The 72,089-nt window shown below is 39.0% G+C and overlaps 4 protein-coding genes, 1 long non-coding RNA gene and 1 pseudogene across 5 annotated transcripts in view; all 6 read left to right on the top strand.

Annotated features, from left to right (window-relative positions):
- Positions 1–1,467: 1,467 nt before the first annotated feature.
- Positions 1,468–5,629, top strand: LOC139396199 (zinc finger protein 135-like). Its single transcript, XM_071143329.1, has 3 exons — positions 1,468–1,612; positions 4,640–5,332; positions 5,414–5,629. Exons 1-3 carry the CDS (start codon positions 1,468–1,470, stop codon positions 5,620–5,622), a joined length of 1,047 nt encoding a protein of 348 aa, XP_070999430.1. The 3' UTR covers positions 5,623–5,629.
- A 10,046-nt stretch (positions 5,630–15,675) lies between these two features.
- LOC139396197 (uncharacterized) lies at positions 15,676–21,145 on the top strand. Its single transcript, XR_011630744.1, has 3 exons — positions 15,676–15,796; positions 19,839–19,912; positions 21,070–21,145. It is a non-coding gene; the product is annotated as an uncharacterized lncRNA (long non-coding RNA).
- A 3,812-nt stretch (positions 21,146–24,957) lies between these two features.
- LOC139396195 (zinc finger protein 260-like) lies at positions 24,958–36,359 on the top strand (annotated as a pseudogene).
- An 8,397-nt stretch (positions 36,360–44,756) lies between these two features.
- LOC139396194 (zinc finger protein 436-like) lies at positions 44,757–51,627 on the top strand. Its single transcript, XM_071143327.1, has 4 exons — positions 44,757–45,296; positions 45,713–45,819; positions 45,955–46,132; positions 50,008–51,627. The coding sequence occupies exons 1-4, from the start codon at positions 45,011–45,013 to the stop codon at positions 50,991–50,993; spliced, it is 1,557 nt and encodes a 518-aa protein (XP_070999428.1). The 5' UTR covers positions 44,757–45,010; the 3' UTR covers positions 50,994–51,627.
- An 11,754-nt stretch (positions 51,628–63,381) lies between these two features.
- LOC139396193 (zinc finger protein 135-like) overlaps positions 63,382–72,089 on the top strand; it is a 10,630-nt gene continuing 1,922 nt past the window's right edge. The window contains exon 1 of the mRNA XM_071143326.1: positions 63,382–63,656. Within this exon, the coding sequence (XP_070999427.1) occupies positions 63,382–63,656 (275 nt within the window). The remainder of the gene's footprint in view (positions 63,657–72,089) is intronic.
- LOC139396196 (cilia- and flagella-associated protein 251-like) lies at positions 68,084–69,216 on the top strand (the record flags this gene model as incomplete). The annotated part of the gene is made up of 2 exons (XM_071143328.1): positions 68,084–68,814; positions 69,140–69,216. Coding segments are annotated over exons 1-2 (576 nt in total), but the record flags the coding sequence as incomplete, so codon positions are not given.

Below are 72,089 nucleotides of genomic sequence, written 5' to 3' on the forward strand. Positions count from 1 at the left end.
AGCAGTTCTATCTGACATCATAATACACCCTTCTGATAATCAAGTGATATTTGGAATGTCTGAGTAGTTCTATCTGACATCATAATACACCCTTCTGATAATCAAGTGATATTTGGAATGTCTGGGTAGTTCTATATGACCCCTCTGATAATCAAGGGCTATTTGCATGTGATGCATTTGCTCTGTTTACAGGTTTATTCATATTTTATAGAGCGTGGCTTTAAGGAAATAGTACCGTCACATCTAGATTAAAACTAATGTGAAAAATGAGCAGAGAAAATGTGTATTAACACGCTACTTATCCATCTAAGTTATTCTGCCCTTGAAGTGCGTTCCCATGCAAAACTAGACAGATAGATAGCTAACAACTAAGTCTTCAATAAAACTTCCAAGGCGTCACTTTTCTTGAATGAATATTTTGAAAAGTTTTAGGTTGTGAAACTGAAAAATACAGAAAAGAATATACTTTAGTATTCAATTCACATCGACATACTGTAGCTGTACATTATACATTTCAAGTTGAAGTTGCATAAATACAAAGCACGTGCCAATGTACCATGTATCTGGCATGATGCCAAACCATATAGCTAATTGTTACTCATATGGTAATTGGCTAACTCCTTTAATTACTCTAATAATGTGCAACCACCTCTGTACAATAGCATAATGAATTCTCTACTTACTGTTTCCGTACAGTCTTTCTAAGTACCAGAAAGCTCCACTAGGGGCGATAAACACCATGGAACACAATGAAAATCCATCGTTACCACGGTAATAAAACAGTCTGTTACCTTCTGACAGGATGGCGGCACAGAAGCATTTATTCATTGTCTACATATTCATATTACGCTTCTACGTCTGTGAACAGGAACGTATTATTTGTAAGACGTAAGAGAAAATATATCAGCTTATTGTTAAATTATTATGACGTTCTTTCCAACACAAAACGTGTAGTGACTATTGTTTCCAAACTGCGTTACCCACTCCAGCCAGCAAATGGCGATGAGCGTCTTTCAGGTGCTGCTTCTTGCGTGACGTATAATGGACTGGACGGGACGCTTCTTCAGGAACAACAACACGGCTACTCTTTCAACCACCTCGGTAGCTTGCTAGCCAACATAAAACTGGAAGATTGTCGCTTTAGACCATGTTAATGTACATTATGTAATCTCAGTGTTGTAAACGCAGTTCAGTTGACGTATTAACTGGTTAACTTTAACCTAATTTGCATGTTCAATTTGCAAACTTGTTAAAGATTGATACTGAGCCTAGCACTAGGCTAGTCGCTAATGCTAGCTAGCTAGCTAGCTAACATCCCTGACCATGAGCTCACTAAACTACTACTCCCCTGTTAAAGAAGAGGAGGTCTGCTCTATGGAGAAAGAAGCTCTGGCGCTGAACATTGTCGTGAAAGAAGAAGAAGAAGAGGAGGATATTACTGTGAAAGGAGAGGAAGAACCTTTCAGAATGAAAAAGGAGGAAGAGGAGGCTGTTACAGTGAAAGAAGATAAAGAACCTTTTATAGAGGAAGAGGATGCTGTCTCAATAAAGGTGAAGGAGGAAGAAGTTTTGGGAGTGAAAGAGGAGGAGACAGAAGATCAGATTAACACCAGTGAGTACTGTCTTCAACAGGGACACAAATTATGCAGATATTGAACTAATGTGGGGTTTTAAGGGGCATTCTACTGAAGTTCTACACTTGAATATGTTGTTCAGTACTGTATAAATTGTTAAAGGTTCGATCTGCCATTGCTACATATATTTCGGGGTCTTTTAAATTAGATTTATTTAATGTGGTCTATATTAAAGTGCACCTCATCTAATATAACAGACTTTTAAAATTCAATATTGGTGCATGATGTCTACTTAAATATCAAAGGGATGCAACAGGCACCCATTTCGTGGAACAACCCTTTAACATTTGCATTTTAGGCCCTGTTTAGAGATATCAATGCCTCTTGTAAGACCCTTTGTGATTGCAATAGTAGATCATACGTTTACCACCTGTTTGATGTCCTCATTCACACAGGAGAGAGACATGACTATGGTGGATCCTCTGGGGAGCCTCAACATCCTGATGCTGACGAGGCAGAGAAGAGCCTCTCCAGATCAGAACACCTGATGGTACAGCTTGGTCTGGTCTAGCATACAGCTTGGTCTGGTCTAGCATACAGCTTGGTCTGGTCTAGCATACAGCTTGGTCTGGTCTAGCATACAGCTTGGTCTGGTCTAGCATACAGCTTGCTCTATTGGGGTCTGGGCTGGGTTTCTGTAAAGCACTTCATGACAACAGTGACATCAGCATCCATAATGATATGTGTCTGTGTCCCCTCTTTACGGTTACTAGGACAACGCTAGCCCTTCCTCCCTTCCGGAGTCCCCGTGTCGTGCCTCTCCCGGTAGCACCTTACTGCTGGGAATGAAGAGGTTGTCTGTGCTGCTGGTGGACTGCAGGAAAACAACAGGGCTGAGTGGAACTGTGAGAGGAGGAGCAGAGAAGAAAGGATCAGATTTGACACATCAAAGTAAGTGCTGTAGTTTAGTTTGAACAAATTAAATAGATCTGCCCACTGGTATCTCTTACCAGGACAACCAGTAGAGTTCTCTCTCCACAGAGAGCCGGAAGTGCTATCGGTTGGCGCAGAAGTTTGACAGTGTGTGCAACTCTGCAGAACTCTTGTTCATTTGCAGCTTAGTTGTGAAGTGTTTAAAACTTCTTAAGACTAGCGGAACCCCTCGACAACATCCGCTGAAATGGCAGAGTGCGAAATGAAAAAATATTTTTGGGAAATATTTTACTTTCATACATTCACAAGTGCAATACACCAAATTAAAGCTTAACCTCTTGTTAAGCTAGCCATTGTGTCCAATTTCAAAAATGCTATACAGAGAAAGCTCACCATACGATGAAGTTAGGTCAGCACCTAGTCACAAAAAAACATAGGGCCATTTTCCAGTCAAAGAGAGGAGTCACAAAAAGCAGAAATAGAGATAAAATTAATAATTAACCTTTGATGATCTTCATCAGATGTCACTCATAGGACTTCATGTTACACAATACATGTATGTTTTGTTCGATAAAGTTCATATTTATATCCAAATATCTCAGTTTACATTGGAGAGTTATGTTCAGTAATGTTGTGCCTCAAAAACATCCAGCGGAATTTGCAGTCACATTAATTTACAGAAATACTCATCAGAAACTTTGATAAAAGATACAAGTGTTATGCATAGAATTAAAGATATACTTCTCCTTAATGCAAGCACTGTGTCAGATTTCAAAAAAGCTTTACGGAAAAAGCACACCATGCAATAATCTGAGGACAGCGCGAAGCCACAAAAACAAGCCATACAGATACCCGCCATGTTGTGGAGTCAGAAATAGCGTTATAAATATTAACTTACCTTTGATGATCTTCATCAGAATGCACTCCCAGGAATCCCAGTTCCACAATAAATGTTTGTTTTGTTCGATAAAGTTAATCTTTATGTCCAAATACCTCCTTTTTGTTAACGGTTTTAGTTCACCAATCGAAATTCACAAGGCGCAGGCAAGTCCAGACGAAAGTCCAGACGAAAAGTCAAAGAAGTTCTATTACAGTTCGTAGAAACATGTCAAACTATGTATAGAATCAATCTTTAGGATGTTTTTATCATAAATCTTCAATAATGTTTCAACCGGACAATTCCTTTGTCTTTAGATACGGTGCCTACATTATTACATACACTATATACGGTGCCTACATTATTACATACACTATATACGGTGCCTACATTATTATATACATGGTGCCTACATTATTATATACATGGTGCCTACATTATTACATACACTATATACGGTGCCTACATTATTATATACATGGTGCCTACATTATTATATACATGGTGCCTACATTATTACATACACTATATACGGTAACTACATTATTACATACAATATATACGGTGCCTACATTATTATATACATGGTGCCTACATTATTACATACACTATATACGGTGCCTACATTATTATATACATGGTGCCTACATTATTATATACATGGTGCCTACATTATTACATACACTATATACGGTGCCTACATTATTACATACAATATATACGGTGCCTACATTATTATATACATGGTGCCTACATTATTACATACACTATATACGGTGCCTTCGGAAAGTATACAGAACCCTTGACTTTTTCCGTGTTTTTTTACATTACAGTCTGAATGTAATATTGAGGGGGCACCTGTGTAAGGATCATGCTGTTTATTTAGCTTCTTGATATGCCACAACTGTCAAGGGAGATGTTACTAATGTGCTTTGTGTCTGTCTCCAAGTTTTGGACTTCCACACTTCTTTAGTTATTTAATGTTTAAAGAAGTGTTTAGGTCACATTCTGTATCATACACCTATGAAGGTTATATATTTACAACCACCTGCATGATAGGAACAACATCTGTGTCGTCTGTGTCTTGGGTGTCATAGAACTGTCTAGTTGTTTGTATTCTGACTTGTAAAACAGAAATAAAGATAAGTAATGTAAACATATCAGTAATTACCAGGAATTAAACCTCATAGCAAGCACTTTTATCATGGGGAGATTTCATTCTGTTCTCTCTTTAAATAAACACTGTCTTTGGCAGGAGGAAAACCAAACTTGGAGGAACCAGAGACGTCCAAACCAGCAAGACGACACCTCTGCTCCCAGATTGGAAAGAGTTTTACCAAGTTAGGAAGCCTGAAAAGACATGAAAGGGGACACACAGAACCGAAGCCACAAAATTGCACCCAGTGTGGAAGGAGTTTTAGCCACTTAGGAAATCTGAAAGCTCATGAGCGAACACACACACGGGAGAGGCCTTTCCATTGCTCCCAGTGTGGAAAGAATTTTAAGCGGTTAGACACTCTCAAAACCCATGAGCAAATACACACAGGGGAGAAGCCATACCATTGTACCCAGTGTGGAAATAGTTTTAGCCAGTCAGGAAGCCTGAAAGTTCATGAGCGAATACATACAGGGGAGAAGTCATACCTTTGCGCCCAGTGTGGAAAGAGTTTCAGCCAGTCAGGAAGCCTGAAGGAACACATGAGACTGCACACAAGGGAGAAGCTTTACTACTGCTCACATTGTGGGAAGAGTTTTAACCATTTAGTTAGCATGAAAAGACATGAGAGGATACACACAGGAGCGAAGCCACACCCGTGCTCCCAGTGTGGAAAGAGTTTTAAGCGGTTAGACACCCTCAAAGCTCATGAGCGAATACACACAGGGGAGACACCATACCATTGCGCCCAGTGTGGAAATAGTTTTAGCCAGTCAGGAAGCCTGAAAATTCATGAGAGAATACACACAGGGGAGAAGCCATGTTGTGGCCAGTGTGGAAAGAGTTTTAGCCTTTTAGAAAGCCTGAGAGTACATGAGCGAATACACACAGGGGAGAAGCCTTACCACTGCTCCCAGTGTTCAAAGTGTTTTACCCATTTAGGAAGCCTGAAGGAACACAGGAGACTGCACACAGGGGAGAAGCCTTACAAATGTTCAGACTGTGGGAAGACATATTACTCATCACAGACACTTAAAAGTCATGTGAGAATCCACACAGGAGAGAATACTTACTTATCCTAGTGTGTGAACTCATTTTTCACATCACATTGTCCATTGTCTTATATTGTTGTCTGAGAATGTGTTTACCTGTCTTTACCATATGAAATTAAATGGTACAGGGTATACTCAAACATATATTTGTTTGTTTTTATTAGAAAACATGAATTGAATATGGAGTGTGTCAGTTTGAATACAGAGTAGATCAGATTCCATGTGTTTAAATGGTCCTTTTTTAAACTCTTTGTGTGTTTATCTGGGTGTGTCATTCCTCCAGCACTACAGCTAATCAAGTGATATTTGGATGTGATGCATTTGTTCCATTGTTGACATTTGCATTGTTGGTCCACTGATGATTTAATGAAATGAAAATATTCAGACTAATAGAAAATGTTAATTGTATGTGTGTCCACATAACTGATTATGTGACTACCTTGTGAAACTGTCCTATTATAATCTCCTGTTCTTGGGAGGATCATTCTGTGTTGCAAACCAGCTGCACCTGCATCCTTGTATGAATAAAGTCCCTCCCAGGAACAGGAAACTATAAAGATATGTGCTCATCACCCAATGCTTCAGGAATTCAGACTGTCTACACTGCGCTGTGTAACTCTGTTATTCTCTCTGAGCTCAGAAATAAAGAGACTTGGTTTGACTTGGACTCCACCCAACTTGCAACCTAAATCCAATGACAGTTGACATGTTGTGTTGATTTCATGTTGAATTCACTTTAGTTGATGACTCTTAAAATAAATGTAAATAGAAACTAGATGTTGAACTGACCTCTGAAATAACACATATGGAATCATGTAGTAACCAAAAAAGTTTCAATCAAAATATTTTAGATTCTTCAAAGTAGCCACCCTTTGCACTGATGACAGCTTTGCACACTCATGGCATTCTCTCAACCAGCTTCATGAGGTTGTCACCTGGAATGCATTTCAATTAACAGATGTGCCTTCTTAAAGTTAATTTCTGGAATTTCTTTCCTACTTAATGCGTTTGAGACAATCAGCTGTGTTGTGACAAGGTGGGGGGGGGGATATACAGAAGATAGCCCTATTGGGTAAAAGACCAAGTCCATATTATGGCAAGAACAGCTTATATAAGTAAAGAGTAACAATTGTCCATCGTTACTTTAAGACACGAAGGTCAGTCAATCCGGAAAATTTCCGGAATTTTGAAAGTTTCTTCAAGTGCAGTCGAAAAACCATCGAGCGCTATGATGAAACTGGCTCTCATGAGGACCTCCACAGGAAAGGAAGACCCAGAGTTACCTCTGCTGCAGAGGATAAGTTCATTAGAGTTAATTAGAGTTAACTGCCCAAATAAATGCTTCACAGAGTTCAAGTAACAGACACATCTCAAGATCATCTGTTCAGAGACTGCGTTTATCAGTCCTTCATGGTTGAATTGCTGCAAAGAAACCACTACTAAAGGACATCAATAAGAAGAAGAGACTTGCTTGGGCCAAGAAACACGAACAATGGACATTAGACCAGTGGAAATCTTTCCTTTGGTCTGATGAATCCAATTTTGCGATTTTTGGTTCCAAACGCTGTCTTTGTGAGTAGGTGAACGGATGACCTTTGCATGTCTAATTCCCACCGTGAAGCATGGAGGAGGAGGTGCGATGGTATGCGGGTGCTTTGCTGGTGACGTTGTCAGTGATTTATTTAGAATTCAAGGCACACTTAACCAGGTTGACAACCATAGCATTCTGCAGCGATACTCTATCCCATCTGGTTTGCGCTTAGTGGGACCATCATTTGTTTCATTTGTTTTTCCACAGGACAATGAGCCAAAACACAGAGTGAAGGGAAAGCAACCAATAAGTGTTCAGCATATGTTGGAACTTCTTCAAGACTGTTGAAAAAAGCATTTCAGTTGAAGCTAGTTCACAGAATGCCAAGAGTGTGCAAAGCTGTCAAGGCAAATGGTGGCTACTTTGAAGAATCTCAAATATAAAAGATATATATACTGAACTGAAATATAAAGATATACTGAACAGAAATATCAATGCAGCCTTCTGAGTGGCGCAGCGTCTAAGGCACTGCATTGTGCTCGCTGCATTAACACAGATTCTGGTTTGATACCCAGCTCTGTCGCAGCCGGCCACAACCGGGAGAGCCAATTGGCCCAGCGTCGTCCGGGTTGGGGGGGGAGGGTTTGGCCGGTCAGGATGTCCTCTAGCAACTCCTGTGGCGGGCCGGGCGCATGCGTGAGAATTGTGTCAAGAAGTATTGCGGTTGTGTTTCGGGGGACGCATAAGCTACAGCTAGCTAGCACTGCAGTGCATAACATGTGGTGAGTAGTTGGCTCAAAGAGAGAGAAATACAATAGTTGAACAGTTTTGAACAAATTAGGAGAAGGGAGAGAGAGAGAGAGGACGCATGGCTGTTGACGTTCGCCTCTCCCGAGTCCGTCGGGAGTTGCAGCAGTGAGATGAGATAAGACTAACTTCCAATTGACAAAAAATTGGGGAGAAAAAGGGGGTGAAAAATATAAATATAATAATAATCATTTAAAAAATGTCTGCCCCAAATATTTCGCTTTTTTTTTATTTTACCCAAAATATCATGACATTAGTGATTGGCCAAAATGTAAAAAATGTGAACATCTAAGTCAACATTGTGTCGAACCCTTGAGACAACGGGGAGATGTTACTAATGAGCTTTGTGTCTGTCTCCAAGTTTTGGACTTCCACACAGAATTACTTCTTTACTTATTTAATGTTTAAGGAAGTGTGTAGGTCACATTCTGTATCATACAGCTATGAAAGTTATATATTTACAACCACCTGCTGATTGGAATCCAGTGACGTCTGTGTCTTGTCATAGAACTGTCTAGTGTTTAGTGTTCTGACTCGTAAAACAGGATGAATAATTAATGTTCAATATTTAGTCTTCCTCATTCACCCTCTGAATGGAACACACACACAATCCATGTCTTAATTGTATCAAAGTTTTAAGATCCTTATTTAACCTGTTTCCCCCCACCTTCATCTACACGGATTGAAGTGGATTTAACTAGTGACATCAGTAAGGGATCATAGCTTTAGCCTGGATTCACCTGGTCTTTCTAAGTCATGGAAGGAGCAGCTGTTCTTAATGTTTTGTCTACCCAGTGTAAAGCACTACAGATAATCAAGTGCTATTTGCATGTGATGCATTTGTTCTGTTGTTTACAGGATGATTTGTATCTTATAGAGCGTGGCTTTAAGGGAAGAGTATGGTCACATCTAGACAAAAACAAATGTGAAAAATGAACAGAGAAAATGTGTATTAACACGCTACCTATTCATAGAAGTATTTATTCATCATCTACATATTTATATTCAAATCAAATCAAATCAAATGTTATTTGTCACATACACATGGTTAGCAGATGTTAATGCGAGTGTAGCGAAATGCTTGTGCTTCTAGTTCCGACAATGCAGTAATAACCAACAAGTAATCTAACTAACAATTCCAAAACTACTGTCTTGTACACAGTGTAAGGGGATAAAGAATATGTACACAAAGATATATGAATGAGTGATGGTACAGAGGCAAGATACAGTAGATGGTATCGAGTACAGTATATACATATGAGATGAGTATGTAAACAAAGTGGCATAGTTAGTGGCTAGTGATACATGTATTACATAGAGATGCAGTAGATTATATAGAGTACAGTATATACGTATACATATGAGATTAATAATGTAGGGTATGTAAACATTATATTAGGTAGCATTGTTTAAAGTGGCTAGTGATATATTTTACATCAATTCCCATTATTAAAGTGGCTGGAGTTGAGTCAGTGTGTTGGCAGCAGCCACTCAATGTTAGTGGTGGCTGTTTAACAGTCTGATGGCCTTGAGATAGAAGCTGTTTTTCAGTCTCTCGGTCCCAGCTTTGATGCACCTGTACTGACCTCGCCTTCTGGATGATAGCGGGGTGAACAGGCAGTGGCTCGGGTGTTTGTTGTCCTTGATGATCTTTATGGCCTTCCTGTAACATCGGGTGGTGTAGGTGTCCTGGAGGGCAGGTGTTAAGCTTCTACGTCTGTGTACCTGAAAGTAGTAGTTGTAAGACGTCATAGAAAATATATCAGCTTATTGTTAAATAATTATGACGTTCTTTCCAATACAAAAAGTGTAGTAACTATTGTTTCCAAACTAAGTTACTCACTCGTCAGCAGATGGCGATGAGCGTCTTTCAGTTGACTCTTCTTTCGTGACGTGTAATAGACTGGACGGGACGCTTCTTCAGGAACAACAAGGCGCCAACTCTTTCAACCACCTCGATAGCTTGCTAGCCAACATAAAACTGAAGGATTGACGCTTTAGACCATGTTAATGTACATTAGCTAATCTCAGTGTTGTAAACGCAGTTACGTTGACGTATCAACTGGTTAACTTGAACCTAATTTGCATGTTCAATTTGCAAACGTGTTAAAGATTGATACTGAGCCTAGCACTAGGCTAGTCGCTAATGCTAACTAGCTAGCTAACATCCCTGACCATGAGCTCACTAAACTACTCCTCCCTTGCTAAAGAAGATGAGGTCTGCTGTTTGGAGAAAGAAGCTCTTGCGCTGAACATGGAAGAAGAAGAGGAGGATACAGTGAAAGGAGAGAAAGAACCTTTTAGAGAGGAAGAGGATGCTGTCTCAATAAAGGTGAAGGAGGAAGACATTTTGGGAGTGAAAGAGGAGGAGACAGAAGAAGCTTTCAGGATGATAAAGGAGGAAGAGGATGATATTACAGTGAAAGAGGAAGATGGGAAAGAGGTTGTCAGCGTGGAAGAGGAGGTAGAATCTTTCAGAATCAAAGAGGAGGAAGATGCCATAACATTGAAAGAAGAGAATGTAGTGAAAGAAGAGGAAGAACCTTTTGGAGTAAAAGAGGAAGAGGGAGCTATCTCAAAAAAAGAGGAGGAGGAAGATGTTTTAGGAGTGAAAAAGGAGGAGGAGTCAGAATATCCGATTACCATCAGTGAGTACTGTCTTAAAAACAGGGGCACAGACGATGCTGTTGTTGAACTAATGTGTGGTTTTAAAGGGGCATTCTACTGATGTTCTACACTTGAATATGTTGTTCAGTACTGTAGGAATTGTTAAAGGGTCAATCTGCCATTGGTTCATATATTTCGGGGTCTTTTCAATTAGATTTATTGAATTCTCCAAAAGCACCCATTTTGTCGAACAAATGCTTTTACATTTGCATTTTAGGCCCCGTTTAGAGATATTCATGCATCTGGTAAGACTCTGTGATTGTAATAGTAGATCATAAGTTTACCACCTGTTTGATGTTCTCGTTCACACAGGAGAGAGACATGACTATTGTGGATCCTCTGGGGAGCCTCAACAACATCCTGATGCTGACGGGGCAGAGAAGAGTCTCTCCAGATCAGAACACCAGATGGTACAGCTTGGTCTGGTCTAGCATACAGCTTGCTCTATCGGGGTCTGGGCTGGGTTTCTGTAAAGCACTTTATGACAACAGTGATATCAGCATCCATAATGATATGTGTCTTTGTCCCCTCTTTATGGTTACCAGGACAACGCTAGCCCTTCCTCCCTCCCTGAGTCCCTGTATTGTGCCTCTCCCGGTAGCTCCTTACTGCTGGGTAGGAAGAGGTTGTCTGTGCTGCTGGTGGACTGCAGGAAAACAACGGGGCTGAGTGGAACTGTGAGAGGAGGAGCAGAGAAGAACAGATTAGATTTCACACATCAAAGTAAGTGCTGTAGTTCAGTTTGAACAAATACAATAGATCTGCCCACTGGTATCTGTTACCAGGACAACCAGCAGAGTTCTCTCTCCACAAAGAGCCGGAAGTGCTATCGGTTGGCGCAGAAGTTTGACAGTGTGTGCAACTCTGCAGAACTCTTGTTCGTTTTCAGCGTGCTTAGTTGTGAAGTGTTTAAAACTTCTTAAGACTAGCGGAACCCCTCGACAACATCCGCTGAAATGGCAGAGTGCGAAATGAAAAAATATTTTGGGGAAATATTTTACTTTCATACATTCACAAGTGCAATACACCAAATTAAAGCTTAACCTCTTGTTAATCTAGCCATCGTGTCCAATTTCAAAAATGCTATACAGCGAAAGCTCACCATACGATTATGTTAGGTCAGCACCTAGTCACAAAAAACATATAAACATTTTCCAGTCAAAGAGAGGAGTCACAAAAGGCAGAATTAGAGAGAATATTAATCCCCAACCTTTGATGATCTTCATCAGATGGCACTCATAGGACTTCATGTTACATGTATTGTGTATGTTTTGTTCGATAAAGTTCATATTTATATCCAAATATCTCAGTTTACATTGGAGAGTTATGGTTAGTAATGTTATGCCTCGAAAACATCTGGCGAATTTGCAGAGAGCCAAATCAATTTACAGAAATACTCATCATAAAATTTGATAAAATATATAAGTGTTATGCATAGAATTAAATATATACTTCTCCTTAATGCAAGCACTGTGTCAGATTTCAAAAAAGCTTTACGGAAAAAGCACACCACACTATATACGGTGCCTATATTATTATATACGCTATATACGGTGCCTATATTATTATATACGCTATATACGGTGCCTACATTATTATATACACTATATACCTTGCCTACATTATAATATACACTATATACAGTGCCTAAATTATTATATACACTATATACGGTGCCTACATTATTATATACACTATATACTGTGCCTACATTATTATATACACTATATACTGTGCCTATATTATTATATACACTATATACCGTGCCTACATTATTATATACACTATATATGGTGCCTACATTATTAAATGCACTATATACGGTGCCTTCATTATTATATACACGGTGCCTACATTATTATATACACTATATACTGTGCCTACATTATTATATACACTATATATGGTGCCTAAATTATTATATACACTATATACTGTGCCTACATTATTATATACACTATATACGGTGCCTACATTATTATATACACTATATACGGTGCCTACATTATTATATACACTATATACGGTGCCTAAATTATTATATACACTATATACTGTACCTACATTATTATATACACTATATACGGTGCCTATATTATTATATACACTATATACGGTGCCTACATTATTATATACACTATATACTGTACCTACATTATTATATACACTATATACGGTGCCTATATTATTATATACACTATATACGGTGCCTACATTATTATATACACTATATACGGTGCCTAAATTATTATATACACTATATACTGTACCTACATTATTATATAAACTATATACGGTGCCTATATTATTATATACACTATATACGGTGCCTACATTATTATATACACTATATACGGTGCCTACATTATTATATACACTATATACGGTGCCTACATTATTATATACACTATATACGGTGCCTACATTATTATATACACTATATACGGTAACTTCATTATTATATACACTATATACGGTGCCTACATTTAATTCTCCATGTGGTCTATATTAAAGTGCACCTCATCTAATATAACAGGCTTTTAAAATTCAATATTGGTGCATCATTTCTACTTAAAATAACAAAGGGACGCAACAGGCACCCATTTCATGGAACAACCCTTTAACATTTGCATTTTAGGCCCTGTTTAGAGATATTAATGCCTCTGGTAAGACTCTATGTTATTGTAATAGTAGATCATAAGTTTACCATCTGTTTGATGTCCTCATTCACACAGGAGAGAGACATGACTATTGTGGATCCTCTGGGGAGCCTGAACAACATCCTGATGCTGACGAGGCAGAGAAGAGTCTCTCCAGATCAGAACACCAGATGGTACAGCTTGGTCTGGTCTAGAACACAGCTTGCTCTCTCTGGGTCTGGGCTGGGTTTCTGTAAAGCACTTTGTCAACAGTGACATCAGCATCCATAATGGTATGTGTTTGTGTCCCCTCTTTATGGTTACCAGGACAACGCTAGCCCTTCCTCCCTCCCTGAGTTCCTGTATTGTGCCTCTCCCGGTAGCTCCTTACTGCTGGGTATGAAGAGGTTGTCTGGGCTGCTGGTGGACTGCAGGAAAACAACAGGGCTGAGTGGAACTGTGAGAGGAGGAGCAGAGAAGAACGGATTAGATTTCACACATCAAAGTAAGTGCTGTAGTTTAGTTTGAACAAATACAATAGATCTGCCCACTGGTATCTGTTACCAGGACAACCAGCAGAGTTCTCTCTCCACAAAGAGCCGGAAGTGCTATCGGTTGGCGCAGAAGTTTGACAGTGTGTGCAACTCTGCAGAACTCTTGTTCATTTTCAGCGTGCTTAGTTGTGAAGTGTTTAAAACGTCTTAAGACTAGCGGAACCCCTCGACAACATCCGCTGAAATGGCAGAGTGCGAAATGAAAAAATATTTTGGGGAAATATTTTAATTTCATACGAGTGCAATACACCAAATTAAAGCTTAACCTCTTGTTAATCTAGCCATCGTGTCCAATTTCAAAAATGCTATACAGCGAAAGCTCACCATACGATTATGTTAGGTCAGCACCTAGTCACAAAAAACATACAGACATTTTCCAGTCAAAGAGAGGAGTCACAAAAGGCAGAATTAGAGATAATATTAATCCCCAACCTTTGATGATCTTCATCAGATGGCACTCATAGGACTTCATGTTACACAATACATGTATGTTTTGTTGGATAAAGTTCATATTAGTATCCAAATATCTCAGTTTACATTGGAGCGTTTGTTCAGTAATGTTGTGCCTCGAAAACATCTGGCGAATTTGCAGAGATCCAAATCAATTTACAGAAATACTCATCATAAAATTTTATAAAAGATATAAGTGTTATGCATAGAATTAAATATATACTTCTCCTTAATGCAAGCACTGTGTCAGATTTCAAAAAAGCTTTACGGAAAAAGCACACCACACTATATACGGTGCCTATATTATTATATACGCTATATACGGTGCCTATATTATTATATACGCTATATACAATGCCTATATTATTATATACACTATATACGCTGCCTACATTACTAAATACACTATATACGGTGCCTACATTATTATATACACTATATACCTTGCCTACATTATAATATACACTATATACAGTGCCTAAATTATTATATACACTATATACGGTGCCTACATTATTATATACACTATATACTGTGCCTACATTATTATATACACTATATACTGTGCCTATATTATTATATACACTATATACTGTGCCTACATTATTATATACACTATATATGGTGCCTACATTATTAAATGCACTATATACGGTGCCTTCATTATTATATACACGGTGCTTACATTATTATATACACTATATACTGTGCCTACATTATTATATACACTATATACGGTGCCTACATTATTATATACACTATATACTGTACCTACATTATTATATACACTATATACGGTGCCTATATTATTATATACACTATATACCGTGCCTACATTATTATATACACTATATACGGTGCCTACATTATTATATACACTATATTCGGTACCTACATATAATTCTCCATGTGGTCTATATTAAAGTGCACCTCATCTAATATAACATACTTTTAAAATTCAATATTGGTGCATAATTTCTACTTAAATATCAAAGGGATGCAACAGGCACCCATTTCGTGGAACAACCCTTTAACATTTGCATTTTAGGCCCTGTTTAGAGATATCAAATCCTCTTGTAAGACCCTTTGTGATTGTAATAGTAGATCATAAGTTTACCACCTGTTTAATGTTCTAGTTCACACAGGAGAGAGACATGACTATGGTGGATCCTCTGCGGAGCCTCAACAACATCCTGATGCTGACGAGGCAGAGAAGAGTCTCTCCAGATCAGAACACCAGATGGTACAGCTTGGTCTGGTCTAGCATACAGCTTGCTCTCTCTGGGTCTGGGCTGGGTTTCTGTAAAGCACTTTATGTCAACAGTGACATCAGCATCCATAATGGTATGTGTTTGTGTCCCCTCTTTATGGTTACCAGGACAACGCTAGCCCTTCCTCCCTCCCTGAGTCCCTGTATTGTGCCTATCCCGGTAGCTCCTTACTGCTGGGTATGAAGAGGTTGTCTGGGCTGCTGGTGGACTGCAGGAAAACAACAGGGCTGAGTGGAACTGTGAGAGGAGGAGCAGAGAAGAACGGATTAGATTTCACACATCAAAGTAAGTGCTGTAGTTTAGTTTGAACAAATACAATAGATCTGCCCACTGGTATCTGTTACCAGGACAACCAGCAGAGTTCTCTCTCCACAGAGAGCCGGAAGTGCTATCGGTTGGTGCAGAAGTTTGACAGTGTGTGCAACTCTGCAGAACTCTTGTTCGTTTTCAGCGTGCTTAGTTGTGAAGTGTTTAAAACTTCTTAAGACTAGCGGAACCCCTCGACAACATCCGCTGAAATGGCAGAGAGCGAAATGGAAAAATATTTTTGGGAAATATTTAACTTTCATACATTCACGCGTGCAATACACCAAATTAAAGCTTAACCTCTTGTTAATCTAGCCATCGTGTCCAATTTCAAAAAAGCTATACAGCAAAAGCTCACCATACGATTATGTTAGGTCAGCACCTAGTCACAAAAAAACATAGGGCCATTTTCCAGTCAAAGAGAGGAGTCACAAAAGGCAGAAATAGAGATAAAATTAATCACTAACCTTGGATGATCTTCATCAGATGTCACTCATAGGACTTCATGTTACACAATACATGTATGTTTTGTTCGATAAAGTTCATATTTATATCCAAATATCTCAGTTTACATTGAAGAGTTATGTTCAGTAATGTTGTGCCTCGAAAACATCCAGCGAAATTTGCAGAGTCACATTAATTTACAGAAATACTCATCAGAAACTTTGATAAAAGATACAAGTGTTATGCATAGAATTAAAGATATACTTCTCCTTAATGCAAGCACTGGGTCAGATTTTAAAAAAGCTTTACGGAAAAGCACACCATGCAATAATCTGAGGACAGCGCGAAGCCACAAAAACAAGCCATACAGATACCCGCCATGTTGTGCAGTCAGAAATAGCGTTATAAATATTAACTTACCTTTGATGATCTTCATCAGAATGCACTCCCAGGAATCCCAGTTCCACAATAAATGTTTGTTTTGTTCGATAAAGTTAATCTTTATGTCCAAATACCTCCTTTTTGTTAACGGTTTTAGTTCACCTATCGAAATTCACAAGGCGCGGGCACTAAGTCCAGATGAAAAGTCAAAGAAGTTCTATTACAGTTCGTAGAAACATGTCAAACGATGTATATAATCAATCTTTAGGATGTTTTTATCATAAATCTTCAATAATGTTTCAACCGGACAATTCCTTTGTCTTTAGAAATGAAAAGGAATGCAGCTCGCTCACGGCCACGCGCGTGTGACTTAGCTCAAGGCATTCTACCAGACCCCTTAGTCAGACAGCTCTTATTCGCTCTCCCTTCATAGTAGAATCCTTTAAAGACTGTTGACAGCTAGTGGAAGCCTTGGGAAGTGCAATATGACCCAATTTACACTTTATATTCGAAAGGCAATGACTTGAAAAACTACAAACCTCAGATTTCCCACTTTCCCCCTCTCTCTCCCTGTAGTGCTGTACTGAAACAGCTGCTCTCCCTCTCTCTCCCTGTAGTGCTGTACTGAAACAGCTGCTCTCCCTCTCTCTCCCTGTAGTGCTGTACTGAAACAGCTGCTCTCCCTCTCTCTCCATGTAGTGCTGTACTGAAACAGCTGCTCTCCCTCTCTCTCCCTGTAGTGTTGTACTGAAACAGCTGCTCTCCCTCTCTCTCCATGTAGTGTTGTACTGAAACAGCTGCTCTCCCTCTCTCTCCCTGTAGTGCTGTACTGAAACAGCTGCTCTCCCTCTCTCTCCCTGTAGTGTTGTACTGAAACAGCTGCTCTCCCTCTCTCTCCCTGTAGTGCTGTACTGAAACAGCTGCTCTCCCCCTCTCTCTCTCCATGTAGTGTTGTACTGAAACAGCTGCTCTCCCTCTCTCTCCATGTAGTGTTGTACTGAAACAGCTGCTCTCCCTCTCTCTCCATGTAGTGTTGTACTGAAACAGCTGCTCCCCCTCTCTCTCTCCCTGTAGTGTTGTACTGAAACAGCTGCTCTCCCTCTCTCTCCATGTAGTGTTGTACTGAAACAGCTGCTCTCCCTCTCACTCCATGTAGTGTTGTAGTGAAACAGCTGCTCCCCCTCTCTCTCTCCCTGTAGTGCTGTACTGAAACAGCTGCTCTCCCTCTCTCTCCCTGTAGTGTTGTACTGAAACAGCTGCTCCCCCTCTCTCTCTCCCTGTAGTGCTGTAGTGAAACAGCTGCTCTCCCTCTCTCTCCATGTAGTGTTGTACTGAAACAGCTGCTCTCCCTCTCTCTCCATGTAGTGTTGTACTGAAACAGCTGCTCTCCCTCTCTCTCCATGTAGTGTTGTACTGAAACAGCTGATCTCCCTCTCTCTCCATGTAGTGTTGTACTGAAACAGCTGCTCTCCCTCTCTCTCCATGTAGTGTTGTACTGAAACAGCTGCTCTCCCTCTCTCTCCCTGTAGTGCTGTACTGAAACAGCTGCTCTCCCTCTCTCTCCCTGTAGTGCTGTACTGAAACAGCTGCTCCCCCTCTCTCCCTGTATTGCTGTACTGAAACAGCTGCTCTCCCTCTCTCTCCCTGTAGTGCTGTACTGAAACAGCTGCTCTCCCTCTCTCTCCCTGTAATGCTGTACTGAAACAGCTGCTCTCCCCCTCTCTCTCCCTGTAGTGCTGTACTGAAACAGCTGCTCTCCCTCTCTCTCCCTGTAGTGCTGTACTGAAACAGCTGCTCTCCCTCTCTCTCCCTGTAGTGCTGTACTGAAACAGCTGCTCTCCCCCTCTCTCTCCCTGTAGTGCTGTACTGAAACAGCTGCTCTCTCCCTCTCTCTCCCTGTAGTGCTGTACTGAAACAGCTGCTCTCCCTCTCTCTCCCTGTAGTGCTGTACTGAAACAGCTGCTCTCCCACTCTCTCCCGGTAGTGCTGTACTGAAACAGCTGCTCTCCCTCTCTCTCCCTGTAGTGCTGTACTGAAACAGCTGCTCTCCCTCTCTCTCCCTGTAGGGCTGTACTGAAACAGCTGCAAAACGTGACTCGTGACGTTGCTGGATGCAGGCCTCGCACTGCTGCTTTGCCAGTTAATTTGTTATTTGTGGGGCGGTAGGGTAGCCTAGTGGTTCGAGCGTTGGACTAGTAACCGGAAGGTTGCAAGTTCAAATCCCCGACAAATCTGTCATTCCTCCCCTGAACAGGTAGTTAACCAACTGTTCCTAGGACGTCATTGAAAATTTGAATTTGTTCTTAACTGGCTTGCCTAGTTAAATAAAGATAAAATAAAAAAATACATGTCATAATGAAGTCATGACACGTGAATGAACAAGCCATACTTCATAACATGGCTTTATACATTATTATATACACTATATACATTATTATATACACTATATACATTATTATATTCACTATATACATCATTAAATGCACTATATACGGTACCTACATTATTATATACACTATATACGGTGCCTACATTATTATATACACTATATACGGTGCCTACATTATTATATACAATATATACAGTACCTACCTTCTTATATACACTATATACATTATTATATTCACTATATACATTATTAAATACACTATATACGGTACCTACATTATTATATACACTATATACGGTGCCTACATTATTATATACACTATATACGGTGCCTACATTATTATATACAATATATACGGTGCCTTCATTATTATATACACGGTGCCTACATTATTATATACACTATAGACCGTGCCTATATTATTATATACACAATATACCGTGCCTACATTATTATATACACTATATACGGTGCCTATATTATTATATACACTATAGACCGTGCCTATATTATTATATACACTATATACCGTGCCTAAATTATTACATACACTATATACGGTGCCTTCGGAAAGTATTCAGAACCCTTGACTTTTTCCGTGTTTTTTTACATTACAGTCTGAATCTAATATTGATTTTTATTTTATTCCTCATTAATCTACACACAATACCCAAAAACAGGATTCTAGACATTTTTGGAAATATGTTAAAAACAGAAATACCTTATTACAGTATTAGTATTCAGACGCTTTGCTATGAAACTCAAAACCGAGCTGTTCATCATGTTTCCATTGATTATCCTGTGTAGCGACGCTCCCCATCCAACCTGACAGGGCCTGAGGGGATCTGCAGAGAAGAATGGGAGAAACTCCGCAAATGCAGGTGTGTTCATCATACCCAAGAAGAATCTAGGCTGTAATCGCTAGTTTTTCCCCACAAAGTGGCTTTATTGCAGAGAGAAATACTCCTCAGTTTCATCATCTGTCCTGGTGGCTGGTCTCAGACGATGGTCCTGGGTTGGTGTTGTTAAACGTGGTCTGCGGTTGTGAGGCCAGTTGGATGTACTGCCAAATTCTCTAAAATGACTTTAGAGGTGGCTTCTAGTAGAGAAATGAACATTCAATTATCTGATAACTCCTCCAGTGGATATTCCTGCAGTCAGCATGCCAATTGCACGCTCCCTTGAGACATCTGTGGCATTGTGTTGTGTGATAAAACTGCACATTTTAGAGTGGCATTTTATTGTCCCCAGAACAAGGTGCACCTGTGTAATGATCATGCTGTTTAATCAGCTTCTTGATATGCCACAACTGTCAAGTGGATGGATTGTCTTGGCAAAGGAGAAATGTTCACTAACAGGGATGTAGACAAATTTGTGCACAGAATTTGAGAGAAATTAGCTGTTGTGTGTATGGAAGAATTCTGTTATTTCAGGTCATGAAACATGGGACCAACACTTTACATGTTGCGTTTATATTTTTTAGGAACATCTATCCAAAATATGTGACACAATTGTTTTATTTTACACAAAATATCATGACATGATTAGTCAAAATGTAAAAAATGTGTGTCCTAAATAATAAAAAGCCATTGTTTTCGAACCCTTTCAACAACAGGGAGATGTTACTAATGAGCTTTGTGTCTGTCTCCAAGTTTTGGACTTCCACACAGAATGACTTCTTTAGTTATTTTATGTTTAAGGAAGTGTGTAGGTCACATTCTGTATCGTACAGCTATGAAAGTTATATCTTTAGAACCACCTGCTGATAGGAATCCAGCGACGTCTGTGTCTTCAGTGTCCTAGAACTGTCTAGTTTTTTGTTTTCTGACTTGTAAAACAGAAATAATAATAAGTTATGTAAACATATCAGTAGTTACCAGGAAGCTCTACAACATCATTTGTTTTAAATTATGAAATGTTTGGAAACTGGCCTCGGGTTATTGAGGGATCTGATATAGATTTAACCTCATAATAAGGCAGTTTTATCGTGTGGAGATTTCATTCACGTCTCTCTTTAAATAAACACTGTCTTTGGCAGGAGGAAAACCAAACTTGGAGGAACCAGAGACGTCCAAAACAGCAAGACGACACCTCTGCTCCCAGATTGGAAAGAGTTTTACCAAGTTAGGAAGCCTGAAAAGACATGAGAGGGGACACACAGAACCGAAGCCACAAAATTGCGCCCAGTGTGGAAAGAGTTTTAGCCACTTAGGAAATCTGAAAGCTCATGAGCGAACACACACACGGGAGAGGCCTTTCTATTGCTCCCAGTGTGGAAAGAATTTTAAGCGGTTAGACACTCTCAAAACCCATGAGCAAATACACACAGGGGAGAAGCCATACCATTGTGCCCAGTGTGGAAATAGTTTTAGCCAGTCAGGAAGCCTGAAAGTTCATGAGCGAATACATACAGGTGAGAAGTCATACCTTTGCGCCCAGTGTGGGCATCACATCACATTGTCCGTTGTCTTATATTGTTGACTGAGAATGTGTTTACTTGTTTATACCATGTGAAATTAAATGGTACAAAGTCTACTACATGTTGTGTTGATTTCATGTTGAATTCACTTTAGTTGACGACTCAAAAGAAATGTAAATAGAAACTAGATGTTGAACTGACGCCTGTTCCCAGTGGGCTGGTTTGAATAAACGGCAGGTGTTGGATCAATATCCACCTTCGTTGGTTACGGGATCGTCAGCCATCTCCTTCAGCGCCATTCTTCACTTTAATAGATCATATCATAAAAGTCTGATAAAACGTAACAAATATGTCATAGAGAATTCATATTTACTTTATAATATGGCTACATATTATTATATATATGTACTGAACAAAAATATAAACGCAACATGCAACAATTTCAACGATTCACAGTACATATATGGAAATCAGTCAATGTCAAATGTATTAGGCCCTGATCTATGGACTTCACATGACTGGGCACGGTGCAGCCATGGGTGGGCCTAGGAGGGCACATGTGGTGAGTAGTTGACTAAAAGAGAGAAAAATACAATAGTTGAACAGTTTTGAACAAATTAGGAGAAGGGAGAGAGAGAGATGACGCATGGCTTTTGACGTTCGCCTCTCCCGAGTCCGTACGGGAGTTGCAGCAGTGAGATGAGATAAGACTAACTTCCAATTGACAAAAAATTGGGGAGAAAAAGGGGGTGAAAAATATAAATATAATAATTTAAAAAATGTCTGCCCCAAATATTTCGCTTTTTTTTAAATTTTACCCAAAATATCATGACATTAGTGATTGGCCAAAATGTAAAAAATGTGAACATCTAAGTCAACATTGTGTCGAACCCTTGAGACAACGGGGAGATGTTACTGATGTGCTTTGTATCTGCGACGTAAAAACTAGTTTTGGACTTCCACACAGAATTACTTCTTTAGTTATTTTATGTTTAAGGAAGTGTGTAGGTCACATTCTGTATCATACAGCGATGAAGGTTATATATTTACAACCACCTGCTGATAGGAATCCAGCGACTGTCTAGTTTTTTGTTTTCTGACTTGTAAAACTGAATGAATAATTCATGTTAACATATCACCAGGAAGCTCTACAACATTTGTTTTAAAATCACACCAAGATTGTTTTAAATGATGAAATGTTTGAAAATTGACCTCAGGTTATTGAGGGATCTGATTTGGATTAATTTGCTACAGATTTTGATGTGAATATTCTCAAATCTGCATAAAACAATATATGCCTTTTCCCACCAGAAATGTTTCTATCAAACAAACTTATTGCGATAAAAGGCTTTGCATGATTACGTAGTGCATTCCCATGTACCGAATGAAAAATACAAGTTAAATGGGTTTCCATCTCATTTTCACACATGACTGCAAAACCCTTTGGATAAAAGTGTCTGCTAAATGACAGATATATCCACTGATTCTACCAAACATTTGGAACAACTTCCTAATATGGAGTTGGACACTCCCCTTTTCCCCCCAGAACAGCCTCAATTAGTCAGGGCATGGTCTCTGCAAGGTGTCGACAAGCGTTCCACAGGAATGCTGGCCCATGTTGACTCCAGTGCTTCCCACAATTGTGTCAAATTGGCTGAATGTCCTTTGGGTGCAGTGGAGGCTCCTCAGAGGAGGAAGGGGAGAACCATCGTCCTCAGTTATTTTCAGAAAAATAAAAATGGTAAAACATTTAAAACATTTAATCCTTTTTAGATAAAACTATACTAAATATAATCACATCACCAAATAATTGATTAAAACATAGTATTTTGCATCCTCCTCTAGGTACATTGACTTAAATACAAAACCTAGGAGGCTCATGGTTCTCAAGCCCTTCCATAGACTTACACAGTAATTATGACAACTTCTGGAGGACGTCCTCCAACCTATCAGAGCTCTTGCAGCATGAACTGACATGTTGTCCACCCAATGAAAGGATCAGAGAATGAATCTAGTATGAGCTACAGCTAGGTAGCACTGCAGTGCATAAAATGTGGTGAGTAGTTGACTCAAAGAGAGAAAAAGACAATAGTTTAACAGTTTTGAACAAATTAGGAGAAGCAAGAGAGTTTTGGTCATTTATTTTCCACTTTCAGTTTCACTTACTTAGCTAGCAAGTTTAGCGTACTCAAACAGAGCGATGCTATGCTAAAAGAATCATCCTCCCTCATCTTAAACCACATTGACCTCTACTGTTTTGGTGGTGGACCAGTCTTGGTACACATGGGAAACTGTAGCGTTGCAGTTCTTGATGCAAACCGGTGCACCTGGCACCTAATACCATACCCCGTTCAAAGACACTTCAATATTTTGTCTTCCCAATTCACCCTCTGAATGGCACACACACACAATCTATGCCTCAATTGTCTCAAGGCTTAAAATTCCTTATTTAACCTGCCCCCTTCATCTACACTGATTGAAGTGGATTTAACTAGTGACATCAGTAAGGGATCATACCTTTAGCCTGGATTCACCTGGTCAGTCTAAGTCATGGAAGGAGCAGGTGTTCTTAATGTTTTGTAGACTCAGTGTATAGCACTACAGTTAATCAAGTGCTATTTGCATGTGATGCATTTGCCATATTGTGTCCAGCAAGGCAAGTAGTTCTGACGTCATAATACACCCTTCTGATAATCAAGTGATATTTGGAATGTCTGAGTAGTTCTATATTGTTACTCATATGGTAATTGGCTAATTCCTTTAATTACTCTAATAATGTACAACCACCTCTGTAAAATAACAAAGCATATTACACTAGAAACAGTAACAAAACTTCAGTATTGTATGTTTTACAATTCGTTTACATGAGCAAAGGAATACAGCTGACGGCATACATGATTGGCAAGGTAATTTGTGTGACTAAATACAACCAACTAACATTGATAAGTAAGCAATTCTATCAATAACAAGATTATCATCACTAGCAACATGCTTGAATCGAACTTACAAACAAATATTTTCCGAGGATGAAGCGTGACAAGAAATAACTGCACTGAAAGACTGAACCGTAGCGCTGCTTCTATGCGCGCAGAACGAATTCTCTACTTACTGTTTCCGTACAGTCTTTCTAAGTACCAGGAACCTCCACTAGGGGGCGATAAACACCATGGAACACAATGAAAATCCATCGGTACCACTGTAATAAAACAGTCTGTTACCTTCTGACAGGATGGCGGCACATAAGTATTTATTCATTATCTACATATTCATATTAAGCTTCTACGTCTGTAAACAGGAACTTATTATTTGTAAGACGTAAGAGAAGATATATCAGCTTATTGTTAAATTATGACGTTCTTTCCAACACAAAAAGTGTCGTAACTATTGTTTCTAAACTGCGTTACTCACTCCAGTCAGCAGATGGCGATGGGCGTCTTTCGGGTGATGATTCTTGCGTGACGTATAATGGACTGGCCGGACGCTTCTTCAGGAACAACAAGGCGCCAACTCTTTCAACCACCTCGGTAGCTTAGTAGCCAACCTAAAACTGGAAGATTGACGCTTTAGACCATGTTAATGTACATTATGTAATCTCAGTGTTGTAAATGCAGTTCAGTTGACGTATTAACTGGTTAACTTGAACCTAATTTGCATGTTCAATTTGCAAACTTGTTAAAGATTGTTGCTGAGCCTAGCACTAGGCTAGTCGCTAATGCTAGCAGGCTAACATCACTGACCACGAGTTCACTAAACTACTCCCCTGCTAAAGAAGAAGAGGTCTGCTGTACGGAGAAAGAATCTCTGGCGATGAACATTGTCGTGAAAGAAGAAGAAGAAGAGGAGGATATGACTGTGAAAGGAGAGGAAGAACCTTCCAGAATGAAAAAGGAGGAAGAGGAGGCTGTTATAGTGAAAGAAGAGAAAGAACCTTTTAGAGAGGAAGAGGATGCTGTCTCAATAAAGTTGAAGGAGGAAGACATTTTGGGAGTGAAAGAGGAGGAGACAGAAGATCAGATTAACACCAGTGAGTACTGTCTTTAACAGGGACACAAACTATGCCGTTGTTGAACTAATGTGTGGTTTTTAAGGGGCATTCTACTGAAGTTATACACTTGAATATGTTGTTCAGTACTGTAGGAATTGTTAAAGGGTCAATCTGCCATTGGTTCATATATTTTAGGGACTTTTCAATTAGATGTATTGAATTCTCCATGTGGTCTGTATTAAAGTTCCCCTCATCTAATATAACAGGTTTTTAAAATTCTATATTGGTGCATATTTTCTACTTAAAATAACAAAGGGATGCAAAAGCCACCCATTTTGTGGAACGACCCCTTTTACATTTGCATCACAAACAATATTTTAGGAAATCATGATGAAAGTGGCCATTTTAGACATATGCATGCCTCTTGTAAGACTCTATGATTGCAATAGATGATCATAAGTTTACCATCCACTATCGTGGATCCTCTGGGGAGCCTCTATTATTATTATTATATACACTATATACGGTGCCTACATTATTATATACACTATATACGGTGCCTACATTATTATATACACTATACGGTGCCTACATTATTATATACACTATATACGGTGCCTACATTATTATATACACTATACGGTGCCTACATTATTATATACACTATATACGGTGCCTACATTATTATATACACTATATACGGTGCCTACATATAATTCTCCATGTGGTCTATATTAAAGTTCCCCTCATCTAATATAACAGGCTTTTAAAATTCAATATTGGTGCATAATTTCTACTTAAATATCAAAGGGATGCAACAGGCCATTTAGTGGAACAACCCTTTAACATTTGCATTTTAGGCCCTGTTTAGAGATATCAATGCCTCGTCTAAGACCCTTTGTGATTGTAATAGTAGATCATAAGTTTACCACCTGTTTGATGTTCTAGTTCACACAGGAGAGAGACATGACTATTGTGGATCCTCTGGGGAGCCTGAACAATATCCTGATGCTGACGAGACAGAGAAGAGTCTCTCCAGATCAGAACACCAGATGGTACAGCTTGGTCTGGTCTAGCATACAGCTTGCTCTCTCTGGGTCTGGGCTGGGTTTCTGTAAAGCACTTTATGACAACAGTGATATCAGCATCCATAATGATATGTGTCTTTGTCCCCTCTTTATGGTTACCAGGACAACGCTAGCCCTTCCTCCCTCCCTGAGTCCCTGTATTGTGCCTCTCCCGGTAGCTCCTTACTGCTGGGTAGGAAGAGGTTGTCTGTGCTGCTGGTGGACTGCAGGAAAACAACAGGGCTGAGTGGAACTGTGAGAGGAGGAGCAGAGAAGAACAGATTAGATTTCACACATCAAAGTAAGTGCTGTAGTTCAGTTTGAACAAATACAATAGATCTGCCCACTGGTATCTGTTACCAGGACAACCAGCAGAGTTCTCTCTCCACAAAGAGCCGGAAGTGCTATCGGTTGGCGCAGAAGTTTGACAGTGTGTGCAACTCTGCAGAACTCTTGTTCGTTTTCAGCGTGCTTAGTTGTGAAGTGTTTAAAACTTCTTAAGACTAGCGGAACCCCTCGACAACATCCGCTGAAATGGCAGAGTGCGAAATGAAAAAATATTTTGGGGAAATATTTTAATTTCATACGAGTGCAATACACCAAATTAAAGCTTAACCTCTTGTTAATCTAGCCATCGTGTCCAATTTCAAAAATGCTATACAGCGAAAGCTCACCATACGATTATGTTAGGTCAGCACCTAGTCACAAAAAACATATAAACATTTTCCAGTCAAAGAGAGGAGTCACAAAAGGCAGAATTAGAGAGAATATTAATCCCCAACCTTTGATGATCTTCATCAGATGGCACTCATAGGACTTCATGTTACATGTATTGTGTATGTTTTGTTCGATAAAGTTCATATTTATATCCAAATATCTCAGTTTACATTGGAGAGTTATGTTTAGTAATGTTATGCCTCGAAAACATCTGGCGAATTTGCAGAGAGCCAAATCAATTTACAGAAATACTCATCATAAAATTTGATAAAATATATAAGTGTTATGCATAGAATTAAATATATACTTCTCCTTAATGCAAGCACTGTGTCAGATTTCAAAAAAGCTTTACGGAAAAAGCACACCACACTATATACGGTGCCTATATTATTATATACGCTATATACGGTGCCTATATTATTATATACGCTATATACGGTGCCTACATTATTATATACACTATATACCTTGCCTACATTATAATATACACTATATACAGTGCCTAAATTATTATATACACTATATACGGTGCCTACATTATTATATACACTATATACTGTGCCTACATTATTATATACACTATATACTGTGCCTATATTATTATATACACTATATACCGTGCCTACATTATTATATACACTATATATGGTGCCTACATTATTAAATGCACTATATACGGTGCCTTCATTATTATATACACGGTGCCTACATTATTATATACACTATATACTGTGCCTACATTATTATATACACTATATATGGTGCCTAAATTATTATATACACTATATACTGTGCCTACATTATTATATACACTATATACGGTGCCTACATTATTATATACACTATATACGGTGCCTACATTATTATATACACTATATACGGTGCCTAAATTATTATATACACTATATACTGTACCTACATTATTATATACACTATATACGGTGCCTATATTATTATATACACTATATACGGTGCCTACATTATTATATACACTATATACTGTACCTACATTATTATATACACTATATACGGTGCCTATATTATTATATACACTATATACGGTGCCTACATTATTATATACACTATATACGGTGCCTAAATTATTATATACACTATATACTGTACCTACATTATTATATAAACTATATACGGTGCCTATATTATTATATACACTATATACGGTGCCTACATTATTATATACACTATATACGGTGCCTACATTATTATATACACTATATACGGTGCCTACATTATTATATACACTATATACGGTGCCTACATTATTATATACACTATATACGGTAACTTCATTATTATATACACTATATACGGTGCCTACATTTAATTCTCCATGTGGTCTATATTAAAGTGCACCTCATCTAATATAACAGGCTTTTAAAATTCAATATTGGTGCATCATTTCTACTTAAAATAACAAAGGGACGCAACAGGCACCCATTTCATGGAACAACCCTTTAACATTTGCATTTTAGGCCCTGTTTAGAGATATTAATGCCTCTGGTAAGACTCTATGTTATTGTAATAGTAGATCATAAGTTTACCATCTGTTTGATGTCCTCATTCACACAGGAGAGAGACATGACTATTGTGGATCCTCTGGGGAGCCTGAACAACATCCTGATGCTGACGAGGCAGAGAAGAGTCTCTCCAGATCAGAACACCAGATGGTACAGCTTGGTCTGGTCTAGAACACAGCTTGCTCTCTCTGGGTCTGGGCTGGGTTTCTGTAAAGCACTTTGTCAACAGTGACATCAGCATCCATAATGGTATGTGTTTGTGTCCCCTCTTTATGGTTACCAGGACAACGCTAGCCCTTCCTCCCTCCCTGAGTTCCTGTATTGTGCCTCTCCCGGTAGCTCCTTACTGCTGGGTATGAAGAGGTTGTCTGGGCTGCTGGTGGACTGCAGGAAAACAACAGGGCTGAGTGGAACTGTGAGAGGAGGAGCAGAGAAGAACGGATTAGATTTCACACATCAAAGTAAGTGCTGTAGTTTAGTTTGAACAAATACAATAGATCTGCCCACTGGTATCTGTTACCAGGACAACCAGCAGAGTTCTCTCTCCACAAAGAGCCGGAAGTGCTATCGGTTGGCGCAGAAGTTTGACAGTGTGTGCAACTCTGCAGAACTCTTGTTCATTTTCAGCGTGCTTAGTTGTGAAGTGTTTAAAACGTCTTAAGACTAGCGGAACCCCTCGACAACATCCGCTGAAATGGCAGAGTGCGAAATGAAAAAATATTTTTGGGAAATATTTTAATTTCATACGAGTGCAATACACCAAATTAAAGCTTAACCTCTTGTTAATCTAGCCATCGTGTCCAATTTCAAAAATGCTATACAGCGAAAGCTCACCATACGATTATGTTAGGTCAGCACCTAGTCACAAAAAACATACAGACATTTTCCAGTCAAAGAGAGGAGTCACAAAAGGCAGAATTAGAGATAATATTAATCCCCAACCTTTGATGATCTTCATCAGATGGCACTCATAGGACTTCATGTTACACAATACATGTATGTTTTGTTGGATAAAGTTCATATTAGTATCCAAATATCTCAGTTTACATTGGAGCGTTTGTTCAGTAATGTTGTGCCTCGAAAACATCTGGCGAATTTGCAGAGATCCAAATCAATTTACAGAAATACTCATCATAAAATTTTATAAAAGATATAAGTGTTATGCATAGAATTAAATATATACTTCTCCTTAATGCAAGCACTGTGTCAGATTTCAAAAAAGCTTTACGGAAAAAGCACACCACACTATATACGGTGCCTATATTATTATATACGCTATATACGGTGCCTATATTATTATATACGCTATATACAATGCCTATATTATTATATACACTATATACGCTGCCTACATTACTAAATACACTATATACGGTGCCTACATTATTATATACACTATATACCTTGCCTACATTATAATATACACTATATACAGTGCCTAAATTATTATATACACTATATACGGTGCCTACATTATTATATACACTATATACTGTGCCTACATTATTATATACACTATATACTGTGCCTATATTATTATATACACTATATACTGTGCCTACATTATTATATACACTATATATGGTGCCTACATTATTAAATGCACTATATACGGTGCCTTCATTATTATATACACGGTGCTTACATTATTATATACACTATATACTGTGCCTACATTATTATATACACTATATACGGTGCCTACATTATTATATACACTATATACTGTACCTACATTATTATATACACTATATACGGTGCCTATATTATTATATACACTATATACCGTGCCTACATTATTATATACACTATATACGGTGCCTACATTATTATATACACTATATTCGGTACCTACATATAATTCTCCATGTGGTCTATATTAAAGTGCACCTCATCTAATATAACATACTTTTAAAATTCAATATTGGTGCATAATTTCTACTTAAATATCAAAGGGATGCAACAGGCACCCATTTCGTGGAACAACCCTTTAACATTTGCATTTTAGGCCCTGTTTAGAGATATCAAATCCTCTTGTAAGACCCTTTGTGATTGTAATAGTAGATCATAAGTTTACCACCTGTTTAATGTTCTAGTTCACACAGGAGAGAGACATGACTATGGTGGATCCTCTGCGGAGCCTCAACAACATCCTGATGCTGACGAGGCAGAGAAGAGTCTCTCCAGATCAGAACACCAGATGGTACAGCTTGGTCTGGTCTAGCATACAGCTTGCTCTCTCTGGGTCTGGGCTGGGTTTCTGTAAAGCACTTTATGTCAACAGTGACATCAGCATCCATAATGGTATGTGTTTGTGTCCCCTCTTTATGGTTACCAGGACAACGCTAGCCCTTCCTCCCTCCCTGAGTCCCTGTATTGTGCCTATCCCGGTAGCTCCTTACTGCTGGGTATGAAGAGGTTGTCTGGGCTGCTGGTGGACTGCAGGAAAACAACAGGGCTGAGTGGAACTGTGAGAGGAGGAGCAGAGAAGAACGGATTAGATTTCACACATCAAAGTAAGTGCTGTAGTTTAGTTTGAACAAATACAATAGATCTGCCCACTGGTATCTGTTACCAGGACAACCAGCAGAGTTCTCTCTCCACAGAGAGCCGGAAGTGCTATCGGTTGGTGCAGAAGTTTGACAGTGTGTGCAACTCTGCAGAACTCTTGTTCGTTTTCAGCGTGCTTAGTTGTGAAGTGTTTAAAACTTCTTAAGACTAGCGGAACCCCTCGACAACATCCGCTGAAATGGCAGAGAGCGAAATGGAAAAATATTTTTGGGAAATATTTAACTTTCATACATTCACGCGTGCAATACACCAAATTAAAGCTTAACCTCTTGTTAATCTAGCCATCGTGTTAATCTAGCCATCCAATTTCAAAAAAGCTATACAGCAAAAGCTCACCATACGATTATGTTAGGTCAGCACCTAGTCACAAAAAAACATAGGGCCATTTTCCAGTCAAAGAGAGGAGTCACAAAAGGCAGAAATAGAGATAAAATTAATCACTAACCTTGGATGATCTTCATCAGATGTCACTCATAGGACTTCATGTTACACAATACATGTATGTTTTGTTCGATAAAGTTCATATTTATATCCAAATATCTCAGTTTACATTGAAGAGTTATGTTCAGTAATGTTGTGCCTCGAAAACATCCAGCGAAATTTGCAGAGTCACATTAATTTACAGAAATACTCATCAGAAACTTTGATAAAAGATACAAGTGTTATGCATAGAATTAAAGATATACTTCTCCTTAATGCAAGCACTGGGTCAGATTTTAAAAAAGCTTTACGGAAAAGCACACCATGCAATAATCTGAGGACAGCGCGAAGCCACAAAAACAAGCCATACAGATACCCGCCATGTTGTGCAGTCAGAAATAGCGTTATAAATATTAACTTACCTTTGATGATCTTCATCAGAATGCACTCCCAGGAATCCCAGTTCCACAATAAATGTTTGTTTTGTTCGATAAAGTTAATCTTTATGTCCAAATACCTCCTTTTTGTTAACGGTTTTAGTTCACCTATCGAAATTCACAAGGCGCGGGCACTAAGTCCAGATGAAAAGTCAAAGAAGTTCTATTACAGTTCGTAGAAACATGTCAAACGATGTATATAATCAATCTTTAGGATGTTTTTATCATAAATCTTCAATAATGTTTCAACCGGACAATTCCTTTGTCTTTAGAAATGAAAAGGAATGCAGCTCGCTCACGGCCACGCGCGTGTGACTTAGCTCAAGGCATTCTACCAGACCCCTTAGTCAGACAGCTCTTATTCGCTCTCCCTTCATAGTAGAATCCTTTAAAGACTGTTGACAGCTAGTGGAAGCCTTGGGAAGTGCAATATGACCCAATTTACACTTTATATTCGAAAGGCAATGACTTGAAAAACTACAAACCTCAGATTTCCCACTTTCCCCCTCTCTCTCCCTGTAGTGCTGTACTGAAACAGCTGCTCTCCCTCTCTCTCCCTGTAGTGCTGTACTGAAACAGCTGCTCTCCCTCTCTCTCCCTGTAGTGCTGTACTGAAACAGCTGCTCTCCCTCTCTCTCCATGTAGTGCTGTACTGAAACAGCTGCTCTCCCTCTCTCTCCCTGTAGTGTTGTACTGAAACAGCTGCTCTCCCTCTCTCTATACGGTGCCTACATTATTATATACAATATATACAGTGCCTACCTTCTTATATACACTATATACATTATTATATTCACTATATACATTATTAAATACACTATATACGGTACCTACATTATTATATACACTATATACGGTGCCTACATTATTATATACACTATATACGGTGCCTACATTATTATATACAATATATACGGTGCCTTCATTATTATATACACGGTGCCTACATTATTATATACACTATAGACCGTGCCTATATTATTATATACACAATATACCGTGCCTACATTATTATATACACTATATACGGTGCCTATATTATTATATACACTATAGACCGTGCCTATATTATTATATACACTATATACCGTGCCTAAATTATTACATACACTATATACGGTGCCTTCGGAAAGTATTCAGAACCCTTGACTTTTTCCGTGTTTTTTTACATTACAGTCTGAATCTAATATTGATTTTTATTTTATTCCTCATTAATCTACACACAATACCCAAAAACAGGATTCTAGACATTTTTGGAAATGTGTTAAAAACAGAAATACCTTATTACAGTATTAGTATTCAGACGCTTTGCTATGAAACTCGAAACCGAGCTGTTCATCATGTTTCCATTGATTATCCTGTGTAGCGACGCTCCCCATCCAACCTGACAGGGCCTGAGGGGATCTGCAGAGAAGAATGGGAGAAACTCCGCAAATGCAGGTGTGTTCATCATACCCAAGAAGAATCTAGGCTGTAATCGCTAGTTTTTCCCCACAAAGTGGCTTTATTGCAGAGAGAAATACTCCTCAGTTTCATCATCTGTCCTGGTGGCTGGTCTCAGACGATGGTCCTGGGTTGGTGTTGTTAAACGTGGTCTGCGGTTGTGAGGCCAGTTGGATGTACTGCCAAATTCTCTAAAATGACTTTAGAGGTGGCTTCTAGTAGAGAAATGAACATTCAATTATCTGATAACTCCTCCAGTGGATATTCCTGCAGTCAGCATGCCAATTGCACGCTCCCTTGAGACATCTGTGGCATTGTGTTGTGTGACAAAACTGCACATTTTAGAGTGGCATTTTATTGTCCCCAGAACAAGGTGCACCTGTGTAATGATCATGCTGTTTAATCAGCTTCTTGATATGCCACAACTGTCAAGTGGATGGATTGTCTTGGCAAAGGAGAAATGTTCACTAACAGGAATGTAAACAAATTTGTGCACAGAATTTGAGAGAAATTAGCTGTTGTGTGTATGGAAGAATTCTGTTATTTCAGGTCATGAAACATGGGACCAACACTTTACATGTTGCGTTTATATTTTTTAGGAACATATATCCAAAATATGTGACACCATTTTTTTTTAACTTTACACAAAATATCATGACATGATTAGTCAAAAATGTAAAAAATGTGTGAATGTCTAAATAATAAAAAGCCATTGTGTCGAACCCTTTCAACAACAGGGAGATGTTACTAATGAGCTTTGTGTCTGTCTCCAAGTTTTGGACTTCCACACAGAATTACTTCTTTACTAATTTTATGTTTAAGGAAGTGTGTAGGTCACATTCTGTATCATACAGCTATGAAAGTTATATATTTAGAACCACCTGCTGATTGGAATCCAGTGACGTCTGTGTCTTCAGTGTCACAGAACTGTAGAACATAGAATCCAATTATGTCTTGAGTGATCTAGAACTGTCTAGTTCTTTGTGTTCTGACTTATAAAACATAAAGAATAATATGTAATGTAAACATATCAGTAATTACTATTAATTACCAAATTATGAAATTTTTGGAAAACTAGCTTCAGGTTATTGAGAGATCTGATTTGGATTAAACCTCATAGCAAGGCAGTTTTATGATGTAGAGATGTAATTCTGTTCTCTCTTTAAATAAACACTGTCTTTGGCAGGAGGAAAACCAAACTTGGAGGAACCAGAGACGTCCGAACCAGCAAGACGACACCTCTGCTGCCATTGTGGAAAGAGTTTTACTAAGTTAGGAAGCCTGAACAGACATGAGAGGGGACACACAGAACCGAAGACACAAAATTGCGCCCAGTGTGGAAAGAGTTTTAGCCAGTCAGGAACCCTGAAGGAACACATGAGACTGCACACAAGGAAGAAGCCTTACTACTGCTCACATTGTGGGAAGAGTTTTAGCCATTTAGTTAGCATGAAAAGACATGAGAGGATACACACAGGAGCGAAGCCACACCCGTGCTCCCAGTGTGGAAAGAGTTTTAAGCGGTTAGACACTCTCAAAACCCATGAGCAAATACACATTAGGCAGAAGCTGTACCACTGTGCCCAGTGTGGAAATAGTTTTAGCAAGTTAGGAAGCCTGAAAGTTCATGAGCGAATACACACAGGGGAGAAGTCATACCTTTGCGCCCAGTGTGGAAAGAGTTTTAGCCAGTCAGGAAGCCTGAAGGAACACATGAGACTGCACACAAGGAAGAAGCCTTACTACTGCTCACATTGTGGGAAGAGTTTTAACCATTTAGTTAGCATGAAAAGACATGAGAGGATACACACAGGAGCGAAGCCACACCCGTGCTCCCAGTGTGGAAAGAGTTTTAAGCGGTTAGACACCCTCAAAACCCATGAGCAAATACACATTAGGCAGAAGCTGTACCATTGTGCCCAGTGTGGAAAGAGTTTTAAGCGGTTAGACACTCTCAAAACCCATGAGCAAATACACATTAGGCAGAAGCTGTACCATTGTGCCCAGTGTGGAAAGAGTTTAAAGCGGTTAGACAATCTCAAAGCTCATGAGCGAATACACAGAGGGGAGATACCATACCATTGCGCCTAGTGTGAAAATAGTTTTTGCCGGTCAGGAAGCCTGAAAGTTCATGAGAATACACACAGGGGAGAAGTCATACCTGTGCTCCCAGTGTGGAAAGAGTTTTAAGCGGTTAGACACTCTCAAAGCTCATGAGCGAATACACACAGGGGAGATACCATACCATTGCGCCTAGTGTGAAAATAGTTTTTGCCGGTCAGGAAGCCTGAAAGTTCATGAGAATACACACAGGGGAGAATTCATACCTTTGCGCCCAGTGTGGAAAGTGTTTTACCCATTTAGGAAGCCTGAAGGAACACATGAGACTGCACACAGGGGAGAAGCCTTACAAATGTTCAGACTGTGGGAAGACATATTACTCATCACAGTCACTTACAAAACATATGAGAATCCACACAGGAGAGAATAATTACTTATCCTAGTGTGTAAACTTGTAATTCACATCACATACACTTAAAATTCATCAGAGAGCGTACACACTGCTCCCATTGTCTTATGTTGTTGACTGAGAATGTTTACTTGTTTATACTATAAGAAATTAAATTGTACACAGTCTACTCAAACATATATATTTGTATGTTTTTATTAGAAAACATGAATTGAATATGGAGTATGTCAGTTTGAATATAGAGTAAATCATATAATCTCCTGTTCCTGGGAGGATCATTATGTGACTGTAATAGAAAATGTTAATTGTTTGTGTGTCCACATAACTGAGTATGTGACTAACCTTGTGAAACTGTCCTATTATAATCTCCTGTTCATGGGAGTATCATCCTGTGTTGCAAACCAATTTGGACCTGTGTCCTTGTATGAATAAAGTCCCTCCCAGGAACAGGAAACTATAAAGATATTTGCTAATCACCCAATGCTTCAGGAATTCAGACTGTCTACACTGCGCTGTGTAACTCTGTTATTCTCTCTGAGCTCAGAAATAAAGAGACTTGGTTTGACTTGGACTCCACCCAACTTGCAACCTAAATCCAATGACAGTTGACATGTTGTGTTGATTTCATGTTGAATTCACTTTAGTTGACGACTCAAAAGAAATGTAAATAGAAACTACATGTTGAACTGATGTCTGTGCCCAGTGGGCTGGTTTGAATAAGCGGCAGGTGTTGGATCAGTATCCACCTTCGTTGGTTACGGGATCGTCAGCCATCTCCTTCAGCTCCATTCTTCATATGATCTATTACATAATAAAACACTAACCCATATGATCTATTACATCATAAAACACTAACCCATATGATCTATTACATCATAAAACACTAACCCATATGATCTATTACATAATAACACACTACTCAGCCCATATGATCTATTACATCATAAAACACTACTCAACCCATATGATCTATTACATAATAAAACACCAACCCATATCATCTATTACATAATAAAACACTAACCCATATGATCTATTACATAATAAAACACCAACCCATATGATCTATTACATAATAAAACACTAACCCATATGATCTATTACATCATAAAACACTAACCCATATGATCTATTACATCATAAAACACTAACCCATATGATCTATTACATAATAACACACTACTCAACCCATATGATCTATTACATCATAAAACACTACTCAACCCATATGATCTATTACATAATAAAACACCAACCCATATGATCTATTACATAATAAAACACTAACCCATATGATCTATTACATAATAAAACACCAACCCATATGATCTATTACATAATAAAACACTAACCCATATGATCTATTACATAATAAAACACTAACCCATATGATCTATTACATAATAAAACACTAACCCATATGATCTATTACATAATAAAACACTAACCCATATGATCTATTACATAATAAAACACTAACCCATATGATCTATTACATAATAAAACACTAACCCATATGATCTATTACATAATAAAACACTAACCCATATGATCTATTACATAATAAAACACTACTCAACCCATATGATCTATTACATAATAAAACACTACTCAACCCATATGATCTATTACATCATAAAACACTACTCAACCCATATGATCTATTACATAATAAAACACTAACCCATATGATCTATTACATAATAAAACACTACTCAACCCATATGATCTATTACATAATAAAACACTACTCAACCCATATGATCTATTACATAATAAAACACTAACCCATATGATCTATTACATAATAACACACAACTCAACCCATATGATCTATTACATAATAAAACACTACTCAACCCATATGATCTATTACATAATAAAACACTACTCAACCCATATGATCTATTACATAATAAAACACTACTCAACCCATATGATCTATTACATTATAAAACACAACTCAACCCATATGATCTATTACATCATAAAACACTACTCAACCCATATGATCTATTACATAATAAAACACTAACCCATATGATCTATTACATCATAAAACACAACTCAACCCATATGATCTATTACATAATAAAACACAACTCAACCCATATGATCTATTACATCATAAAACACTAACCCATATGGTCTATTACATAATAAAACACTACTCAACCCATATGATCTATTACATCATAAAACACTACTCAACCCATATGATCTATTACATAATAAAACACTACTCAACCCATATGATCTATTACATCATAAAACACTAACCCATATGATCTATTACATCATAAAACACTAACCCATATGATCTATTACATAATAAAACACTACTCAACCCTTATGATCTATTACATCATAAAAGTCTAATAAAACGTCTACAAATATGTCATAGTGATGTCATGACGTGAATGAACAGGCCTTTTCATACCTTATAAAATGGCTATATTTATATATATATAATATATCTCTACTGAACAAAAATATAAACGCAACATGCAACAATTTCAACGATTCACAGTACATATATGGAAATCAGTCAATGTCAAATGTATTAGGCCCTGATCTATGGACTTCACATGACTGGGCACGGTGCAGCCATGGGTGGGCCTGGGAGGGTATATAGGCCCACCCTCTGACGATCCAGGCCCAGCCAATCAGAATTTGTGGGGGGGGGGGGGGGGGGGGGGGGGGTATACAGAAGGTAGACCCGATTTGGTAAAAGACCAAATCCATATTATGACAAGAACAGCTTAAATAAGCAAAGAGTAACAATTGTCCATCATTACTTTAAGACATGAAGGTCAGTCAAACGCAGTGTCTTTGTGAGACGCGAGTAGGTGAACGGATGATCTCTGCATGTGTAGTTCCCACCGTGAAGCATGGAGGAGGTGCGATGGTGTGGGGGTGCTTGGCTGGTGACGTGGTCAGTGATTTTTTTACATTTCAAGGCACACTTAACCAGGTTGGCAACCATAGCATTCTGGCAGCAATACGCCATCCCATCTGGTTTGCGCTTAGTGGGAGCCTAATTTGTTTTTCAACAGGACAATGAGCCAAAACACAGAGTGAAGGAAAAGCCAAAACACACCTCTAGGCTGTGTAAGGGCTATTTTACCAAGCAGGAGAGTGATGGAGTGCTGCATCAGATGACCTGGCCTCCACAATCCCCCGACCTCAACCAAATTGAGATGGTTTGGGATGAGTTGGACCGCAGAGTGAAGGAAAAGCAGCCAACAAGTGCTCAGCATATGTGGGAACTCCTTCAAGAGGGTTGAAAAAAGCATTTCAGGTGAAGCTGGTTGACAGAATGCCAAGAGTGTGCAAAGCTGTCAAGGCAAAGGGCGGCTACTTTGAAGAATATAAAATATAAAATACACTGCTCAACAAAAATAAAGGGAACACTTAAACAACACAATGTAACTCCAAGTCAATCACACTTCTGTGAAATCAAACTGTCCACTTAGGAAGCAACACTGATTGACAATAAATTTCACATGCTGTTGTGCAAATGGAATAGACAACGGGTGGAAATTATAGGCAATTAGCAAGACACCCCCAATAAAGGAGTGAGTGGTTCTGCAGGTGGTGACCACAGACCAGTTCTCAGTTCCTATGCTTCCTGGCTGAGGTTTTGGTCACTTTTGAATGCTGGCGGTGCTTTCACTCTATTGGTAGCATGAGACGGAGTCTACAACCCACACAAGTGGCTCAGGTAGTGCAGCTCATCCAGGATGGCACATCAATGCGAGCTGTGGCAAGAAGGTTTGCTCTGTCTGTCAGCGTAGTGTCCAGAGCATGGAGGTGCTACCAGGAGACAGGCAGGTACATCAGGAGACGTGGGGGAGGCCGTAGGAGCGCAACAATCCAGCAACAGGACCGCTACCTCCGCCTTTGTGCAAGGAGGAGCAGGAGGAGAACTGCCAGAGCCCTGCAAAATGACCTCCAACAGGCCACAAATGTGCACGTGTCTGCTCAAACGGTCAGAAACAGACTCCATGAGGGTGGTATGAGGGCCCGATGTCCACAGATGGAGGTTGTACTTACAGCCCAACACCGTGCAGGACGTTTGGCATTTGCCAGAGAACACCAAGATTGGCAAATTCGCCACTGGCGCCCTGTGCTCTTCGCAGATGAAAGCAGGTTCACACTGAGCACATGTGACAGACGTGACAGAGTCTGGAGACGCCGTGGAGGACATTCTGCTGCCTGCAACATCCTCCAGCATGATCAGTTTGGCGGTGGGTCAGTCATGGTGTGGGGGGCCGCACAGCCATTAGGTACCCGAGATGAGATCCTCAGACCCCTTGTCCATATGCTGGTGCGGATGGCCCTGGGTTCCTCCTAATGCAAGACAATGCTAGATCTCATGTGGCTGGAGTGTGTCAGCAGTTCCTGCAAGAGGAAGGCATTGATGCTATGGACTGGCCTGCCCGTTCCCCAGACCTGAATCCAATTGAGCACATCTGGGACATCATGTCATCAACGCCACGTTGCACCACAGACTGTCCAGGAGTTGGCGGATGCTTTAGTCCAGGTCTGGGAAGAGATCCCTCAGGAAACCATCCGCCACCTCATCAGGAGCATGCCCAGGCATTGTAGTGAGGTCATAAAGGCACGTGGAGGCCACACACACTACTGAGCCTCATTTTGACTTGTTTTAAGGACATTACATCAAAGTTAGATCAGCCTGTAGTGTGGTTTTCCACTTTAATTTTGAGTGTGACTCCAAATCCAGACCTCCATGGGTTGATACATTTGATTTCCATTGATAATTTTTGTGTGATTTTGTTGTCAGCACATTCAACTATGTAAAGAAAAAAGTATTTAATAAAAATATTTCATTCATTCAGATCTAGGATGTGTTATTTTAGTGTTCCCTTTCTTTTATTGAGCAGTGTATATATACTGAACTGAAATATAAATATATACCAACAGAAATATAAAGATATACTGAACAGAAATATAAATATATACTGAACAGAAATATAAATATATACTGAACAGAAATATAAAGATATACTGAACAGAAATATAAATATATACTGAACAGAAATATAAAGATATACTGAACAGAAATATAAATATATACTAAACATAAATATAAACATATACTGAACATAAATATAAACATATACTGAACATAAATATAAACATATACTGAACATAAATATAAACATATACTGAACATAAATATAAACATATACTGAACATAAATATAAACATATACTGAACATAAATATAAACATATACTGAACATAAATATAAACATATACTGAACATAAATATAAACATATACTGAACATAAATATAAACATATACTGAACAGAAATATAAATATATACTGAACATAAATATAAACATATACTGAACAGAAATATAAATATATACTGAACAGAAATATAAATATATACTGAACAGAAATATAAATATATACTGAACAGAAATATAAATATATACTGAACAGAAATATAAATATATACTGAACAGAAATATAAATATATACCAACAGAAATATAAATATATACTGAACAGAAATATAAATATATACTGAACAGAAATATAAATATATACTGAACAGAAATATAAACATATACCAACAGAAATATAAATATATACTGAACAGAAATATAAAGATATACTGAACAGAAATATAAATATATACTGAACAGAAATATAAATATATACTGAACAGAAATATAAATATATACTGAACAGAAATATCAATGCAGCCTTCTGAGTGGCACAGCGTCTAAGACACTGCATTGTGCTCGCTGCATTAACACAGATTCTGGTTTGATACCCAGCTCTGTCGCAGCCGGCCACAACCGGGAGAGCCAATTGGCCCAGCGTCGTCCGGGTTGGGGGGGGGGGGTTTGGCCGGTCGAGATGTCCTTGTCCCATCGACTCCTGTGGCGGGCCGGGCGCCAGGTGTAAGGTATGTAAGGTATTTCCTATTTCCTCTGACACATAAGTGCGGCTGGCTTCCAGGTTAATTGCATTGTGTCAAGAAGCAGTGCTGCTGTGTTTCGGAGGATGCATGGCTCTATAGCGCTTGTCAACTGCGTTTATTTTCAGCAAATGGCTCTTGAAGTTCACCTCTCCTGAGTCCGTATGGAAGTTGCAGCGATGAGACAAGACTAACCACCAATTGACGAAAATTGGGGAGAAAAAGGGGGTAAAAAAATATCAATATAATAATAATCATTTTTAAAAAGTCTGCCCCAAATATTTCACTCTTTTTTATAGCCATTAGCGATTAGTCAAAATGTAAAAAAATGTGAACATTGTGTCGAACCCTTCAGACAACGGGGAGATGTTACTGATGTGCTTTGTGTCTCCAAAGTTTAAAAAAAAACATTTGACTTCCACACAGAATTACTTCTTTACTTATTTAATGTTTAAGGAAGTGTGTAGGTCACATTCTGTATCATTCAGCTGTGAGGGTTATATATTAAGAACAACCTGCTGATTGGAATCCAGCGACTTCTGTGTCTTGAGTGTCAGAGAACTGTCTAGTGTTTAGTGTTCTGACTTGTAAAACAGGATGAATAATTCATGTTAACATATCACCAGGAAGCTCTACAACATTTGTTTTAAAATCACACCAAGATTGTTTTAAATTTTGAAATGTTTGAAAATTGACCTCAGGTTATTGAGGGATCTGATTTGGATTAATTTGCTACAGATTTTGATGTGAATATTCTCAAATCTGCATAAAACAATATATGCCTTTTCCCACCAGAAATGTTTCTATCAAACAAACTTATTGCGATAAAAGGCTTTGCATGATTACGTAGTGCATTCCCATGTACCGAATGAAAAATACAAGTTAAATGGCTTTCCATCTCATTTTCACACATGACTGCAAAACCCTTTGGATAAAAGTGTCTGCTAAATGGCAGATATATCCACTGATTATACCAAACATTTGGAACAACTTCCTAATATGGAGTTGGACACTCCCCTTTTCCCCCCAGAACAGCCTCAATTAGTCAGGGCATGGTCTCTGCAAGGTGTCGACAAGCGTTCCACAGGAATGCTGGCGCATGTTGACTCCAGTGCTTCCCACAATTGTGTCAAATTGGTTGGATGTTCTTTGGGTGCAGTGGAGGCTCCTCAGAGGAGGAAGGGGAGCCCCATTTTCAGAAGAATAAAAATGGTAAAACATTTAGAAAGTAATTGTTATCCTTTTTAGATCAAACTACACCAAATATAATCACATCACCAAATAATTGATTAAAACATACTATTTTGCATCCTCCTCTGGGTACATTGACTTCAATACAAAACCTAGGAGGCTCATGGTTCTCAAGCCCTTCCATAGACTTACACAGTAATTATGACAACTTCTGGAGGACGTCCTCCAACCTATCAGAGCTCTTGCAGCATGAACTGACATGTTGTCCACCCAATGAAAGGATCAGAGAATGAATCTAGTATGAGCTACAGCTAGGTAGCACTGCAAGTGCATAAAATGTGGTGAGTAGTTGACTCAAAGAGAGAAAAAGTAAAGGGGTTAAGTAGTTCTGACATCATAATACACCCTTCTGATAATCAAGTGATATTTGGAATGTCTGAGTAGTTCCATCTGATGTCATAATACACCCTTCTGATAATCAAGTGATATTTGGAATGTCTGAGTAGTTCCATCTGATGTCATAATACACCCTTCTGATAATCAAGTGATATTTGGAATGTCTGGGTAGTTCTATATGACCCCTCTGATAATCAAGGGCTATTTGCATGTGATGCATTTGCTCTGTTGTTTACAGGTTTATTCGTATTTTATAGAGCGTGGCTTTAAGGAAATAGTACCGTCACATGTAGATTAAAACTAATGTGAAAAGTGAGCAGAGAAAATGTGTATTAACACGCTACCTATTCATCTAAGTTATTCTGCCCTTGAAGTGCGTTCCCATGCAAAACTAGACAGATAGATAGCTAACAACTAAGTCTTCAATAAAACTTCCAAGGCGTGACTTTTCTTGAATGAATATGTTGAAAAGTTTTAGGTTGTGAAACTGAAAAATACAGAAAATAATATACTTTAGCATTCAATTCACATCGATATACTGTAGCTGTACATTATACATTTCAAGTTGAAGTTGCATAAATACAAAGCACGTGCCAATGTACCATGTGTCTAGCATGATGCCAAACACTATAGCTAATTGTTACTCATATGGTAATTGGCTAACTCCTTTAATTACTCTAATAATGTGCAACCACCTCTGTACAATAGCATAACGAATTCTCTACTTACTGTTTCCGTACAGTCTTTCTAAGTACCATAAAGCTCCACTAGGGGGCGTTAAACACCATGGAACACAATGAAAATCCATCGTTACCACGGTAATAAAACAGTCTGTTACCTTCTGACAGGATGGCGGCACAGAAGTATTTATTCATTATCTACATATTCATATTACGCTTCTACGTCTGTGAACAGGAACGTATTATTTGTAAGACGTAAGAGAAAATATATCAGCTTATTGTTAAATTATTATGACGTTCTTTCCAGTGCAAAACGTGTCCTGACTATTGTTTCCAAACTGCGTTACCCACTCCAGTCAGCAGATGGCGATGAGCGTCTTTCAGGTGATGCTTCTAGCGTTACGTATAATGGACTGGACGGGACGCTTCTTCAGGAACAACAACACGGATACACTTTCAACCACCTCGATAGCTTGCTAGCCAACATAAAACTGGAAGATTGTCGCTTTAGACCATGTTAATGTACATTATGTAATCTCAGTGTTGTAAACGCAGTTCAGTTGACGTATTAACTGGTTAACTTGAACCAAATTTGCATGTTCAATTTGCAAGCTTGTTAAAGATTGTTGCTAAGCCTAGCACTAAGCTAGTCGCTAATGCTAGCTAGCTAGCTAACATCCCTGACCATGAGCTCACTAAACTACTCCTCCCTTGCTAATGAAGAGGAGGTCTGCTCTATGGAGAAAGAAGCTCTGGCGATGAACATTGTCGTGAAAGAAGAAGAAGAGGAGGATATTACTGTGAAAGGAGAGGAAGAACCTTTCAGAATGAAAAAGGAGGAAGAGGAGGCTGTTATAGTGAAAGAAGAGAAAGAGCCTTTTAGAGAGGAAGAGGATGCTGTCTCAATAAAGTTGAAGAAAGAAGACGTTTTGGGAGTGAAAGAGGAGGAGACAGAATATCAGATTAACACCAGTGAGTACTGTCTTCAACAGGGACACAAACTATGCCGTTGTTGAACTAATGTGTGGTTTTAAAGTGGCATTCTACTGAAGTTATACACTTGAATATGTTGTTCAGTACTGTATAAATTGTTAAAGGTTCGATCTGCCATTGGTTCATATATTTTGGGGACTTCTCAATTAGATGTATTGAATTCTCCATGTGGTCTATATTAAAGTTCCCCTCATCTAATATAACAGGCTTTTAAAGTTCAATATTGGTGCATAATTTCTACTTAAATATCAAAGGGATGCAACAGGCACCCATTTCGTGGAACAACCCTTTAACATTTGCATTTTAGGCCCTGTTTAGAGATATTAATGCCTCGTCTAAGACCCTTTGTGATTGTAATAGTAGATCATAAGTTTACCACCTGTTTGATGTTCTAGTTCACACAGGAGAGAGACATGACTATTATGGATCCTCTGGGGAGCCTCAACAACATCCTGATGCTGACGAGGCAGAGAAGAGTTGCTCCAGATCAGAACACCAGATGGTACAGCTTGGTCTGGTCTAGCATACAGCTTGCTCTTTCGGGGTCTGGGCTGGGTTTCTGTAATGCACTTTATGACAACAGTGACATCAGCATCCATAATGATATGTGTCTGTGTCCCCTCTTTATGGTTACCAGGACAACGCTAGCCCTTCCTCCCTCCCGGAGTCCCCATGTCGTGCCTCTCCCGGTAGCTCCTTACTGCTGGTTATGAAGAGGTTGTCTGTGCTGCTGGTGGACTGCAGGAAAACAACAGGGCTGAGTGGAACTGTGAGAGGAGGAGCAGAGAAGAACGGATTAGATTTCACACATCAAAGTAAGTGCTGTAGTTTAGTTTGAACAAATACAATAGATCTGCCCACTGGTATCTGTTACCAGGACAACCAGCAGAGTTGTCTCTCCACAGAGAGCCGGAAGTGCTATCGGTTGGCGCAGAAGTTTGACAGTGTGTGCAACTCTGCAGAACTCTTGTTCGTTTTCAGCGTGCTTAGTTGTGAAGTGTTTAAAACTTCTTAAGACTAGCGGAACCCCTCGACAACATCTGCTGAAATGGCAGAGAGCGAAATGGAAAAATATTTTTGGGAAATATTTAACTTTCATACATTCACGCGTGCAATACACCAAATTAAAGCTTAAACTCTTGTTAATCTAGCCATCGTGTCCAATTTCAAAAATGCTACACAGGGAAAGCTCACCATACGATTATGTTAGGTCAGCACCTAGTCACAAAAAAACATAGGGCCATTTTCCAGTCAAAGAGAGGAGTCACAAAAGGCAGAAATAGAGATAAAAATAATCCCCAACCTTTGATGATCTTCATCAGATGGCACTCATAGGACTTCATGCTACACAATACATGTATGTTTTGTTGGATAAAGTTCATATTTGTATCCAAATATCTCAGTTTACATTGGAGAGTTTGTTCAGTAATGTTGTGCCTCGCGCTGGCAAGTCCAGACGAAAGTCCAGACGAAAAGTCAAAGAAGTTCTATTACAGTTCGTAGAAACATGTATAGAATGTATAGATGTATAGAATCAATCTTTAGGATGTTTTTATCATAAATCTTCAATAATGTTTCAACCGGACAATTCCTTTGTCTTTAGAAATGAAAAGAAACGCAGCTCGCTCACGGCCGCGCTCATGACTTAGCTCAAGGCATTCTGCCAGACCCCTTAGTCAAACAGCTCTTATTCGCTCCCCCTTCATAGTAGAATCCTGCAACAAGGTTCTAAAGACTGTTGACATCTAGTGGAAGCCTTGGGAAGTGCAATATGACCCAATTTACACTTTATATACGAAAGGCAATGACTTGAAAAACTACAAACCTCAGATTTCCCACTTTTCCCGCTGCTCTCCCTCTCTCTCCATGTAGTAGTGTTGTACTGAAACAGCTGCTCTCCCTCTCTCTCCCTGTAGTGTTGTACTGAAACAGCTGCTCTCCCTCTCTCTCCATGTAGTAGTGTTGTACTGAAACAGCTGCTCTCCCTCTCTCTCCATGTAGTAGTGTTGTACTGAAACAGCTGCTCTCCCTCTCTCTCCCTGTAGTGCTGTACTGAAACAGCTGCTCTCCCTCTCTCTCCATGTAGTGCTGTACTGAAACAGCTGCTCTCCCCCTCTCTCTCCCTGTAGTGCTGTACTGAAACAGCTGCTCTCCCTCTCTCTCCATGTAGTGTTGTACTGAAACAGCTGCAAAAACGTGACTCGTGACGTTGCTGGATGCGGGCCTCGCTCTTCTGCTTTGCCAGTTAATTTGTTATTTTATTGAAGTTATGGCTTTTGTCTTGCAGCTGGATTTTTTTTATTTGTTTGAGAGAAAAAAACACTTTTCAACCTGTAAAACATATACAAATAAACACAACAAAAAAATTAACGTATCTTTTTTCAGGACCCTGTCTTTCAAAGATACTTTGTAAAAATCCAAATAACTTCACAGATCTTCATTGTAAAGGTTTTAAACACAGTTTCCCATGTTTGTTCAATGAACCATAAACAAGTAACGTAAAACATATACAAATATGATGATGTCATAATGAATTCATGACACGTGATTGAACAAATATGATGATGTCATAATGAATTCATGACACGTGATTGAACAAATATGATGATGTGGGGCGGCAAAATCATATGATGAACAACAGAGGGTTTATACTTATCAAATCAATCAAAGCTCATCAAAACCAAACAGACCGTTTTAAATATTTAATCTGATATTAGACGTGATGGGGCGGCAGGGTAGCCTAGTGGTTCGAGCGTTGGACTAGTAACCGGAAGGTTGCAATATCAAATCCCCGAGCTGACAAGGTACAAATCTGTCGTTCATCCCCTGAACAGGCAGTTAACCAACTGTTCCTAGGACGTCATTGAAAATTAGAATTTGTTCTTAACTGGCTTGCCTAGTTAAATAAAGGTAAAATAAAAAATAAATAAATGTCATAATGAAGTCATGACACGTGAATGAACAAGCCATACTTCATAACATGGCTTTATACATTATTATATACACTATATACATTATTATATACACTATATACATTATTATATTCACTATATACATCATTAAATGCACTATATACGGTACCTACATTATTATATACACTATATACGGTGCCTACATTATTATATACACTATATACGGTGCCTACATTATTATATACACTATATACGGTGCCTACATTATTATATACACTATATACGGTGCCTACATTATTATATACACTATATACGGTGCCTACATTATTATATACACTATATACGGTGCCTACATTATTATATACACTATATACGGTGCCTACATTATTATATACACTATATACGGTGCCTACATTATTATATACACTATATACGGTGCCTACATTATTATATACACTATATACGGTGCCTACATTATTATATACACTATATACGGTGCCTACATTATTATATACACTATATACGGTGCCTACATTATTATATACACTATATACGGTGCCTACATTATTATATACACTATATACGGTGCCTACATTATTATATACACTATATACGGTGCCTACATTATTATATACACTATATACGGTGCCTACATTATTATATACACTATATACGGTGCCTACATTATTATATACACTATATACGGTGCCTACATTATTATATACACTATATACGGTGCCTACATTATTATATACACTATATACGGTGCCTACATTATTATATACACTATATACGGTGCCTACATTATTATATACACTATATACGGTGCCTACATTATTATATACACTATATACGGTGCCTACATTATTATATACACTATATACGGTGCCTACATTATTATATACAATATATACAGTGCCTACATTATTATATAAATGGTGCCTACATTATTACATACACTATATGCGGTGCCTACATTATTACATACAATATATACGGTGCCTACATTATTATATACATGGTGCCTACATTATTATATAAATGGTGCCTACATTATTACATACACTATATGCGGTGCCTACATTATTACATACAATATATACGGTGCCTACATTATTATATACACGGTGCCTACATTTTTATATACATGGTGCCTACATTATTACATACACTATATACGGTGCCTTCGGAAAGTATACAGAACCCTTGACTTTTTCCGTGTTTTTTTACATTACAGTCTGAATGTAATATTGAGGGGGCACCTGTGTAATGATCATGCTGTTTAATTAGCTTCTTGATATGCCACAACTGTCAAGGGAGATGTTACTGATGTGCTTCGTGTCTGTCTCCAAGTTTTGGACTTCCACACTTCTTTAGTTATTTAATGTTTAAGGAAGTGTGTAGGTCACATTCTGTATCATACAGCTATGAAGGTTATATATTTACAACCACCTGCATGATAGGAACAACATCTGTGTCGTCTGTGTCTTGGGTGTCATAGAACTGTAGAACATAGAATCCAATTATGTCTTGAGTGATCTAGAACTGTCTAGTTGTTTGTATTCTGACTTGTAAAACAGAAATAAAGATAAGTAATGTAAACATATCAGTAGTTACCAGGAAGCTCTACAACATCATTTGTTTTAAATTATGAAATGTTTGAAAACTGGCCTCAGGTTATTGAGGGATCTGATTCAGATTAAACCTCATAATAAGGCAGTTTTATCATGTGGAGATTTCATTCACGTCTCTCTTTAAGTAAACACTGTCTTTGGCAGGAGGAAAACCAATCTTGGAGGAAACAGAGACGTCCAAACCAGCAAGACGAAACCTCTGCTCCCAGATTGGAAAGAGTTTTACCAAGTTAGGAAGCCTGAAAAGACATGAGAGGGGACACACAGAACCGAAGCCACAAAATTGCGCCCAGTGTGGAAAGAGTTTTAGCCACTTAGGAAATCTGAAAGCTCATGAGCGAACACACACACGGGAGAGGCCTTTCCATTGCTCCCAGTGTGGAAAGAATTTTAAGCGGTTAGACACTCTCAAAACCCATGAGCAAATACACACAGGGGAGAAGCCATACCATTGTGCCCAGTGTGGAAATAGTTTTAGCCAGTCAGGAAGCCTGAAAGTTCATGAGCGAATACATACAGGGGAGAAGTCATACCTTTGCGCCCAGTGTGGAAAGAGTTTCAGCCAGTCAGGAAGCCTGAAGGAACACATGAGACTGCACACAAGGGAGAAGCCTTACTACTGCTCACATTGTGGGAAGAGTTTTAACCATTTAGTTAGCATGAAAAGACATGAGAGGATACACACAGGAGCGAAGCCACACCCGTGCTCCCAGTGTGGAAAGAGTTTTAAGCGGTTAGACACCCTCAAAGCTCATGAGCGAATACACACAGGGGAGACACCATACCATTGCGCCCGGTGTGGAAATAGTTTTAGCCAGTCAGGAAGCCTGAAAATTCATGAGAGAATACACACAGGGGAGAAGCCATACCATTGTGGCCAGTGTGGAAAAAGTTTTAGCCTTTTAGAAAGCCTGAGAGTACATGAGCGAATACACACAGGGGAGAAGCCTTACCACTGCTCCCAGTGTTCAAAGTGTTTTGCCCATTTAGGAAGCCTGAAGGAACACAGGAGACTGCACACAGGGGAGAAGCCTTACAAATGTTCAGACTGTGGGAAGACATATTACTCATCACAGACACTTAAAAGTCATGTGAGAATTCACACAGGAGAGAATGCTTACTTATCCTAGTGTGTGAACTCATTTTTCACATCACATTGTCCATTGTCTTATATTGTTGTCTGAGAATGTGTTTACATGTTTATACCACATGAAAGTGAATGGTACAAAGTCTACTCAAACATATATTTGTATGTTTTTATTAGAAAACATGAATTGAATATGGAGTATGTCAGTTTGAATATAGAGTAGATCAGATTCCATGTGTTTAAATTGTCCTTTTTTAAAACTCTGTGTGTTTATCTGGGTGTGTCATTCCTCCAGCACTACAGATAATACAGTGATATTTGGATGTGATGCATTTGTTCCATTGTTGACATTTGCATTGTTGGCCCACTGATGATTTAATGAAATGAAAATGTTCAGACTCTGTAATGGAAAATGTTAATTGTTTGTGTGTCCACATAACTGAGTATGTGACTAACCTTGTGGAACTGTCCTATTATAAGCTCCTGTTCTTGGGAGTATCATCCTGTGTTGCAAACCAATTTGCACCTGTGTCCTTGTATGAATAAAGTCCCGCCCAGGAACAGGAAACTATAAAGATATGTGCTCATCACCCAATGCTTCAGGAAATCAGACTGTCTACACTGCGCTGTGTAACTCTGTTATTCTCTCTGAGCTCAGAAATAAAGAGACTTGGTTTGACTTGGACTCCACCCAACTTGCAACCTAAATCCAATGACAGTTGACATGTTGTGTTGATTTCATGTTGAATTCACTTTAGTTGACGACTCAAAGAAATGTAAATAGAAACTAGATGTTGAACTGACGTCTGTTCCCAGTGGGCTGGTTTGAATAAACGGCACTTGTTGGATCAATATCCACCTTCGTTGGTTACGGGATCGTCAGCCATCTCCTTCAGCGCCATTCTTCACTTTAATAGATCATATCATAAAAGTCTGATAAAACGTAACAAATATGTCATAGAGAATTCATATTTACTTTATAATATGGCTACATATATATATATATGTACTGAACAAAAATATAAACGCAACATGCAACAATTTCAACGATTCACAGTACATATATGGAAATCAGTCAATGTCAAATGTATTAGGCCCTGATCTATGGACTTCACATGACTGGGCACGGTGCAGCCATGGGTGGGCCTAGGAGGGCACATGTGGTGAGTAGTTGACTAAAAGAGAGAAAAATACAATAGTTGAACAGTTTTGAACAAATTAGGAGAAGGGAGAGAGAGAGATGACGCATGGCTTTTGACGTTCGCCTCTCCCGAGTCCGTACGGGAGTTGCAGCAGTGAGATGAAATAAGACTAACTTCCAATTGACAAAAAATTGGGGAGAAAAAGGGGGTGAAAAATATAAATATAATAATAATTTAAAAAATGTCTGCCCCAAATATTTCGCTTTTTTTAAATTTTACCCAAAATATCATGACATTAGTGATTGGCCAAAATGTAAAAAATGTGAACATCTAAGTCAACATTGTGTCGAACCCTTGAGACAACGGGGAGATGTTACTGATGTGCTTTGTATCTGCGACGTAAAAACAAGTTTTGGACTTCCACACAGAATTACTTCTTTAGTTATTTTATGTTTAAGGAAGTGTGTAGGTCACATTCTGTATCATACAGCGATGAAGGTTATATATTTACAACCACCTGCTGATAGGAATCCAGCGACTGTCTAGTTTTTTGTTTTCTGACTTGTAAAACTGAATGAATAATTAATGTTAACATATTACCAGGAAGCTCTACAACATTTGTTTTAAAATCACACCAAGATTGTTTTAAATGATGAAATGTTTGAAAATTGACCTCAGGTTATTGAGGGATCTGATTTGGATTAATTTGCTACAGATTTTGATGTGAATATTCTCAAATCTGCATAAAACAATATATGCCTTTTCCCACCAGAAATGTTTCTATCAAACAAACTTATTGCGATAAAAGGCTTTGCATGATTACGTAGTGCATTCCCATGTACCGAATGAAAAATACAAGTTAAATGGGTTTCCATCTCATTTTCACACATGACTGCAAAACCCTTTGGATAAAAGTGTCTGCTAAATGACAGATATATCCACTGATTCTACCAAACATTTGGAACAACTTCCTAATATGGAGTTGGACACTCCCCTTTTCCCCCCAGAACAGCCTCAATTAGTCAGGGCATGGTCTCTGCAAGGTGTCGACAAGCGTTCCACAGGAATGCTGGCCCATGTTGACTCCAGTGCTTCCCACAATTGTGTCAAATTGGCTGAATGTCCTTTGGGTGCAGTGGAGGCTCCTCAGAGGAGGAAGGGGAGAACCATCGTCCTCAGTTATTTTCAGAAAAATAAAAATGGTAAAACATTTAAAACATTTAATCCTTTTTAGATAAAACTATACTAAATATAATCACATCACCAAATAATTGATTAAAACATAGTATTTTGCATCCTCCTCTAGGTACATTGACTTAAATACAAAACCTAGGAGGCTCATGGTTCTCAAGCCCTTCCATAGACTTACACAGTAATTATGACAACTTCTGGAGGACGTCCTCCAACCTATCAGAGCTCTTGCAGCATGAACTGACATGTTGTCCACCCAATGAAAGGATCAGAGAATGAATCTAGTATGAGCTACAGCTAGGTAGCACTGCAGTGCATAAAATGTGGTGAGTAGTTGACTCAAAGAGAGAAAAAGACAATAGTTTAACAGTTTTGAACAAATTAGGAGAAGCAAGAGAGTTTTGGTCATTTATTTTCCACTTTCAGTTTCACTTACTTAGCTAGCAAGTTTAGCGTACTCAAACAGAGCGATGCTATGCTAAAAGAATCATCCTCCCTCATCTTAAACCACATTGACCTCTACTGTTTTGGTGGTGGACCAGTCTTGGTACACATGGGAAACTGTAGCGTTGCAGTTCTTGATGCAAACCGGTGCACCTGGCACCTAATACCATACCCCGTTCAAAGACACTTCAATATTTTGTCTTCCCAATTCACCCTCTGAATGGCACACACACACAATCTATGCCTCAATTGTCTCAAGGCTTAAAATTCCTTATTTAACCTGCCCCCTTCATCTACACTGATTGAAGTGGATTTAACTAGTGACATCAGTAAGGGATCATACCTTTAGCCTGGATTCACCTGGTCAGTCTAAGTCATGGAAGGAGCAGGTGTTCTTAATGTTTTGTAGACTCAGTGTAAAGCACTACAGATAATCAAGTGCTATTTGCATGTGATGCATTTGTTCTATTGTGTCCAGCAGGGCAAGTAGTTCTGACGTCATAATACACCCTTCTGATAATCAAGTGATATTTGGAATGTCTGAGTAGTTCTATATTGTTACTCATATGGTAATTGGCTAACTCCTTTAATTACTCTAATAATGTACAACCACCTCTGTAAAATAACAAAGCATATTACACTAGAAACAGTAACAAAACTTCAGTATTGTATGTTTTACAATTCGTTTACATGAGCAAAGGAATACAGCTGACGGCATACATGATTGGCAAGGTAATTTGTGTGACTAAATACAACCAACTAACATTGATAAGTAAGCAATTCTATCAATAACAAGATTATCATCACTAGCAACATGCTTGAATCGAACTTACAAACAAATATTTTCCGAGGATGAAGCGTGACAAGAAATAACTGCACTGAAAGACTGAACCGTAGCGCTGCTTCTATGCGCGCAGAACGAATTCTCTACTTACTGTTTCCGTACAGTCTTTCTAAGTACCAGGAACCTCCACTAGGGGGCGATAAACACCATGGAACACAATGAAAATCCATCGGTACCACTGTAATAAAACAGTCTGTTACCTTCTGACAGGATGGCGGCACATAAGTATTTATTCATTATCTACATATTCATATTAAGCTTCTACGTCTGTGAACAGGAACTTATTATTTGTAAGACGTAAGAGAAGATATATCAGCTTATTGTTAAATTATGACGTTCTTTCCAACACAAAAAGTGTCGTAACTATTGTTTCTAAACTGCGTTACTCACTCCAGTCAGCAGATGGCGATGGGCGTCTTTCGGGTGATGATTCTTGCGTGACGTATAATGGACTGGCCGGACGCTTCTTCAGGAACAACAAGGCGCCAACTCTTTCAACCACCTCGGTAGCTTAGTAGCCAACCTAAAACTGGAAGATTGACGCTTTAGACCATGTTAATGTACATTATGTAATCTCAGTGTTGTAAATGCAGTTCAGTTGACGTATTAACTGGTTAACTTGAACCTAATTTGCATGTTCAATTTGCAAACTTGTTAAAGATTGTTGCTGAGCCTAGCACTAGGCTAGTCGCTAATGCTAGCAGGCTAACATCACTGACCACGAGTTCACTAAACTACTCCCCTGCTAAAGAAGAAGAGGTCTGCTGTACGGAGAAAGAATCTCTGGCGATGAACATTGTCGTGAAAGAAGAAGAAGAAGAGGAGGATATGACTGTGAAAGGAGAGGAAGAACCTTCCAGAATGAAAAGGGAGGAAGAGGAGGCTGTTATAGTGAAAGAAGAGAAAGAACCTTTTAGAGAGGAAGAGGATGCTGTCTCAATAAAGTTGAAGGAGGAAGACATTTTGGGAGTGAAAGAGGAGGAGACAGAAGATCAGATTAACACCAGTGAGTACTGTCTTCAACAGGGGCACAAACTATGCCGTTGTTGAACTAATGTGTGGTTTTAAAGTGGCATTCTACTGAAGTTCTACACTTGAATATGTTGTTCAGTACTGTAGGAATTGTTAAAGGGTCAATCTGCCATTGGTTCATATATTTTAGGGACTTTTCAATTAGATGTATTGAATTCTCCATGTGGTCTACATTAAAGTTCCCCTCATCTAATATAACAGGCTGTTAAAATTCTATATTGGTGCATATTTTCTACTTAAAATAACAAAGGGATGCAAAAGCCACCCATTTTGTGGAACGACCCTTTTACATTTGCATCACAAACAATATTTTAGGAAATCATGATGAAAGTGGCCATTTTAGACATATGCATGCCTCTTGTAAGACTCTATGATTGCAATAGATGATCATAAGTTTACCATCCACTATCGTGGATCCTCTGGGGAGCCTCTATTATTATTATTATATACACTATATACGGTGCCTACATTATTATATACACTATATACGGTCCCTACATTATTATATACACTATATACGGTGCCTACATTATTATATACACTATACGGTGCCTACATTATTATATACACTATATACGGTGCCTACATTATTATATACACTATACGGTGCCTACATTATTATATACACTATATACGGTGCCTACATTATTATATACACTATATACGGTGCCTACATATAATTCTCCATGTGGTCTATATTAAAGTTCCCCTCATCTAATATAACAGGCTTTTAAAATTCAATATTGGTGCATAATTTCTACTTAAATATCAAAGGGATGCAACAGGCCATTTAGTGGAACAACCCTTTAACATTTGCATTTTAGGCCCTGTTTAGAGATATCAATGCCTCGTCTAAGACCCTTTGTGATTGTAATAGTAGATCATAAGTTTACCACCTGTTTGATGTTCTAGTTCACACAGGAGAGAGACATGACTATTGTGGATCCTCTGGGGAGCCTGAACAATATCCTGATGCTGACGAGACAGAGAAGAGTCTCTCCAGATCAGAACACCAGATGGTACAGCTTGGTCTGGTCTAGCATACAGCTTGCTCTCTCTGGGTCTGGGCTGGGTTTCTGTAAAGCACTTTATGACAACAGTGATATCAGCATCCATAATGATATGTGTCTTTGTCCCCTCTTTATGGTTACCAGGACAACGCTAGCCCTTCCTCCCTCCCTGAGTCCCTGTATTGTGCCTCTCCCGGTAGCTCCTTACTGCTGGGTAGGAAGAGGTTGTCTGTGCTGCTGGTGGACTGCAGGAAAACAACGGGGCTGAGTGGAACTGTGAGAGGAGGAGCAGAGAAGAACGGATTAGATTTCACACATCAAAGTAAGTGCTGTAGTTTAGTTTGAACAAATACAATAGATCTGCCCACTGGTATCTGTTACCAGGACAACCAGCAGAGTTCTCTCTCCACAAAGAGCCGGAAGTGCTATCGGTTGGCGCAGAAGTTTGACAGTGTGTGCAACTCTGCAGAACTCTTGTTCATTTTCAGCGTGCTTAGTTGTGAAGTGTTTAAAACGTCTTAAGACTAGCGGAACCCCTCGACAACATCCGCTGAAATGGCAGAGTGCGAAATGAAAAAATATTTTTGGGAAATATTTTAATTTCATACGAGTGCAATACACCAAATTAAAGCTTAACCTCTTGTTAATCTAGCCATCGTGTCCAATTTCAAAAATGCTATACAGCGAAAGCTCACCATACGATTATGTTAGGTCAGCACCTAGTCACAAAAAACATACAGACATTTTCCAGTCAAAGAGAGGAGTCACAAAAGGCAGAATTAGAGATAATATTAATCCCCAACCTTTGATGATCTTCATCAGATGGCACTCATAGGACTTCATGTTACACAATACATGTATGTTTTGTTGGATAAAGTTCATATTAGTATCCAAATATCTCAGTTTACATTGGAGCGTTTGTTCAGTAATGTTGTGCCTCGAAAACATCTGGCGAATTTGCAGAGATCCAAATCAATTTACAGAAATACTCATCATAAAATTTTATAAAAGATATAAGTGTTATGCATAGAATTAAATATATACTTCTCCTTAATGCAAGCACTGTGTCAGATTTCAAAAAAGCTTTACGGAAAAAGCACACCACACTATATACGGTGCCTATATTATTATATACGCTATATACGGTGCCTATATTATTATATACGCTATATACAATGCCTATATTATTATATACACTATATACGCTGCCTACATTACTAAATACACTATATACGGTGCCTACATTATTATATACACTATATACCTTGCCTACATTATAATATACACTATATACAGTGCCTAAATTATTATATACACTATATACGGTGCCTACATTATTATATACACTATATACTGTGCCTACATTATTATATACACTATATACTGTGCCTATATTATTATATACACCATATACTGTGCCTACATTATTATATACACTATATATGGTGCCTACATTATTAAATGCACTATATACGGTGCCTTCATTATTATATACACGGTGCTTACATTATTATATACACTATATACTGTGCCTACATTATTATATACGGTGCCTACATTATTATATACACTATATACTGTACCTACATTATTATATACACTATATACGGTGCCTATATTATTATATACACTATATACCGTGCCTACATTATTATATACACTATATACGGTGCCTACATTATTATATACACTATATTCGGTACCTACATATAATTCTCCATGTGGTCTATATTAAAGTGCACCTCATCTAATATAACATACTTTTAAAATTCAATATTGGTGCATAATTTCTACTTAAATATCAAAGGGATGCAACAGGCACCCATTTCGTGGAACAACCCTTTAACATTTGCATTTTAGGCCCTGTTTAGAGATATCAAATCCTCTTGTAAGACCCTTTGTGATTGTAATAGTAGATCATAAGTTTACCACCTGTTTAATGTTCTAGTTCACACAGGAGAGAGACATGACTATGGTGGATCCTCTGCGGAGCCTCAACAACATCCTGATGCTGACGAGGCAGAGAAGAGTCTCTCCAGATCAGAACACCAGATGGTACAGCTTGGTCTGGTCTAGCATACAGCTTGCTCTCTCTGGGTCTGGGCTGGGTTTCTGTAAAGCACTTTATGTCAACAGTGACATCAGCATCCATAATGGTATGTGTTTGTGTCCCCTCTTTATGGTTACCAGGACAACGCTAGCCCTTCCTCCCTCCCTGAGTCCCTGTATTGTGCCTATCCCGGTAGCTCCTTACTGCTGGGTATGAAGAGGTTGTCTGGGCTGCTGGTGGACTGCAGGAAAACAACAGGGCTGAGTGGAACTGTGAGAGGAGGAGCAGAGAAGAACGGATTAGATTTCACACATCAAAGTAAGTGCTGTAGTTTAGTTTGAACAAATACAATAGATCTGCCCACTGGTATCTGTTACCAGGACAACCAGCAGAGTTCTCTCTCCACAGAGAGCCGGAAGTGCTATCGGTTGGTGCAGAAGTTTGACAGTGTGTGCAACTCTGCAGAACTCTTGTTCGTTTTCAGCGTGCTTAGTTGTGAAGTGTTTAAAACTTCTTAAGACTAGCGGAACCCCTCGACAACATCCGCTGAAATGGCAGAGAGCGAAATGGAAAAATCTTTTTGGGAAATATTTAACTTTCATACATTCACGCGTGCAATACACCAAATTAAAGCTTAACCTCTTGTTAATCTAGCCATCGTGTCCAATTTCAAAAAAGCTATACAGCAAAAGCTCACCATACGATTATGTTAGGTCAGCACCTAGTCACAAAAAAACATAGGGCCATTTTCCAGTCAAAGAGAGGAGTCACAAAAGGCAGAAATAGAGATAAAATTAATCACTAACCTTGGATGATCTTCATCAGATGTCACTCATAGGACTTCATGTTACACAATACATGTATGTTTTGTTCGATAAAGTTCATATTTATATCCAAATATCTCAGTTTACATTGAAGAGTTATGTTCAGTAATGTTGTGCCTCGAAAACATCCAGCGAAATTTGCAGAGTCACATTAATTTATAGAAATACTCATCAGAAACTTTGATAAAAGATACAAGTGTTATGCATAGAATTAAAGATATACTTCTCCTTAATGCAAGCACTGGGTCAGATTTTAAAAAAGCTTTACGGAAAAGCACACCATGCAATAATCTGAGGACAGCGCGAAGCCACAAAAACAAGCCATACAGATACCCGCCATGTTGTGCAGTCAGAAATAGCGTTATAAATATTAACTTACCTTTGATGATCTTCATCAGAATGCACTCCCAGGAATCCCAGTTCCACAATAAATGTTTGTTTTGTTCGATAAAGTTAATCTTTATGTCCAAATACCTCCTTTTTGTTAACGGTTTTAGTTCACCTATCGAAATTCACAAGGCGCGGGCACTAAGTCCAGATGAAAAGTCAAAGAAGTTCTATTACAGTTCGTAGAAACATGTCAAACGATGTATATAATCAATCTTTAGGATGTTTTTATCATAAATCTTCAATAATGTTTCAACCGGACAATTCCTTTGTCTTTAGAAATGAAAAGGAACGCAGCTCGCTCACGGCCACGCGCGTGTGACTTAGCTCAAGGCATTCTACCAGACCCCTTAGTCAGACAGCTCTTATTCGCTCTCCCTTCATAGTAGAATCCTTTAAAGACTGTTGACATCTAGTGGAAGCCTTGGGAAGTGCAATATGACCCAATTTACACTTTATATTCGAAAGGCAATGACTTGAAAAACTACAAACCTCAGATTTCCCACTTTCCCCCTCTCTCTCCCTGTAGTGCTGTACTGAAACAGCTGCTCTCCCTCTCTCTCCCTGTAGTGCTGTACTGAAACAGCTGCTCTCCCTCTCTCTCCCTGTAGTGCTGTACTGAAACAGCTGCTCTCCCTCTCTCTCCATGTAGTGCTGTACTGAAACAGCTGCTCTCCCTCTCTCTCCCTGTAGTGTTGTACTGAAACAGCTGCTCTCCCTCTCTCTCCATGTAGTGTTGTACTGAAACAGCTGCTCTCCCTCTCTCTCCCTGTAGTGCTGTACTGAAACAGCTGCTCTCCCTCTCTCTCCCTGTAGTGTTGTACTGAAACAGCTGCTCTCCCTCTCTCTCCCTGTAGTGCTGTACTGAAACAGCTGCTCTCCCCCTCTCTCTCTCCATGTAGTGTTGTACTGAAACAGCTGCTCTCCCTCTCTCTCCATGTAGTGTTGTACTGAAACAGCTGCTCTCCCTCTCTCTCCATGTAGTGTTGTACTGAAACAGCTGCTCCCCCTCTCTCTCTCCCTGTAGTGTTGTACTGAAACAGCTGCTCTCCCTCTCTCTCCATGTAGTGTTGTACTGAAACAGCTGCTCTCCCTCTCTCTCCATGTAGTGTTGTACTGAAACAGCTGCTCTCCCTCTCTCTCCATGTAGTGTTGTACTGAAACAGCTGATCTCCCTCTCTCTCCATGTAGTGTTGTACTGAAACAGCTGCTCTCCCTCTCTCTCCCTGTAGGGCTGTACTGAAACAGCTGCAAAACGTGACTCGTGACGTTGCTGGATGCAGGCCTCGCACTGCTGCTTTGCCAGTTAATTTGTTATTTGTGGGGCGGTAGGGTAGCCTAGTGGTTCGAGCGTTGGACTAGTAACCGGAAGGTTGCAAGTTCAAATCCCCGACAAATCTGTCATTCCTCCCCTGAACAGGTAGTTAACCAACTGTTCCTAGGACGTCATTGAAAATTTGAATTTGTTCTTAACTGGCTTGCCTAGTTAAATAAAGATAAAATAAAAAAATACATGTCATAATGAAGTCATGACACGTGAATGAACAAGCCATACTTCATAACATGGCTTTATACATTATTATATACACTATATACATTATTATATACACTATATACATTATTATATTCACTATATACATCATTAAATGCACTATATATGGTACCTACATTATTATATACACTATATACGGTGCCTACCTTCTTATATACACTATATACGGTGCCTTCATTATTATATACACGGTGCCTACCTTATTATATACACTATAGACCGTGCCTATATTATTATATACACTATATACCGTGCCTACATTATTATATACACTATATACGGTGCCTATATTATTATATACACTATAGACCGTGCCTATATTATTATATACACTATATACCGTGCCTAAATTATTACATACACTATATACGGTGCCTTCGGAAAGTATTCAGAACCCTTGACTTTTTCCGTGTTTTTTTACATTACAGTCTGAATCTAATATTGATTTTTATTTTATTCCTCATTAATCTACACACAATACCCAAAAACAGGATTCTAGACATTTTTGGAAATGTGTTAAAAACAGAAATACCTTATTACAGTATTAGTATTCAGACGCTTTGCTATGAAACTCGAAACCGAGCTGTTCATCATGTTTCCATTGATTATCCTGTGTAGCGACGCTCCCCATCCAACCTGACAGGGCCTGAGGGGATCTGCAGAGAAGAATGGGAGAAACTCCGCAAATGCAGGTGTGTTCATCATACCCAAGAAGAATCTAGGCTGTAATCGCTAGTTTTTCCCCACAAAGTGGCTTTATTGCAGAGAGAAATACTCCTCAGTTTCATCATCTGTCCTGGTGGCTGGTCTCAGACGATGGTCCTGGGTTGGTGTTGTTAAACGTGGTCTGCGGTTGTGAGGCCAGTTGGATGTACTGCCAAATTCTCTAAAATGACTTTAGAGGTGGCTTCTAGTAGAGAAATGAACATTCAATTATCTGATAACTCCTCCAGTGGATATTCCTGCAGTCAGCATGCCAATTGCACGCTCCCTTGAGACATCTGTGGCATTGTGTTGTGTGACAAAACTGCACATTTTAGAGTGGCATTTTATTGTCACCAGCACAAGGTGCACCTGAGTAATGATCATGCTGTTTAATCAGCTTCTTGATATGCCACACCTGTCAAGTGGATGGATTGTCTTGGCAAAGGAGAAATGTTCACTAACAGGGATGTAGACAAATTTGTGCACAGAATTTGAGAGAAATTAGCTGTTGTGTGTATGGAAGAATTCTGTTATTTCAGGTCATGAAACATGGGACCAACACTTTACATGTTGCGTTTATATTTTTTAGGAACATCTATCCAAAATATGTGACACCATTTTTTTTTACTTTACACAAAATATCATGACATGATTAGTCAAAATGTAAAAAATGTGTGTCTAAATAATAAAAAGCCATTGTTTTCGAACCCTTTCAACAACAGGGAGATGTTACTGATGAGCTTTGTGTCTGTCTCCAAGTTTTGGACTTCCACACAGAATTATTTCTTTACTTATTTTATGTTTAAGGAAGTGTTTAGGTCACATTCTGTATCATACAGCTATGAAAGTTATATATTTAGAACCACCTGCTGATAGGAATCCAGTGACGTCTGTGTCTTCAGTGTCCTAGAACTGTCTAGTTTTTTGTTTTCTGACTTGTAAAACAGAAATAATAATAAGTTATGTAAACATATCAGTAGTTACCAGGAAGCTCTACAACATCATTTGTTTTAAATTATGAAATGTTTGGAAACTGGCCTCGGGTTATTGAGGGATCTGATATAGATTTAACCTCATAATAAGGCAGTTTTATCGTGTGGAGATTTCATTCACGTCTCTCTTTAAATAAACACTGTCTTTGGCAGGAGGAAAACCAAACTTGGAGGAACCAGAGACGTCCAAAACAGCAAGACGACACCTCTGCTCCCAGATTGGAAAGAGTTTTACCAAGTTAGGAAGCCTGAAAAGACATGAGGGGACACACAGAACCGAAGCCACAAAATTGCGCCCAGTGTGGAAAGAGTTTTAGCCACTTAGGAAATCTGAAAGCTCATGAGCGAACACACACACGGGAGAGGCCTTTCCATTGCTCCCAGTGTGGAAAGAATTTTAAGCGGTTAGACACTCTCAAAACCCATGAGCAAATACACACAGGGGAGAAGCCATACCATTGTGCCCAGTGTGGAAATAGTTTTAGCCAGTCAGGAAGCCTGAAAGTTCATGAGCGAATACATACAGGTGAGAAGTCATACCTTTGCGCCCAGTGTGGGCATCACATCACATTGTCCGTTGTCTTATATTGTTGACTGAGAATGTGTTTACTTGTTTATACCATGTGAAATTAAATGGTACAAAGTCTACTACATGTTGTGTTGATTTCATGTTGAATTCACTTTAGTTGACGACTCAAAAGAAATGTAAATAGAAACTAGATGTTGAACTGACGTCTGTGCCCAGTGGGCTGGTTTGAATAAACGGCAGGTGTTGGATCAATATCCACCTTCGTTGGTTATGGGATCGTCAGCCATCTCCTTCAGCGCCATTCTTCACTTTAATAGATCATATCATAAAAGTCTGATAAAACGTAACAAATATGTCATAGAGAATTCATATTTACTTTATAATATGGCTACATATATATATATATGTACTGAACAAAAATATAAACGCAACATGCAACAATTTCAACGATTCACAGTACATATATGGAAATCAGTCAATGTCAAATGTATTAGGCCCTGATCTATGGACTTCACATGACTGGGCACGGTGCAGCCATGGGTGGGCCTAGGAGGGCATAGGCCCACCCACTGACGAGCCAGGCCCAGCCAATCAGAATTTGTTTCGCCACAAAATGGCTTTATGACAGAGAGACATTCTACTTGGTTTCCTCAGCTGTCCAGGTGGCTGGTCTCAGTCTCCTGAAGTGAAGAAGCCGGATGTGAGGGTCCTGGGTGGGTGTGGTTACGCGTGGTCTGCATTTATGAGGTCGGTTGGACGTATTGCCAAATTCTCTAAAATGACGTTGTGTAGAGGAACTTACAGTACCAGTCAAACCTACTCATTTGAGGGTTTATCTTTATTTTTACTATGTTCTACAGTTTTCTACATTGTAGAATAATAGTGAAGGCATAAACTATGAAATAACACATATGGAATCATGTAGTAACCAAAAAAGTGTTTAATCAAAATATTTTTGATTCTTCAAAGTAGCCACCCTTTGCCCTGATGACAGCTTTGCACACTCTTGGCATTCTCTCAACCAGCTTCATGAGGTAGTCACCTGGAATGCATTTCAATTAACAGATGTGCCTTCTTAAAGTTAATTTCTGGAATTTCTTTCCTACTTAATGCGTTTGAGACAATCAGCTGTGTTGTGACATGGTAGAAGATATACAGAAGATAGCCCTATTGGGTAAAAGACCAAGTCCATATTATGGCAAGAACAGCTTATATAAGCAAAGAGTAACAATTGTCTATCATTACTTTAAGACACGAAGGTCAGTCAATCCGGAAAATGTCCGTAACTTTGAAAGTTTCTTCAAGTGCAGTCGCAAAAACCATCAAGCGCTATGATGACACTGGCTCTCATGAGGACCTCCACAGGAAAGGAAGACCCAGAGTTACCTCTGCTGCAGAGGATAAGTTCATTAGAGTTAATTAGAGTTAACTGCCCAAATAAATGCTTCACAGAGTTTAAGTAACAGACAAGAGTTCAAGTAACAGACACATCTCAAGATCATCTGTTCAGAGGAGACTGCGTTTATCAGTTCTTCATGGTTGAATTGCTGCAAAGAAACTACTACTAAAGGACACCAATAATAAGAAGAGACTTGCTTGGGCCAAGAAACACGAACAATGGACATTAGACCAGTGGAAATCTGTCCTTTGGTCTGATGAATCCAAATTTGCGATTTTTGGTTCCAAACGCTGTGTCTTTGTGAGACGTGAGTAAGTGAACAGATGATCTTTGCATGTGTAGTTCCCACCGTGAAGCATGGAGGAGGAGGTGCGATGGTATGCGGGTGCTTTGCTGGTGACGTTGTCAGTGATTTATTTAGAATTCAAGGCACACTTAACCAGGTTGACAACCATAGCATTCTGCAGCGATACTCCATCCCATCTGGTTTGCGCTTAATGGGACCGTCATTTGTTTTTCAACAGGACAATGAGCCAAAACACAGAGTGAAGGGAAAGCAACCAATAAGTGTTCAGCATATGTTGGAACTTCTTCAAGACTGTTGAAAAAAGCATTTCAGTTGAAGCTAGTTCACAGAATGCCAAGAGTGTGCAAAGCTGTCAAGGCAAAGGGTGGCTACTTTGAAGAATCTCAAATATAAAAGATATATACTGAACTGAAATATAAAGATATACTGAACAGAAATATAAATGCAGCCTTCCGAGTGGTGCAGGGTATATAGCACTGCATTGTGCTCGTTGCATTAATACAGATTCTGGTTTGATACCCAGCTCTGTCGCAGCCGGCCACAACCGGGAGAGCCAATTGGCCCAGCGTCGTCCGGGTTGGGGGAGGGTTTGTCCTCTAGCAACTCCTGTGGCGGGCCGGGCGCATGCGTGAGAATTGTGTCAAGAAGTATTGCGATTGTGTTTCGGGGGACGCATAAACTACAGCTAGCTAGCACTGCAGTGCATAACATGTGGTGAGTAGTTGGCTCAAAGAGAGAGAAAGACAATAGTTGAACAGTTTTGAACAAATTAGGAGAAGGGAGAGAGAGAGGACGCATGGCTGTTGACGTTCGCCTCTCCCGAGTCCGTACGGGAGTTGCAGCAGTGAGATGAGATAAGACTAACTTCCAATTGACAAAAATTGGGGAGAAAAAGGAGGTGAAAAATATAAATATAATAATAATAATTTTAAAAATGTCTGCCCCAAATATTTAGCTTTTTTTTATTTTACCCAAAATATTATGACATTAGCGATTGGCCAAAATGTAAAAAATGTGAACATCTAAATCAACATTGTGTCGAACCCTTGAGACAACGGAGAGATGTTAGTAATGAGCTTTGTGTCTGTCTCCAAGTTTTGGACTTCCACACAGAATGGCTTCTTTACTTATTTAATGTTTAAGGAAGTGTGTAGGTCACATTCTGTATCATACAGCTATGAATGTTATATATTTACAACCACCTGCTGATTGGAATCCAGCGGCGTCTGTGTCTTGTCATAGAACTGTCTAGTGTTTAGTGTTCTGACTCGTAAAACAGGATGAATAATTAATGTTCAATATTTAGTCTTCCCCATTCACCCTCTGAATGGAACACACACACAATCCATGTCTTAATTGTATCAAAGTTTTAAGATCCTTATTTAACCTGTTTCCCCCCACCTTCATCTACACGGATTGAAGTGGATTTAACTAGTGACATCAGTAAGGGATCATAGCTTTAGCCTGGATTCACCTGGTCTTTCTAAGTCATGGAAGGAGCAGCTGTTCTTAATGTTTTGTCTACCCAGTGTAAACCACTACAGATAATCAAGTGCTATTTGCATGTGATGCATTTGTTCTGTTGTTTACAGGATGATTTGTATCTTTAGAGCGTGGCTTTAAGGGAATAGTATGGTCACATGTAGATAAAAACGAATGTGAAAAATGAACAGAGAAAATGTGTATTAACACACTACCTATTCATAGAAGTATTTATTCATCTACATATTTATATTCAAATCAAATCAAATCAAATGTTATTTGTCACATACACATGGTTAGCAGATGTTAATGCGAGTGTAGCGAAATGCTTGTGCTTCTAGTTCCGACAATGCAGTAATAACCAACAAGTAATCTAACTAACAATTCCAAAACTACTGTCTTATACACACAAGTGTAAGGGGATAAAGAATATGTACACAAAGATATATGAATGAGTGATGGTACAGAGCGGCATAGGCAAGATACAGTAGATGTTATCGAGTACAGTATATACATATGAGATGAGTATGTAAACAAAGTGGCATAGTTAAAGTGGCTAGTGATACATGTGTTACAAAGATGCAGTAGATGATATAGAGTACAGTATATACATATACATATGAGATGAATAATGTAGGGTATGTAAACATTATATTAGGTAGCATTGTTTAAAGTGGCTAGTGATATATTTTACATCATTTCCCATCAATTCCCATTATTAAAGTGGCTGGAGTTGAGTCAGTGTGTTGGCAGCAGCCACTCAATGTTAGTGGTGGCTGTTTAACAGTCTGATGGCCTTGAGATAGAAGCTGTTTTTCAGTCTCTCGGTCCCAGCTTTGATGCACCTGTACTGACCTCGCCTTCTGGATGATAGCGGGGTGAACAGGCAGTGGCTCGGGTGTTTGTTGTCCTTGATGATCTTTATGGCCTTCCTGTAACATCGGGTGGTGTAGGTGTCCTGGAGGGCAGGTAGTCCTGGAGGGCAGGTAGTCCTGGAGGGCAGGTAGTCCTGGAGGGCAGGTGTTAAGCTTCTACGTCTGTGTACCGGAAAGTAGTAGTTGTAAGACGTCAGAGAAAATATATCAGCTTATTGTTAAATAATTATGACGTTCTTTCCAATACAAAATGTGTAGTAACTATTGTTTCCAAACTGCGTTACTCACTCGTCAGCAGATGGCGATGAGCGTCTTTCAGCTGACTCGTCTTCCGTGACGTATAATGGACGGGACGCTTCTTCAGGAACAACAAGGCGCCAACTCTTTCAACCACCTCGGTAGCTTGCTAGCCAACATAAAACTGAAAGATTGGCGCTTTAGACCATGTTAATGTACATTAGCTAATCTCAGTGTTGTAAACGCAGTTCAGTTAACTTTAACCTAATTTGCATGGTCAATTTGCAAACGTGTTAAAGATTGATACTGAGCCTAGCACTAGGCTAGTCGCTAATGCTAACTAGCTAGCTAACATCCCTGACCATGAGCTCACTAAACTACTCATCCCTTGCTAAAGAAGAGGAGGTCTGCTGTTTGGAGAAAGAAGCTCTGGTGCTGAACATGGAAGAAGAAGAGGAGGATACAGTGAAAAGAGAGAAAGAACCTTTTAGAGAGGAAGAGGGTGCTGTCTCAATAAAGGTGAAGGAGGAAGACATTTTGGGAGTGAAAGAGGAGGAGACAGAAGAAGCTTTCAGGATGATAAAGGAGGAAGAGGATGCTATCACATTGAAAGAAGAAGAGGATGATATTACAGTGAAAGAGGAAGATGGGAAAGAGGTTGTCAGCGTGGAAGAGGAGGTAGAATCTTTCAGAATCAAAGAGGAGGAAGATGCCATAACATTGAAAGAAGAGAATGTAGTGAAAGAAGAGGAAGAACCTTTTGGAGTAAAAGAGGAAGAGGGAGCTGTCTCAATAAAAGAGGAGGAGGAAGACGTTTTAGGAGTGAAAAAGGAGGAGGAGTCAGAATATCCGATTACCATCAGTGAGTACTGTCTTAAAAACAGGGGCACAAACGATGCCGTTGTTGAACTAATGTGTGGTTTTAAAGTGGCATTCTACTGAAGTTCTACACTTGAATATGTTGTTCAGTACTGTAGGAATTGTTAAAGGGTCAATATGCCATTGGTACATATTTTGAGGTCTTTTCAATTAGATTTATTGAATTCTCCAAAAGCACCCATTTTGTCAAACAAAAGCTTTTACATTAGCATTTTAGGCCCTGTTTAGAGATATTAATGCCTCTTGTAAGACCCTTTGTGATTGTAATAGTAGATCATATGTTTACCATCTGTTTGATGTTCACACAGGAGAGAGACATGACTATGGTGGATCCTCTGGGGAGCCTCAACAACATCCTGATGCTGACGAGGAAGAGAAGAGTCTCTCCAGATCAGAACACCAGATGGTACAGCTTGGTCTGGTCTAGCATACAGCTTGCTCTCTCTGGGTCTGGGCTGGGTTCCTGTAAAGCACTTTATGACAACAGTGGCATCAGCATCCATAATGATATGTGTTACCAGGACAACGCTAGCCCTTCCTCCCTCCCGGAGTCCCTGTGTCGAGCCTCTCCCGGTAGCACCTTACTGCTGGGTATGAAGAGGTTGTTTGTGCTGCTGGTGGACTGCAGGAAAACAACGGGGCTGAGTGGAACTGTGAGAGGAGGAGAAGAGAAGAAAGGATCAGATTTAACTCATCAAAGTAAGTGCTGTAGTTTAGTTTGAACAAATACAATAGATCTTCCCACTGGTATCTGTTACCAGGACAACCAGCAGAGTTCTGTTAGTTGACATGAAGATAGACTGGTATCTGTTACCAGGACAACCAGCAGAGTTCTGTTAGTTGACAGGAAGATAGACTGGTGGATATGGATGTTATGAATATCATAATACTGAAAAGGGATTCTGCCAATGAACAGAGAGAAACCAATAGACCATATAAAACCTTGATGAAAGTTAGATTTAGAGAGAAAGTTTCAAGATGATCTGATGTAAGGTGCATGTTTTACAAAAACCTTTCCTCAAAACATTATGGATTTTACATTGCCTGTCCCAGTCAACCCCCCTATCTTTACAAGACTGTAGAACAGGAAAACAAAACTCCAGAAACTTCCATTTGGCCTGTTTTAATTAATTAACTAATACTGGAGGAAAGTTGGGATCAGGCTGCCCACTCAAGAGAAAGCTTCAAACTGTAACCAGTGCCTGCAACCTTGTTCAGGTTATCAATCAACCTACCAGGGTAGTTACAAACAGTACAGAAATTAAATCATCAACATGGTTTGATCATATCTTTACTAATGCTGCAGAAATGGGTTTTAAAGCAGTATCCAGATCCATCAGATGTAGTGATCACAATATAGTAGCCATGTCTAGGAAAACCACCGTTCCAAAGGCTGGGACTAGTATTGTGTATAAGAGGTCATACATTTTTTTGTAGTGATTCCTATGTTGTTGATGTAAATAATATTTGTTTGTCCGTAGTGTGTAATGACGAGCAACCAGACGCTGCCCTTGACACATTTATGAAAATTACTTATCCCAGTTACTAATGAGCCATTAAGAAAACGACTGTAAAAACTGTTAAATGGATTGATGAGGAATAGAAAAAGGGTATGATGAAGAGCAGTGGTTCACTTTTTATATTATAGTTCCGTACCCCTTCAAACATTCAACCTCCAGCTACGTACCCAAGTCTATCTATATGATACAGTTATTAAACATAAGAATGAGTGAGTTTTTGTTTACAACTCGGCTCGTGGGAAGTGACAAAGAGCTCTTATAGGACCAGGGCACAAATAATAATTATATAATTTTGTTCTTTATTTAACTTTCATATAAAACCTTATTTGTTCATCAAAAATTGTGAATAACTCACCATGGGTTAATGAGAAGGGTGTGCTTTAAAAGATGCACATAACTCTGTGACCCAAGTGGCGTCGGGAGCAACTGTTTGCACGCTCGTTACCACTCCACTATGTCTCCCTGTCATGGCGTTTGCACCATCAGTACAGATACCAAAATGTATTTCAGGTAACCTGGCCTACTATGGTCTACTATGCTAATTCTGTAGCGGTATTGTTAGAGATTTTGTTGTGGCGCCAGGCAGGTATTAACCTGCTGGAGGGAAAGAGTAGATTAGCGCTACCAGGCACACATCATCAGAAGATACTGAATAGAGTGGAGCCTGTTGGCCAGATAGCCAGTGGAGCCTGTTGGCCAGATAGCCAGTGGAGGCTAGAGTGGAGCCTGTTGGCCAGATAGCCAGTGGAGCCTAGAGTGGAGCCTGTTGGCCAGATAGCCAGTGGAGCCTGTTGGCCAGATAGCCAGTGGAGCCTGTTGGCCAGATAGCCAGTGGAGGCTAGAGTGGAGCCTGTTGGCCAGATAGCCAGTGGAGCCTAGAGTGGAGCCTGTTGGCCAGATAGCCAGTGGAGCCTGTTGGCCAGATAGCCAGTGGAGGCTAGAGTGGAGCCTGTTGGCCAGATAGTGTGGTGGTTAATTTCTTTACTATCAAATGAGGAGATACGAACTTATCACACCAAGTCAGAGTTATACTTAAACTACATCTTTAATAATAAGAGCTTTGCAATACCAATGACTTGTCAACGATTCACCATTTTCTAATGATCCGTTGAGAGTGGCAAAACAAAAGTACAAAGGTCTTTTATAACCAAGATACACCCCTTTCAGCCTACATGACGAACAACAGATACATAGAATGGCCACAAGGTTAAGATTTGTATGAAAGATATTTATAATACATAGTAAACAGCATCTGCTGTGTCAACAGTTTTCATTGTATAGACCAGTGTCTGGAACCGTCTCTTCCTGGTATAGAACAGAACCATTACCTCATGTTCTCTGGAATTCTCTTTAGGTTTTATCACCCAAAGACATCGTAAATCTCCTCTGTCAGTGTTATCTCATAGAGGCCCATCCTCAGTAGAACACACACTCAATAGTTAACAGAATACTCTATTCTGTCGAATAAAACAACCATTATAATGCAATACAAGCGTTATAACATGATCTTGCAATTTCCATGACAGTAGCCAGTGGAGAGAGAACATACAGTGGGGGAAAAAAGTATTTAGTCATCCACCAATTGTGCAAGTTCTCCCACTTAAAAATATGAGAGAGGCCTGTAATTTTCATCAAATCAAATTTATTTATATAGCCCTTCGTACATCAGCTGATATCTCAAAGTGCTGTACAGAAACCCAGCCTAAAACCCCAAACAGCAAGCAATGCAGGTGTAGAA

The sequence above is a fragment of the Oncorhynchus clarkii genome, unplaced genomic scaffold, assembly GCF_045791955.1.
Source record: "Oncorhynchus clarkii lewisi isolate Uvic-CL-2024 unplaced genomic scaffold, UVic_Ocla_1.0 unplaced_contig_6247_pilon_pilon, whole genome shotgun sequence".
NCBI classification, from domain to species: domain Eukaryota; kingdom Metazoa; phylum Chordata; class Actinopteri; order Salmoniformes; family Salmonidae; genus Oncorhynchus; species Oncorhynchus clarkii.

Excerpts from the sequence above, each read along its gene's own strand:
- LOC139396199 (XM_071143329.1), top strand. The coding sequence starts at position 1,468 with ATGAAAAAGGAGGAAGAGGAGGCTGTTACAGTGAAAGAAGATAAAGAA. Across the intron at positions 1,613-4,639 it reads AGAAGATCAGATTAACACCA|GAGGAAAACCAAACTTGGAG; the intron begins GTGAGTACTGTC and ends TGTCTTTGGCAG. Across the intron at positions 5,333-5,413 it reads GTCAGGAAGCCTGAAAATTC|ATGAGCGAATACACACAGGG; the intron begins ATGAGAGAATAC and ends GCCTGAGAGTAC.
- LOC139396194 (XM_071143327.1), top strand. The coding sequence starts at position 45,011 with ATGAGCTCACTAAACTACTCCTCCCTTGCTAATGAAGAGGAGGTCTGC. Across the intron at positions 45,297-45,712 it reads AGAATATCAGATTAACACCA|TTCACACAGGAGAGAGACAT; the intron begins GTGAGTACTGTC and ends TTGATGTTCTAG. Across the intron at positions 46,133-50,007 it reads ATTAGATTTCACACATCAAA|GAGGAAAACCAATCTTGGAG; the intron begins GTAAGTGCTGTA and ends TGTCTTTGGCAG.